Raw genomic sequence first — 71454 nt, forward strand, 5'->3', positions numbered from 1 at the left:
AGCACCTACATACATGCTAAACCTGTGCAGGTGGGCAAAGCTGACTGAGCTAAATAATTTCTTCCCAATTCTTACCTATGTACAGTTCATGGTTGCACAAATTCACAATTTTGAGACCTTGTCACATTTATTCCAATCTCTTTGCAAAGCACTTGGAGATGCTCCGCAGAGTATCAGGTGCTCCACCGAGCACTGTTTTGGAACCTCTGTCATAAAGTATGAGTCACAGGGGAGTGGTTCTTTTTTTTTTTAAAGCTGTTGCATTCTTTATTGTTTGGGGGAGAGCAAAAGCAGAATATTGGGCACTGATCCCCTCTTCCAAGTACATTTATAGGCCCCATGATGAGCATGTGCGGTTTGGTCTGAAATTGCACCTGCAAGTTCCTTTCCTACTCTTGGTACTAAATTCGTCTGGCCATGAAAACTTAATTTCATTTAAAGAAACAAGGTGTTTTTGTACCATCCCCATGGCTATCCTAGACTGCAGTTCTCTATCTGTTCTGTTTTTGCCTGATTGAGACCATTTTGCTTGCAGACTACCGGGTGAAAGTAGGCACCTGTTCATCACCTGTTAAAATTTCATTTTCCTCTGTTTGCAGTGGGCCTACCTCTTCCTTCTTCTTTTTCTTATTTTGAACATAACCATTCAATCCTGTGTGCGTGCAGGGGTGGGGTGGTGGTTCTTAATGCGTCTTTTTATCAAGCTCTTATTCTCTCAGCTGGTTTTCTTCTTCTCAGCTGCGAGCAGCTGAGGCTGAAATCAGAGACATTCAGTATGAATTTGAATTGGAGAAGATTGACTACCTGGCCACCATCCGCCAACAGGAGCGGGAACTCCTTCTCCATCAACAGCTTCTCGAGCAGGTGCAGCCTCTCATACGCCGTGACTGCAACTACAGCAACTTCGATAAGATCAAGCGGGAGTCCATCTGGGACGAGGACGCAGATTGCTGGAAAGTCCCAGAGCCTGTCACAGAAAGGACCAGCCTCCCTGGTAAGTGAACCACCTTGGATTTCCCTTGTTGCCATCTGGTTAGCATGTTGAACTACTAGGATCTGAGAGACCCAGGTTTGAATCTCCCCACCACCCCACGGAAGTGCACTAGGTAATCCTGGGCCAATCATACACTCTTAGCTAACCTACATAGAATCATAGAGTTGGAAGAGACCTCAAGGGCCATCAAGCTCAACCTCCTGCAGTGCAGGAACACATAATCAGAGCACTCCTGACAGATGGCCATCCAGCCTCTGTTTAAAAACCTCCAAAGAAGGAGACTCCACCACACTCTGAGGTAGTGCATTCCACTGTTGAACAGCCCTTACTGTCAGGAAGTTTTTTCTGATGTTTAGGTGGAATCTCTTTTCCTTCACCTTGAATCCATTACTCCTGGTCCTAGTCTCCAGAGCAGCAGAAAACAAGCTTGCTCCCTCACCAACATAACCTTCCTTCAAATATCCAAACATGGCTATCATGTCACCTCTTAGCCTTCTCTTCACCAAACTAAACATCCCCAGCTCCCTAAGTCTCTCCTCGTAGGGCATGGATTCCAGACCTTTTACCATTTTGGCCGCCCTCCTCTGAACCCGTTCCAGCTTGTCAATATCCTTCTCGAATTTTGGTACCCAGAATTGTACACAATATTCCAGGTGATGTCATGGGGTTGTTGTAAGAATCAAATGGAGGAAGGGGGAAAATGTTGTAAGTCCCTTTGCATTCCCATTGGGGAGAAACATGGGGTATAAATAAAGTAAATAAAATTAAGAGTAGCTCCAGCTGCTTAGGACATGCCAAAAATGATATTTGCTAGAATTGACAGATACTTTCCACTGGTTTGGGGAACCCTAAAGCTGAACCCTCCTAAGGGGCCCCTGACTCAAGTTCCAGGGGTCCCCTCCAAATTCATAGCAAGAGGATTCTGACATTTGATGCTCCATTTCAGCCAGGTATCCTATTTTCTTCAAGATCTGTCCTGCTCCGGAGGGGAGCAGGGGGCTGCTAAAACGACACCACCGTTCTCACCTTTATTGACTGGGAAACTCTGAGCATCCTTGGGCTTGTGGGCTTCCTACTGAGAATCAGGGCCAAACTAGATGTGCATAGCAATTTTGGAAATGGTTTTCAGTTTTCAGAGGTGTGGTTGAGATTAAGAATCCAGTGCAGAGGGGGAGAGCCAGTTCCAATATGAAATAACCCCAGGAAGCTGCTGTTTCACTCCTGAAAATTCAGTTTTAAAAAGCACTAGGTATTTCAAACACAAACTGCTCAGTGTATGTGCAGTTTGGCCCTTGTACTCTGGCACTCAGGGGAAGCCTAGCTCAGGGACGGAGCCTAGGGTAGATCCTAGAGACACCTGGAGATGTTTCCAGGCTATTATCTATCTTACCTTTAGTGCTAAATTATCACACTTTTTTTCTGTGCATCTTTAAGTATGTTTCCCTGGCCTATTTTCTTGCACGTAACATAAGAAGCCCCCAAGCCGCTTAAGAATTTCCACATGAAGAGATGCTTATTGCAAGCTGCCCCCATTAGTGCGGAGGAAAAACAAAATCTTTCTTTCTTTGTTTTAAAAGGGGAACTGTAGGATGGCAGGAAGAGGGGAAAGGGAGGTGTATCCCGGCAGAATTGTTGCCATGCATGATGCTTGTGCTGTTATGCACAGGGACACAGGCAAGCTGCTTGGGAATGGGTTGTTTGAGGATGCTGCATTTTATCTGGGGACATCCTCTCACAGAAAAAGAAAATAAGTTGGGGTGCTGTGTGGTTTCCCAGCCGTGTTCTAGCAGCATTCTCTCCTGACGTTTCGCCTGCATCTGTGACTGGCATCTTCAGAGGATCTGGTAGTAGGAAAGCAAGTGAAGTATATATACCTGTGAGTAACAATGAAGATAGCAAGGTCAATAGGTGAGGGCATCTGAATAGAAGTAGCCTGGCCTGTGAGTAACAATGAAGTATATAGCATGTGATGGCAAGGTCAATAGGTGAAGATGGCAAGGTCAATAGGTGAGGTCATCTTAGACAAGGAGCTCCAGGCTACTTCTATTCAGATGACCTCGCCTATTATCCTTGCTATCTTCATATACTCCACTTGCTTTCCTACTATCAGATGCCAGCCACAGATGCAGGCGAAATGTCAGGAGAGAATGCTGCTAGAACACGGCCATACAGCCCGAAAACCACACAGCACCCCAGTGATTCCAGTTGTGAAAGCTTTGACAGTACAGACAATAAGTTATTAAAACTGAAGTAACATGCTAGAAACAGAGGTGATGGAGAGCAGATGCTGAATATATATCCCCAAAATACCTTATCATTATTGTTCAGATATATTTACACTTTCACACAGTATCTGGGATTTTCTGGGGTATTGCTAAATCAGTCTAAAAATTCTGGAAATATTAGAGATTAAGAAGAAGAAGAGTTTGGATTTATACCCCACTTTTCTTTCCTGTAAGGAGAGGCGGCCTACAAACTCCTTTCCCTTCCTTTCCCCACAACAGAGACCTTGTGAGGTAGGTGGGGCTGAGGGAGTTCCAAAGAACTGTGACTAGCCCAAGGTCACCCAGCTGGCGTGTAGGAGTACAGAACCACATCTGGTTCACCAGATAAGCCTCCGCCACTTAGGTGGAAGAGTGGGGAATCAAACCCAGTTCTCCAGATTAGAATCCGCCTGCTCTTAACCACTACACCGTGCTGGCTCTAACTGGAAGTATTGGGAGTCCACCCTGTCTCTTTAATAAAGACTTAATGTGTTGCAATTTACATGTCATGCAAAGCTTTCAGCTGCCCATTTCCGCACATTAAGTATGTGTTAAAAGGTAAGACGTATTCTTCTCCAGGCCTGTTGGCAACACTGCTCACTAAAACAGTTCATGGGCTGGATACCTTGAAAACGATGCGAAGGAAAAGATTAAAAGCCTCAGTCACTCTGTTTTGCTTTTCTTATAGTGGTTTCGTCATCATCTCAGACAAAAGCAGGCAAGAAGAGCTCTGCTTTGGAGCACAGGGAAGCATCGACAGAGGTAAGCAAGACTCCCATCTGAGGAGACAATATCTAATCACTCAGAATAAATTATACCGATTATGCAACATGTACATAATAAATAATCCGCGCAGACTTTGTTGCGACAAGCTTTTTCCTAGCGCAACTTTTATTTATTTTAATATATTATTTTATTTATTTATTTTACACCAGGAGGTGGTGGTAGAGAGGATCTTATTTCCAACTTTTGCTGCCATCTGTTTTATCATCTGGTTTGACACTGAAATATCGCTGTTTTAAATTGCATTATTATTTATATCATTGATATTTCAACTGTTTTAAATATTGTATATGATTTTATTTTGTGACCCACCCTGAGCCCTGCAGGGATAGGTCACAAATTGAAAAAAATAAACAGAAATTGAAAAATAAATTTAAAAAATAAACTTTTCCGTTCTCATCAGGACCAAAGCATCTAACAGGTAAAATAAGTATTATAAAAAACCACATCTTTAAAACTATCAAAACCAGACAAAACATAGAATTAAAACCGTTAACCAAATAATACACGTACAAAATCTAAAATATACATACAAAAACATAAAAACAGTACTCAAATAAGGCAGGAAGGAGGGATCACTGAAGGAACAACAAACTAAATTTAAACAGTCTTCATCTCCTGGTGGGAGTTGGCAACCGTTTCAGAGTTTTGGTGCCAGGACCAAGAAGACCTTCTCTCCGCTTGCTACCTGCCTTGTCTCAAATGCACCAGAAGGCAGGTGCACCTGAAGCAGGTCCTCAGAAGAGGACTGCAGTGGTCAGGTAGGAAGGAAGGAGATGTTGCAATGCCCTTTTCTCTCCCAGGGTGCCTACCACCCTACACAACCACCTTGTCTCTCAGGTTCAGGCTTACAAGTAGATCAGGGCAACACATGGTTGCTACGCTTCTTGCCTCTTTGACAGTATACAGACAGCCGTGACCATTTCACCTCTCAGGTCCTGTGTCTCTCTCACAGAGATATCTGCAGATGGGGGAGTCCAGCTCCTGTTAATAATTTCCCCCCACTCAAACAGCCTAGATATCTCTGTGCAGTTGTTTGAGTGAGGGGAAGTTATTAGCAGGAGTTGGACTCCCCTATCTGCGGACACACACGCACCCCCCCCCCGCCCCCCCGATCTTAGTCTGTGTGTGTTTGTTTCTTTACCTGAGACAACCAATCTACAGGGCTAAACAAACAAGAAATTAACTTTTATGTATGTTTTGAACATAACAATGGAGGAAGCAGAGGTTACAATTTTGTTTCCCATTGAACTTTTGAACTGTTTCTCTATTCCAGCATTTGGGAACTTTGGTTACAAATTTACTTTTCTTTCCAATTAGCTTTAAGTTGCTCTTTGCCACAGCTTCACTCAGCCAGATACACTGTCATCTTGCTAACTCTATCACTGCCCGCTTCTCCCCTTATAGCTTTTTTCCAGCTGTATCTCATTCCATCAGCTCCCATTGGTCACTCTTAGGGAGAGGTGGAACCTAACCTGTCCTTCACAACAATCCTTCAAGAATGCAGGTCAATAGCAGCACCTTGATTTGTGCCCAGAAAGAGATTGGGAGACAGTGTGGATGGGCCAAGACTGCAGTGATATGGTCCCTTCGACTCACTCCACTCAGCATCCTGGCTGCAGCATTCTGAAGTTTCCAAACACATTCTTGAAGTTTCCAAAACATTTTTGTTCCAAAACATTCTTGAAGTTTCCAAACATTTTTAAGAGTAGCCCCACGTAGAGTGCAGTGCCATTTCATCTAGATCAGGGGTCGGCAACCTTTACCACCCAAAGAGCCATTTGGACCCATTTTCCATGGCCCCGAAGATCTACCGGTTCGGCCCCTCCACTCACCTTTAGACAGACAGACAGACAGACAGACAGACAGACAGACAGACAGACAGACAGACAGACAGACAGACAGACAGACAGATAGCCCCCATCTTCTATTATCTCCCATTGGAAACAATGGGGAGATCCCTTTGGGAGTCCATAGCTTTGGACCCCCTGGACCAAACTTCACAAAACCTGGGTGGTATCATCAGGGTAGTCTCCTACTGATACCACCCAGGTTTAGTGAAGTTTGGTTCATGGGAGCCAAAGTTATGGACTCTCAGATGTGTAGCCCCCATCTCCTATTAGCTCCCATTGGAGTGTTTTTTCAAAAAGGTGCATATACAAGCAGGTCCAGGAAAATCCCGTGATAAGGGGGCCGGGGAGCACCAGAACCGGGCTGTTCTGTGTTCTGTGGTTCGGCAGTGGGGAGATCACGAGGAAACCTGGATATTTCGGGTGACTATCCCAGGATTAGTCGCCAGTGGGAAATCGCCCGTTGTATCCCATTTCTAATGATACTGGAAGTCACTGAGACATCCAGGAGAAACAGCTGAGTCTTATTCACTCTGTCTGTCTCTGGGTCCAGATCATCCACCAGGGCAACCAAGGCAGTTTCAATCCCACAACCAGGCCTGAAACCAGACTGGAAAGGATCCGAACAAACTGCTTCATCTAGGAGTGCTTGTTGCACAGCATGTAGATTTGAAACATTATTATCTTAAAAATGAACTTGGGAGGATTTCACTACACAACTCAGAGGGCCAATGGTGCATGTTGCCTTCATAGTGAGAGAATATACGGAACTTGATACGGCCACTCAGCCTTTTATCTTGATTGCTAGAAGATGATAGGAAGTTGAAGAAACCAAGGGCCCTGGATACGATCACTTTCAAATTAATGTGACTTGAAAATGGTCATCTCTGCCTGCTGGAATCATGCCCTTAGATTATACTTTCCATCGAAGATGACTAACAGCCTGGGGGGCGGGGGCAGGGATCCCCTTCCCCTTAATAGAGGCTTAATTTGTGGAAATGGGCATGTGAACATTCTCATGGCATGGAGGTACATACTTAATACCTGATAAATAACCAGGTGGTTGTGGTGTAGTGGTTAAGAGCAGGTGGATTCTAATCTGAAGAACCGGGTTTGATTCCCCACTCCACCTGAATGGCAGGGGCTTATCTGGTGAACCATCTGGTTTCCACACTCCTACATTCCTGCTGGGTGACCTTGGGCTAGTCACAGTTCTCTCAGCCCCACCTACCTCACAAGGTGTCTGTTGTGGGAGAAGAAGGGAAAGGAGCTTGTAAACCACCTTGAGTCTCCTTACAGGAGAGAAAGGTGGGGTATAAATCCAAACTCCTACTCCTCCTCTTTTCCTTCTTGTTCACAACTTTTATTATTCCTGGGACAGTAGGATATAGTATAAACAAAGGACTTGTGTTTTCCTGCAGTTAAGATGTGGAAATTGGACCTGGGAAGGTGAACCCCAGATTTCTGTGGACCCAACTTCATTAAATTCAAAGGAGAATAATAGCGAGTACACCCTGTGGGTTAAATATTGATAAAATAATGATTTGGTGCTTGTGTTTCTATCAGGAAGAAGACCGCTACAAAACAATGCTGAGCAAGAGTGACAGCGAAAACATTGCAAGCAGTTATTTCCGCTCCAAACGAGCAAGCCAGATTCTCAGTTCTGCTGACTCTGCGAAGAGTCTGGGTAAATCTTCCTATCCGCTCTTTTGTTTTCTGCTTTGATACCTGCTTTGGCAGTCTTGTTATTATTATTGTCCTCCCTGACTCCACCGGGGCCAATCCCCACCCGTTGCGCAAAAGGGTCCTTGAAAGGATCGTGGGGCAAAGACCTTCCTCTGCTTGATATCCCGAAGACCCGCTGGCAATACTGGGACTGATGATCTGCCTTATTGTAGAGCAGCGTCTGTCAGTGGCTGGACTCGTTTTGTCGTGTGAAGGAGAACAGGATGTTATGGGACCTGACTCATCTGAGATAGACCTGCTGTCTCAGGATCCCTCAGATGGTTCTGGAACTCCATCAGAGCCTGAGCCCCTTGATCCAGAGGCCTTGCCAGAGGAGCCTACCTTGGAAGCTGCCCCAACAGAAGATTCCCTTGACCTTTCAGTGCAAAAGTCAGCCGGGCTGCAAACCAGCAGCCCCTCCCTCCAGTGTGCTAGGACCATCAGAGACGGCCGGCCTGTGAGGACAAAGCTCTGCACAGGCGAAGAGTCCAACTTTGCAGCCTGTGTGCCTGCTGTTGATCCAGATGGTTGCCTTTGTACATATATCTCTTTGTCAGCTAAAGTCCTTTCAAGATGAGGCCCTCAATAACAACACTTGGCAGTGGGTAGGGCTGCTTACCCCTAAGCCTCAGTCCTATCTGGGAGCGTTGCTGATTCAACTATTTCATGCTGGCCAACTGTGGGTATCCACTGCTTACCTCCTGAAACGGCAAACCTTACCCAGGCCCCAGTGCTGCCTTGGGGAAGACGTTCTGTTGCCATTTTCCAACCGGGTGGTAATCCCAGTGCCTCTGATCCTTGCCTTTAGGGAGACTTGCTCCTGCTCCAGCACCTTCCACTGAAGAACACTTCAGATGGTCACCCATTTGAGGACACAATATATATAATTTGGATGGGTTAATCTTTGGAATAGCTTCCTTTATATCCATTAAAAGCAGAGGCGTAGCTGGGCCAGAGTGCACCCGGCGCGCACTCTGTGTTTTCCGCCCCCCTCCACGGAAGCGCCCTCGCAGCACCCCCTTCCTGTCCCCCCCCCAATACACTCTTACCTTTGATAAACAGTTCAGGCTGGAGAAGCAGCCAGTTCCCTTCAGGCTGAAAACGGCCTGGTGGGAATTATACTTCCCATGAGACCTTGCGAGCCCCAAGGATTCATGGGAAATGTAGTTCCCACCAGGCCATTTTCAGCCTGAAGGGAACAAGCTGCTTCTCCAGCCTGCACTGTTTATCAAAGGTAAGTGTGGGGGGGGGGCGCTGGGGTGGTTAATTTTCTGCCCACCCCAGGTGCATGCCCGGTGCAACCCCCTTTCCCCTGGTAGCTACGCCTCTGATTAAAAGGCTACATTGGCCGCCTCCTCTTTTTCAGTTCTATAATTCTGGGATCGGATCTCTTTTGGCAAAGCCATTGAACCATTGCAGGATTTCAATCCAGGTTATTGCTGGTGGTAAGCACAGCACAGACAGGGAAGGTTTCCAGGGCGCAGTGACACACCTACACTTCACCCCTTTCTCTTTCTTTCTGCTACAGCTTCCCATAACCCGCTCTCCCACCCTGCATCATCCAGTATGGCACCCGTTCCCTCCACCCAGACAGCAGAGATGCCCCAGCTGCGCCCCTTCCGCCTCGAATCCTTGGACTTCTCTATGCCTTCAACCAAGACAAGACGCAAGAAAAACCGGAATATCAAGAGCGGAGACCCCTTTTAACTGCCGTGGCCAATCTCCGGCCACCCTGTGGTTAGACCTCCTGCCTTTTTTTTTCTTCTGGAAAGTGAAAGCCACTAAAGGCTAGTTTTCAAAGGCTTACAGCCTGATCTACCTCCTTGTCCAAGGTAGGGCTGGTACCTTTCACTGATCCTCTGCCATTTTCTAGTGATACTGCCTGTTGAGCCTGGCCTTTCTCTCCTGATGGTTGCTTTACCCAGCATCAGGAAAAGAAATTGAACCTGGAAGAGATGTTATTTAAGACCACTTAGTGGTGGACTTTAAGCTTTTCCCGCCCTAAAATCCCCCCCCCCCCCGCAACTCCCTGCAAGGCAGGAAGTTGATGGACACAGTTTGTCAGGAAACTGTGAACATTTCTCCTGCAGCCGTCCTGCCATTTCCTCTTTAATCTGGAAAAAAATGTGGTTTTTTGTTTTCCTCCAGCTCAGAGCAGAAAAAGTGGGCGCTGAACAAGTCATGTTCCTATTGTGCATGATCCCATCTGGATGCTTAAGTTTGCTGAACGAGCTTCCCAATATGCATGTAGAGAAGAATATTAAAAAAAACAGATCAAGATTATTCTGTTTCAAGCCACCAGGTGGCACTAGAAACTGCAAAACAAGTTCCGCTAACTGAAGTAAGCTTGTAAAAACAGTCCTGCTTCCGGTGGGTTTTGGGGAAAAGATAAAAAGTTTGTGGGAGATCTGACTGTGCTATTTTTAACATTTTAATCCAATTGTTCTAATGTACTTGATGTGTTAGCATCCTTGAATCTGAGATACAGTGGGATATACACATATAGATATTTTAAATAAATATTCCAGTTTTTTTTACCATACTTCTGTCTTACGACTGTGCATGACCACCCCAACTTTCTATATGTTTTCTCTAGGATAGACGTTATCTCTTTTGCACATTCATTAGCATGGGGAGCAAAACCTGCAGGTGCTATGTTGTAAGAACACTGGATATGGCCCTAAATGACTGCCAATAATATGGAGTATACCAAAGCATAATCATATAAATACTTACTTGAAAGCAAGTCCTATTCAACCGATCAGGACATCAGAAGAAAAATGTATAGTGTTGGGCTGTTAATGGTTAAACGAAAACACAAGTGCACCCACAAAGCAATACAACTTGTAGAGGAAGGGGAAAGGTAAGATTTAGCCATGAATAAAAATTCATACATGTTTCATTATATAGGAGCTATAGGGGAGATTTACATGTGCAAAAAAACAAAAAAAGACAAACTGTATACAAAACTCAGACATTCATTACTTTGACTTTTTCCATATGATGTTTACAGTGAATCTTGCCAACAAATTCTACATTTTTCCTTTGAATTCCTCACATTTTTTTTCTTCTGCGTGGTTCTGGAAACATTTTCCCTTCATTTTTCTTCCATTGTTTTCCTGAGCACTTTTCCTGCAATGTTTTTTCCTACCTGTTTCTGAGCCCGCTTTCCTCGACCACGTGATCATGTTGAAACAGTCTGTATTTCTCCCCACCATTAGGAACAATACGTTTTCAGCAGTAGCGTGTGGAATAAATGCAACTCGAGAGACAAGGGAAAAACGACAGGGGGAGTGGGGGTGTTCGGAGTGATTTCATGAAAAACGTTTTCAAGGCACGAGGTTTGACCACTGGGAAAACCTGCGGTAATCGGTGCATGCAAAAAAGGCCTTTGTGGAGAGGAGGAAAGGAGAAATGCAAACAGTTCTGGTTCTACATTTTGGTTTCTCTGCCAGCCATGAGCCTCCCCCTCACCCCAATGTCTTCCTTCACATCTGCTGACCCACATGCCTGCACCTCCTTCCCCCACCCACTCACAAGCTCTCTCTCCACCTGCTCTCAAAGACGCATGCACCCCCCATGTGCTTATTCCCGGATGATGCTGGGTAGAGGGTGGGGTCAGGGCAGGTCGGCAGCAGGGGAGGGGTGTAGTCAATGGCAATGAGCCAGCATGGTGTAGTGGTTAAGAGCAGGTGGATTCTAATCTGGAGAACTGGGTTTGATTCCCCACTCTTCCACCTAAGTGGCAAAGGCATATCTGGTGAACCAGATGTGTTTCCGCACTCCTGCATTCCTGCTGGGTGACCCTGGGCTAGTCACAGTTCTTCAAAACGCTCTCAGCCCCACCTACCTCACAAGGTGTCTGTTGTGGGGAAAGGAAGGGAAAGAAGCTTGTAAGCCACCTTGAGTCTCCTTACTGGAGAGAAAGGTGAGGTATAAATCCAAACTCTTCTTCTTCAATGGGCCCTGCCATAAACACTGGCCCATCTCAGGGTATGCTAGCTCCAGCCCTGAATGCTAGTGATATCTGGAGGGAGAGTGAAGGTATCTTTTGCCTCCTGTAGAGTTCTCTGTAGCCAGTTCTACCCTTCAAGAGCCGTAACCTCCAGTCAGCCAGATGGGAGGGAGGGTGAACCACAAGATACATTTAATGGAAGACTTAACACAACAACAGACAGACCGTGAGCTACCCAAACAGCTTGCTCAGCGCAGAGGCAAAAACCTAGGTGATTTCATAAATATTACGTACTTGGACTCAAAAAGCTTTTGGCCAGGGACTTCATCGACGACCTCTGAGTAAGCTTAGTCATCATGGGACTGATGCAAAAAAATTGGTCAAACAAAAAGCAACACAGAAATAAGTGGAACGTTCTTGCAATGAAGGGGAGCGAGCAGTGAGGTTCCACAAGGATTGGTATTGGGAGCGATGCTATCAAATACGTTCTTAAATGATTTGGAATCGGGGGAGAGGAGTGTAGTAGCGAAGTTTGCAAATGGCATGAAATTATCCAGGATGGTGGAAACCAAGGCACACTGTGAAGAACTCCAAGAGGATATCCACAAATTGGGTGAGTAGACAACACTGTGGCCAATGAAGTTCAATGTTGGTAAACGCACACTGGAACAGAAAATCACAGCTTTAAGTGCATGCTGATGGGGCCTGAACTGACTAAAACCGGGACTGAAAGAAACCTTGGAACTGTACTGAGTAGTTCTGTGAACATGTCAACCCAGTGTGCAGCAGCAGTGAGAAAGGCAAACAGTATACAGGTGATCATTAGGCCGGGGCGGGGCGAGGGGGAACTGCGTCCGTGGCATGTGTGCACCCTTTGCCCCTGCCATGCCCCTGTCCGCTCCAGCCCTGGAACGCCCCCGCCATGCCCCTGGAAAACCCACACCCCCGCAGGGGGGCGCATTTGGTGCGTCACGCCCCCCCCCCCGTCCCCTTGGCACTACACTACTGTTATATTAAGAAAGGAGTTGAAAATAAAATGACTGGTACGGTACAAGGTGTGCTCATCATTAGAGACAGGCCTAACAATCGAGTATTCTCTTTTCTCCCAGAGGTAGAGCTAAGTCACTCTGCCACACTACTAGGCAGGTCTACCTTTTGTTCTGTCTGGTCTTTTCTGAACCAGACCTGAGCTGTTACTGGTATCTCACTGAGGCACAACTCAACTCCCTCTTCTCCACAGGGCCATCTTAGCAGCAGTACAGGCCCCTGGCAAAGGAGTGCACTGGAGCCCCTAATTACTCAACCACTCATATGAATAAACTGTAAATAGGTGATAAAATTAAACATATATTTATTGGTTGAGTGCCCTTGGACTGTCACAGTTCAGGTGGGATTCTCTCAGCCCCACCTGTCTCACAAGGTGTTGTTGCAGAGAAGGGAAGGTGATTGTAAGTCACTTTTGAGACTCCTTAAAGATAGAGAAAAGTGGGGTATAAAAACCAAGTCTTCTCCTCATTCACTATTCATCTGACACAAAGTGTAAGGAATAGCCCTAGGCCTAGAGCAGTGGTTCTCAATCTTCCTAATGCCCTGACCCTTTGGCTCATTCCGCACATGTAGAATAATGCACTTTCAAACTGCTTTCAGTGCTCTTTGAAGCTGTGCGGAATGGCAAAATCCACTTGCAAACAGTTGTGAAAGTGGTTTGAAAACGCATTATTTTGCATGTGTGGAAGGGGTCCTTTAATACAGTTCCTCATGTTGTGGTGGCCCCCAACACTAACGTTTATCCATTTTACAGATGGAGAACACTGATGCAGAGAGACTTAGGCGACCCCTGTGAAAGGGTTGTTCAACCCCCAAAGAGGTCCCGACCCCCAGGTTGAGAACCACTGCTCTTAAGGGTTCCCCAGAAGCAGCATTTTATGGTGCACTTTAGGCAGGGGAGTTGTGTGTCCATGGATGGAGGCCCTTCTGTTGGCAGAAATTTTACACATGATCCAATCCTACGTTGTCACAGCTGTGGGTTAAAAGTTCTGTTCCCCGGCTGCAACGTTGGAACTGGTGCTTCATCTTTCCCAGGGTTTCCGAGCTTCAACAATACATTAAATCATTAAAGTGCATTGGAAGTGGATCCATTATTCAGTGCGTGAAAGTGAAGTCAAACGGGCAGTACAAATACCGCCTTTGCACAGCCATTGGCTATTATTCTGCCCCTGTGTTTTATTATCCAAAGGCACCAAATCAAAGGGGGGGGGGGGGAAGGCGCCCATTTGTGCCGTCTTCATATCACACGCACATGACGCACTCGCATGACTTTTGGCAAAGAACTTGTCTCCTGCTGCTTGCGCGACTATAGGAACAAGAGGCGTCATTCCCCCTCGCTCCGTTTCTGTTGTTTACATGGCCGCAGCTGAACTCCTCCTCGGGCTGGGGCTTCCGGGGCAAACGGCGTTTGGTGGAAGGGAAGGCGGACGAGGAACGGGACTCCTCCCCGCGGCTGCCTGCTTTTCTCCGGGAGGAGAGGCCTGGAAGACTGAAGCTAGCGCGGCCGAGGTTTGCATTCGGGTGGGCGCCTGCAATTGCAATCCGGTGTTTTCAAGCGACTACGGCTGGAGTTGATTTGGACTGTGCTGTTATACACCTGAGTGTAGTCCTGGCTAAAAGGTGCTTCTCTTGTGGCGTCTTAAAAGGCTCACCATTTTTTTTTTTATTCTAATGCAAACTCGTGGTCACTTCTGGAGAGGCAGTCCGCTGGAGACAGTGTTATGGAAGGGACTTTCAGTGTTGGTATTTGCAAGGGTCTGTCACAACTCAGTCATAAAAAGCGTTAACTTTGTAAACAGGATGCTGAGGTGATATTGAAATGAGCGGACCTATCGGTCAGCTAGCTAGCCATTGCTTACATGTTAGTGATCACGTGCCCACGTCAGCAGTTGACTTGTTTTCTTTGGCCCCTTCTGCACATGCAGAATAATGCACTTTCAATCTACTTTCAATCCACTTTGAAGCTGGATTTTACTGTGCGGAATAGCAAAATCCACTTGCAAACAATTGTGAAAGTGGATTGAATGTGCATCATTCTTCATGTGCAGAAGGGGCCTTTGTTGCAGAAAAGTACATGCTCAGAAGTAGGAAGAAAGAACATGATGCAGTCTTAAGTGTGTAGTTACCGTAGTACTGTAAATATGTAACAGAGCAGTACAGCATTTATTTGTTTTATTCCATGTAACCCTCCCTTTTTAAAGTTAGTAAACTTTTATATAAAGCAGCTTCAAGTTTGTGTGTGTATCTGCTTTCAGATATCATAAAGAAACCAACTCTAGTTTGTTTGGATCAGGCACTCTCCTTCTGATGCAAATTTGCCTTGACGTCTGAAGGTGGGAATCTAATCCATTTAAACTTTGTTTCTTTCTCAATAACTGGATTTCTAAACCACAGTTTAATCTCTCAAATTCATTCTTGGTGAAATATTCAGTCACAGGCCGATTACCCTCAGCCAGCTCTTGTCCTGCTGTAGCACAAAAAGTTGCGGGGAAACCTTGAAGCATCGGTGGGGCAAGAAATCTTGCCCTAATAAACTTCCTCTCTTGGCATGCGGCAGGGTAGGAAGCATGTTGGGACAAGAAATCTTGCTGACACTCTCCAGCTCCCAATGTGCGCCTGGCGCTCCCTGGGGCCCCATCTGTAATCGGCCACAAACATATGGAAGCTTATCAATGAAATATGCATCTGTCCTATATAAATCACAGAGTGTTTACGTTGTACGATTTCATCATTTTTATGCATAGTATAAAGTTCTAAATCAACCCTGGCAAGAATTTGGATGGGAGAACTGCAAGGAGTACTAGAGTCTCGAAGTGAAGGCAGGCAATAGCAAACCAGCTCTGAGCATCTCTTGCCTTGAAAATCCCACCAGATGCGATTTGATGGCTAAATAAACAGAGTTCTGAGGCATTCTCATTGTCTTGCATGCCTTGCGATGAAATCCTACTGAATCTTTTATATAAGCTCTGTATCTAGGCCTGGATAGCAATCTTTCCCTTTAAACTAAAAATCTGACATTCATCAGAGGGTTACTATCTGCACTATTTGGCCAAAGATGGCTTTCACAGTTGCACAGGTGAAATTGGTGGACAACAAGCCACAAAAATTGGGCCTTTCCCTTGAAAGTCTTAACCAAATAGAATTTGATTCTTCATGCAAGCAAATTAAATCTAGTGTCTTGCTGTTGGATAAAGGGAACACGTGCTGCAGAGCCCAAAGAGTATGCTCCCTATATTATTTTTAGAAGACTCTACTTGCATATTCTTACTATTAAGGGAACTAACAGGTAGACTTCAAGGGATCCACTTCTCTAAGTGGTTTTGCAACTACAAATCAGGGGACCTAGATACCATCTGGCATTTCTTTACTGACTGTGAGGAATACAGTGTGGCCCAAGAAAAATGGATTATGTCCAAAAATGGAGCCCTGCAATAAAACTGGATCTTGTACCCAAGTTATTAGCAGATGTTGATCCAAATGTGACTTTGGTAGTCACAATTTTTTTCATAAATGGCATTTATGGCACTGTTTCTTAAATTTTAATTGTACAATCCAATATAGTTATCTTTTATGTAAATTGTATAAAACTGTAAATGTAAAATTTTATTGAATTTTGTATACATGGATTTTAGATACGTTGGTTATAAATGTACTTTTTTTTGTCAAAGGCTTTCACGGTCAGATTCAACTGGTTCTGGTGGGTTTTCTGGGCTGTGTGGCCATGGTTTGGTGGATCTTGTTCCTAACTTCCCTCTGTGATACACCTCTGAAGATGCCAGCCACAGATGCAGGTGAAACATTAGGAACAAGATCCACCAGACCACAGCCACACAGCCCAGAAAACCCATCAGAACCAGTGCCTTTTTAAAATTTTGCTCATGACTTGTTGATCTATCACAGTGATGGCGAACCTATGGCACGGGTGCCAGAGGCGGCACTCAGAGCCCTCTCTGTGGGCACGTGTACACAGAGTTCGTCATGTGGGGGGCGGAAAATCACATACACACCCCACACACACATCTTGGCTGGCCTGGGCCAGTGAGCAGGGAGGACTTGGCTGGCGGGCCTGGTGCCTGTGCTCCGGGTGGCTGCTGCTCGAGGGGGGGGGGCGCAGAGGAGGCAGAGATGCTAGAGAGGTGCGCGTGGGACTTGCTGGAGGCTAGAGCAGGCTGGCCCCTGCTCGGACGGGTGTGACGGAGGAAGAGGGAGCCAACCTGTTTTTTCTAAACGAAAACCTCAGCATTCAGGTTAAATTGTGGGGTTGGCACTTTGCGATAAATAAGTGGGGTTTGGGTTGCAATTTGGGCTCTCGGTCTCAAAAAGGTTTGCCATCACTGGTCTATCAGCATTGCATTTAAAAAATGGAAATAAAATAGCTCTGTATTCTGACATGGTGTGGTGTACATTATATGTATTTTCCCCTTCAATGGCAGTAGAGATAATTTATCATTCGTACAGTGAAAGGAAAAAAGTGTAGCTGTTTACCTGATATCTGTGTTGTTTTCCAAGATGATGGAACCTTCCTCCTGTGATACTTTTGTGGCTCTGCCCCCAGCCACACTTGGCAACAGGATCATATTTGGAAAAAATTCCGATCGACCCTCTGAGGAAGTCCAGGAGATTGTGTATTTTCCTGCTTCCCATCATAAACCAGGAGAAAAGGTTGAGGTAAGAAGAAAGTGGCTGGAAAGAAAATTGGAACACCTTAGAACTTTTTGTTTTCTTAAAGAGTGAAGAATTAAAACAAATAGTCATTTCCAACATGAACTTAGCTGAAGCCAGTAGCCACTGTGAGCATTTCCCCACTTACCTGCTGCTGCGCGCTACTCTCCCCAAGTAGCGCGGGGTCCCCTGGCACTCCCCATTACAGGGGCGGCGACAATGCAGCCGCCCCGACGCTGCCGCTGTCGTGCCCCCTCAGCGCACGACATTCCTGGCGCCTTTTGAAACGGCGCCTTTTGATGACCCCACACAGAAATTACGCGCACTGGGAGTAGCGCGCAGCAACCACTCACCCAGGTAAGTGGGGAAACGACCTGTGTTAAAGACAACTTAATTAGTCAGAGCGTGACTAATTTAAAAATATCAGGTAGACTACAACTTCTTTTTAAAATATCCGGTAGACTACAAAAGAAAATTCAGAAAATGTTTTGTAGATTTTCATTATCCTTTTTTATTACAATTAGAGGTGTTTTTGTATTTCAGTGTACCTATATAGAGATAGAACAAGTTGCAGAAACGTATGCAGTTATCCTGAGTCGCCCATCGTGGCTGTGGGGTGCTGAAATGGGAGCCAATGAGCACGGGGTTTGCATTGGAAACGAAGCTGTGTGGGGGAGAGAAGAAATCGGTAACGATGAAGCACTTCTGGGCATGGATCTCGTCAGGTTTGTAAGCAACGTGTGTGAAGCTTCCTGGAGAAAAAACGTTATTTTACACAAAAGTGGAGAGTGGGAATATTCGTGCTAGTTCACACATGGGGGTGGATCCAGATTTGCTTGTCAGTCTTCACCAGTTCTCCCTTCTATTACCGACCCCTTGCCCCGTATAATTTTCCAGGGTTCTCTGTGCCACAGGAACAGCACTTCATAGAGATCACTGGGTTGGAGGGGGAGGCAGGAAAGTTCCATTCTGCTGAAGGGAAATTTAGTCTGGAGCCAATGTCTCATCCAGCGTCTAAGCATAAGCATTTTATTGTCATTGTGCACGCACAACGAAAATTTACAGCAGCATTCCTCGATGCACACGATTTCAGACTCATACCCCCATCCTCACTTTCCCCTTCCTCCACCCATCACTACACAGCCCCAAACACATCAACACGAAGCCCCGGAGTTCAGCATTGCCACAGCTCTAGAGTAGAAGCTGTCTCTAAGCCTCTTTGTCCTAGTTTTGATAGACCTGTATCGTCTACCGGATGGTAACAGTTCAAAAAGAGAGTGTGCTGGATGAGACGGGTCCCTCAGAATATTTTGGGCTTTTTTTAGGCTTCGGGAATTATAGAGTTCTTCCAAGGAGGAGAGAGGGCAGCCGATAATCCTCTGTGCAGTAGTGAGCACCCTTTGGAGCGCCTTCCTATCTGCCACTGTGCAACTGGAGAACCATACACAGATGCAGTAGGTTAAGACACTCTCCATAGCACAGTGGTAAAAGGACACCAGGAGTTTTCCATTCAGTTGTTGTTTCCTTAACAGTCTAAGATAGTACAGTCTTTGCTGGGCCTTCTTAACCACTGCAGCAGTCTGTACGCCCCAGGTCAAGTCCTCTTTAATCATAACGCCCAGAAATTTAAAACTAGCCACCCGCTCTACTTGATCTCCATTTATAGTCAAGGGCTGAATTTCTGAGCTATTCTTTCTATAGTTTGGTGTCTCTTCACTCTGTTATTCAGCACATAGCAGCTTGCAGATGAGTGTGTCAAATGCCACCTTAGAAAGATACTGTTTGTGATGAAAATACTTGCTGTGTTGTTTGATGGCCCTTTTACACATGCCAGATGTCACTCGAAGTTGCAGTCATCAAGTGACAAACATACATAAGTTCCCCTAAATGTTAATAATTCTGGGAAACAGGAAGATTGCAAGCTGTTGGCTTCTCATAAAGATTTTATTGCAATATCAATATATAATAGAAACTGCCCTTCTAGGAAAATGCTGTTTTATCTTAAAGAAGGAGGAAAAACCCACGTTTTTGGTTTCCTACAATGTTCTGGCATCTTTCTGTTCATCCATCCTTCAAGAAGCTCAGCCAGATTTGAATCTATTGGTTTTTTTCTTGCCAATAGCACGCAATCCTCTGTCAGTGACCGTGAGGTAGAAGCCTCTATTTTGTTCTAGTAGCAAATTCAGCACCCTATGCAAAGTCGTTCAGAGCTGAGCTGTTTTGCTCTTCCTACCTTTCTAAATCCTTCCAGCCTTTCTTACTATACCTCCTAACCCTGCAAGAAGACTCATATGCCAGTGCTGTGTGAATAGAAACTGCTTTAAAGATGCTGGGGCATAACATTTTAAACGTAGTTCTTCCCCTTCAAAGCTCCTAAGGCAGTGACCACCACCTTTTTAATGCTATGGGCACCTTTAGAATTCTCACACAGGGAGGTGAATGTAACCACAAAATGGCTGCCAAAAACAGGCAAAGCCAACTGCAAAATGTCAGGGAGTTAGGTTATGAATAACTTTTATAGTAACTCTTTAACATTTCAGGCAAAAGCTCTGTTTAACAGGATACTCTTTAACACGAACATTTTACTTTAAAATGTTTTCTTGAATGCACACATTTCTTGCATACTTTCAATCAAGCAGTAAAGATCTTTGTGCTGTTGTGGCAGGTGCCACCAAAGCAACATTTTAAAAAATCTGCACACCCAATCAGATCTCCACTGGCCAGATCTTATATGGGCCTGTCTACTCCAAAACACTTCATGGGCGTCAGGAAAAGTATCGGTCCCCATGGGCTCCTCATTGGAGACCCTATCCTTGGAGAAAGATATCTGACACAACCATGAACCAGAATCAGGATTTTTTAAAAAAAAACTTACTGGCACCTCTAGCTAGAATAATGTGCACCCAGCTGCAAAAATAATCTTTTTTAACTTTTAGTTTATTTTGGTCTTATATCTCACCCTACCCCAATCAAAGGCTAGGCTCAGGGCGGCTTACATACAGACAGTATACAGTACAGTAAAATTCAGCCTTTGGTGCAACTAAACTCTCCAATGGGGGGGAAATAACAATGTAATAAGAAACTTATTGAATTAGTAATCCAGAATTCCCATCCCCCTAAGTCCCCGATCTATTCAGTAAAGGAAGAGGAAAGGGGAGGCCAGTCAAGGTGGTAGAACCATAGCTGCTTCTACAATAGGCCTGGGGAAACATCTCCATCTTGCAGGTGTTGTGAAACTGTACAGCATCCCACAGGACCCTGGTCTCAGATGACAGAGAGTTCTACTAGGCTGGGGCCAGGGCTGAAAATTGGGTTGTCTGTGCAACTTGGACCTCCATGGATAAGGAGGCATCCAAGATCACACCCAGGCTCCTGACAGTCGGTGAAAGTGCCAATGCCACCTTGTCCACTTCTGGCGGTCAGCAACCCCCCCTCTGGCCATCCCCAGCCTAGCCACATGACCTTCACCTTTAATGGATTTACTTTCAGTCTGTTCTGATGCCACCATTTCATGACAGCCTCCAAACACTCAGCCAGATTTTCTGGAATGGTGTCCAGGTGGTTCCCCAACAGCTGATAAAGCTGGGTGTCATCAGCACATTGATGGCACCCCAGCCCGAAACTCCAGACCAGCCTGCCAGAGGTTGCATGTAGAAGTTAAATGACATCGAGGAAGGATCAACTTCTTGCAAAAACTGAACGCTGCTTGTTGTTTTTAAGACTTGGACTCGAAAGAGCTGACTCTGCTGAGAAAGCTGTCAGCGTCATTGCTGACTTGTTGGAAAAACATGGCCAAGGTGGAAACTGTATGGAGAGCCATATGGCCTTTACCTATCATAATAGTTTCCTGATCGCTGACAGAAAGGAAGCCTGGGTCCTGGAAACCTCTGAAAAGCACTGGGCGGCAGAGAATGTGAAAGGTATGAATGACGTCCATAACTCTTTCTGCGTCATCTGAGTAGGTTATGAATGTCTTGTAATATTGTTTGCTTTTGACATGTTATGACTGATGTTGTTTGCTGTTTGATCTGTCTGTTGTTAAGCCACCCTGAGCCCTTCGGGGGAGAGCAGGGTATAAATCGAATAAATGAAATGAAATGAATATGTGATTTGCAAGTGCTTTTTTCCAAATGCCACTTGAGCATAGATGTATATGTTGACATAAATGGTGTGAATGATGGCTAGTTGACTTTGTCAAGAGCCAGTATGGTATTTATTTATTTATTTTATTTATAATCAGACTTATATACCGCCCTTCCCCCGAAGGGCTCTGGGCAGTGCACAGCACAGAACAGATGGAGTATCAAACTTAATACAGATCATAAAACAATATAAACTCCAAAAACATAAGTGCTGAAAACCCCATTAAAAGCAGCGTTCAGTGCAATACAGTGGCTAAGTGCAATACAGTGCAATACAGTATAGTGGCTAAGGAGGCCGATTAGGATCCAAGAGACCCCGGTTCAAATTCTTTCTCTGTCACAGAAATGTACAGAGTGATCTTCAGCCAATCACATACTCTCAGCATAACTCACTTCAAAGTGTTGTGAGAATAAAATGGAGGAGTGGAGAAGAATTTAAGCTGCTTTGGGTCCCCTAGGGGGTGAAAAGTAGGATGTAAATACAAATGAATATATACATACATAAGTGAGAGCAGCCCCAGGTCTGTTGGCAGATGAAATTCATTTTCACTGCACAATGTATTTGTTAATTGATTGTATTAATCTACAAAAATGTCTTGATTGACGGCATACCCCCAGTCCAATTAACTGAATAGCAAGTTTAAAACTAACAAATTTGTATATGAAATATGAAAACTGCTGGTGACATTGAGAATTTGGATGTAAGGCTATACAAATACATAGCAAAAATTATAACATGTGGAAGTGTTAAATAACAAGCAGGATACCACACATATGTTTGTAACAACGAGTGGGGAGACCACACGTAGACTTTCAAGTGCACTTTTTATGCATGGAATATTTATTTATTCATTCATTCATTCATTTGACTTAATAAACCGCTCTCCCCCAAAGGGCTCAGAGCGGTGTACAAAACAGTAAATAGCAAAAAAACCCAAAACATCGGAGAACATCATTAAAAAACATAAAACCAATAAAATCAGTAGCAGCAATACAGCCCACCCACAATTTGGTGGATGGCATCCGGTCCGAACCCTGGGAGGTGACCGGCATGTTGTCAAAGAAACAGATGGTGCAGAGGGCATCAAGAAGGGGCGGTCATTCAGAATAGTATCTACTATTAACAGTGAAGGAAGGAGCAAAATACATTTTTAATGGTTCCATTATGACAACAACTGTATGGAATCCTTCAGTTGGTTTAAAACAGTCTTAACCTGGATGTATTATAATTCTATAATACATTTTTAATGGTTCCATTATGACAACAACTGTATGGAATCCTTCAGTTCGTTTAAAACAGTCTTAACCTGGATGTATTATAATTCTTTTGTGTAGATTTGATCTTGTTAGTCATCTTTGAGCAAGCCAGAGAGAGCACAGGGGAATAATGCAGCAGGGAACAGCTGGTAAATGTTGTGTTCTGGGATTTAGCTTGCTTAATAAACTATACAGGTATCCTTCAGGAGTCTGAATACAAACAAAACAAGAAACTCATTGGGTCAAGTTTGTGGAGAACATTTTAAAACCTTCAGTGAAGAGACCTGTTTTTATAGTTCATGTCTGTTTTAAAACAATTCCAGAGGGAGTGCGAAACATCTCTAATCAGCTGTCGATAACCAAGGTTGATCGAGGCCATCCAGAATTAAAGGATTATGCTAAGAACAGAGGCTGGTGGGATGGCGAGAAAGAATTTGATTTTGCTGCTACGTATTCCTATGTCAATACTGCCAGAATGACTGCAGCAAGAGGCAGATATGGTGAAGGGTATAAGCTGCTGAAGAAACACGAAGGTATCCTTGAATTGTGACAGGATTCATGTATATATGTATATATATATGTATATACATTTGTATATACATATATATGTATATACATTTGTATATATATGAAAACATCTGTTGAGGTACTAAAGGGAAACTATTGAATGCTCATGCCTTTACTATGGCAAGTTGTTAGACAAATGGGCCTTTGAAGGATGAGATATATTAATTTTCTACTTGAGACTGAAGGTGGAAACACTCATTTCAATGCTGCTTCTCTACTTTTCAACAAGGAACAGTGTTAACTGCCATCCCTAGAAGTACTTAAGCTGTGGACGTTGAGGTGTTGAGGTATTTTAAACACTGTGGTGTTGCTGTTCACTTTCAGCTAGCTTGATAATTCCCATATGAGGGTCTTTTAAATATTTATTCATATTATATATGAGGAATACAGTACATCTCTGCCACTTCCATTTAACAAAAATCATTTGTCTCACATAATCTCTGTGTGAAAATTATACACTTGAGGCAAACATCATTTTCCTGTTCTCCATTTCTGCATTGTAAGCAATGCAAGTTTCAAGGTCGGGGTGGAGGCAGTTTCCGACGCGGGACTCTTCTCCAGACTAGATGAGTGAAGTTCCTGTATGAGGATTATATGACTTCAAAATGTAAATATATATTAATCTGACCTCGAGTCCAGTATTCATGACTTGTAACTATTTGCTGTTCCTTTTTCCTAGTAGTCTTCAAATTTTCCGGACTTGAGAATGCATCATTAATCTGCAACACTGAGCCTATAATCCACTATGAACACAATGTGTTATAATTCTGCTAACATCACAGATTGTATTTCCAACCCCCCACCCCCGGGGTGGATGGCAAAAATAGCACTGGGTGTAATATGGAGATTTTCAATGGAAGAGGGAATTAGGAAAAAAGAACCATCAATTACCCTTACAAGATGTGGTCTTCCATATAAAATAAGCATTGGACGTCATACTCTGTATCCTTACAGTATCTGTCTAGACGTCTGTCTTCTCTTTTTATCTCTTTCTCCTCCTGTCTGTGTCACACCCAGCAGAGGTTTGTGGCTAGCTTCTCATCTTAGTTATCTTCCTAATTATGTATGATAGCATGTAGTGATGCTACTGGAATACAAACATTTGCTGAATCACTCCCAAAGACAGGTATGACACGTTCAGATTGTTTACAGCTTTGGCTCTTTACTTTGCCTCTTGGATTAGTGAAAGCCACCACAAAAAAACTGGATGTTATCAGGAATGAGCGCATACTTCCCCTAGCTTACTGTTCCTGTCTCTTTAAGGAAGCTCACCTAACCGTTGAGGACCCTGTCTTTAGAGGAAGTCTGTAGCAGTATAGACTGCGGAGGAGCATGGCATTTTGAGCACTGCCAACCTCTGTGATTCTTACAATGGCTGTTCACTCAGTATTGATGGCCGACCAGATTTATGTCAGAATTGCAGTTATAGTTATGTATGCCTTCAAAACAAATTAAGCCCAAATAAAATTGCACCCCTCGGTTTCAATATTTGTTCTGCTGGAGCCCTGCTACCCCCAATTGCAGCAGTTATTTCGTGCTCCCCAGTGGATTACTTACAGCTATAATACCCCCGTGATCATGCAAATCCTTTCTTCATTTGGTGGGTAGGGGTGGGATGGTAGGTTCGGAATACTGAGCATTTTTAATACCTGTCTAGTGTGATGGCGTTGTGGAGGTTCTATCAGTGTTTTTATCTAAATCCCCATTTCCAAGTACTTACCTCAGCATTTTTAAGGCACGCCAGGTGTTCAGATTATGAGCCTGACTCTGTTTAAGCTTTTAGGGTTTTTTAAAAAAAAGATCTTGAGGGAATCATTATTGTAACACACACTAATCTCTGAAGATTTCACTATAATTTTTTAAATCTTCCCAAATTTTGGCCATGGGGGATTTGTTTTTAATATTGAGATGGCTCATTTTAGATGGTTACTCGGTGTTTTTAGACGAACAACCCAGGAAAACATATTGAAAACCTTTTTTTAAAAAAAAATTGAGCATTAATTTTGAAACACACTGTTTGAAAAGGACAGAGAAAGGGATTTATTCTTATGTATCTAAAGATTTGGCTGGTTATTACAAGCAATTGGGTGAACTCCACCTTCTTCAACAGTACCTGTCCATAACCATCTCTTTCCTCTCTGCCAGTTTTCTCCCCAAACTTTCATTTCCATCTTCACTACTCTCTATTTACAATGTACAATGGATTTATTGTGATCTTCTGACCCAATTACATATAAAGCCAACATTAAACAAACAGTACTGAAAAGATAAAAGCTTACAGAACAATGTCGAATTTTATACTTTCTGCTCAGCATTGTTTGTTCCAGCTAGACATAAGATGTCTGATTCTTAAGATGTCTGATTCTTAATGCCTCTGAAAGAAACTAAGGCTCATTCCGCACATGCAGAATAATGCACTTTCAAACTGCTTTCAGTGCTCTTTGAAGCTGTGCGGAATAGCAAAATCCACTTGCAAACAGTTGTGAAAGTGGTTTGAAAACGCATTATTTTGCGTGTGCGGAAGGGGCCTAAGCTACAGTTAAGTTAGTACTGTTGCTCTCCTCTTATCCTCTAAGAGGTTCTTAATTAGTTGTGAGGGTGGTTGGCTTTCCCACCTAACTAGCAATGGCGCTATACTCCCTATTTAGTTCTGCTCTTTCCCTTTTTCTTCTGGAGCATTCCCTTTCCCACCTTTATCTGCTTGTTCAATCCCATTCTTTTTCCCTCCAAGAGAAGGGGCTGTGGCTACTCAGTAGTAGAGAATCTGTTTGGCATGTGCACGGTCCCAGGTTCCTGGCATCTCCAGTTCAAAGGATCTCAAGTGATGTGAAAGACTTCTACCTGAGCCATTGCTAATTTGAGTAGACCAGACTGTCTTTGATCTGACGTAACTGATAGAAAGCAGCAATGTCTATGCCCATACGTCACGGCATTGAGTCTTTAATCAATAGAAGAGAAATGATAATGAACCAAAGATTATAATATACAAAATAGGCAGGGCACAGAAGCTGAGGCCTTCCCTTGACACTGCCTCCCAGCGCTGATGTTTAGAGGTTTGCTGCCTCTGTAGATGGAGGCTCTCATCAATAACCATGGTTTGTGCCCATTGGTGGAGCTTTCCAAGAATCTGTCTACCTCCCCCTTCAAAGATAATAGTTCTTGCGGTCATCGCTACACGTACCTGATCTCAGATTGCAAATGCCTTAGCAGACCAGGTGCTTGGGAGCAGCAGCAGCAAAAGGCCATTGCTTTCACATCCTGCACGTGAGCTCCCAAAGGCACCTGGTGGGCCACTGCGAGTAGCAGAGTGCTGGACTAGATGGACTCTGGTCTGATCCAGCAGGCTAGTTCTTATGTACTAGCAATGAACACCACAGTGCATTTATTTACTTGTTGAGTAAAGTATTTCAGAGAGCCAGGGTTGTGCAGTGGTTAAGAGCAGCAGTCTTTAATTTGGAAAACTGGGTTTGATTCCTCAACATGAAGCCTGCTGGGTGACCTTGGGCCTGTCACAGTTCTCTCAGAACTCTCTCGGCCCACACAGAGCCAGGCAGCAGCAAACCACCTCTGAATCTCCCTTGCCTTGAAAACCCTGTGGTGTTGTCATAAGTCAGCTGTGACTTGACGGCACTTTCAACCGCCACCAAAGAAGTATTTCTTTTCTTTTTTTCTGTTTTGAATCTGTATGCCAACAACTTGGTTGCCCTTGAATTCTAGTACTATGGGAGAGGGAGAAAACGCTCCCCCTGTCCCCTTGCTCCCCCCATGACTAATTTTGTAAGCCTCAGTCATCTTTTCCCTTAGCTGTCTTTTTTCTAGATTGAACATTCCCAGACGCTCTACCCTTTTCTCATAAGAAAGGTTCTGAAACCCCTTAATCCTCTTGGTGGCCCCCCTTTGGACTTTTCCCCCCAGCTCTGCAATATCCTTTTTCAGTAAATGTACTAGAATCTCAAAACCTGATTTCAGTGGCATCCAAAACATGTTCCCTCCTTAGCTTTTTAATACCATAAGAACATAAGAAGTAGCCTGCTGGATCAGACCAGACTCCATCTAGTCCAGCTCTCTGCTACTCGCAGTGGCCCACCAGGTGCCTTTGGGAGCTCACGTGCAGGATGTGAAAGCAATGGCCTTCTGCTGCTGCTCCCCCCGATCACCTGGTCTGCTAAGGCATTCGCAATCTGAGATCAAGGAGGATCAAGATTGGTAGCCATAGATTGACTTCTCCTCCATAAATCTGTCCAAGCCCTTTTTAAAGCTATCCAGGTTAGTGGCCATCACCACCTCCTGTGGCAGCATATTCCAAACACCAATCACACGTTGTGTGAAGAAGTGTTTCCTTTTATTAGTCCTAATTCTTCCCCCCAGCATTTTCAATGAATGCCCCCTGGTTCTAGTATTGGGAGAAAGAGAGAAAAATTTCTCTCTGTCTACATTTTCTACCCCATGCATAATTTTATAGACTTCAATCATATCCCCCCTCAGACGTCTCTTCTCCAAACTAAAGAGTCCCAAACGCTTCAGCCTCTCCTCATAAGGAAGGTGCTCCAGTCCCTCAATCATCCTTGTTGCCCTTCTCTGGACTTTTTCTATCTCTTCAATATCCTTTTTGAGATGTGGCGACCAGAACTGAACACAGTACTCCAAGTGCGGTCACACCACTGCTTTATATAAGGGCATACCATCCAAACAAGGATGCATAGCAGATAGATGTTTAATGCTGAACCCTAGTTTAGGGAGAGCCATATCAATGGTTTAATGTTCTGCCTTCAGCTCTGCTATATGGTAGTTTGTTTTTTTTAAAAAAGAGGGTGAGAAGAGATTCTGCTCCTGTAACTCAAATCAACTGGAAACTTTAACCCATTTCCTCTTCTGTTGTACTACATACGAGGGAATTAGGGGAAAATATGCAAATGTTCTTCTTTTGAACCGTGATAGGATATCAGATATCCAAAAGATCTTATACTTGTTAAATAATTCTGATCTTGTAGTTTGTGAATTGGTGGCCAAGTTTTTACTAGAAATCATACACTTTTTTCAAGAAAAGAGGAAAAAAACAACAAGAATTAGAGAAAAGGATAAAAGACTTAGAATTGAAACTACAGAAAAAGAAAAATAATAAGAAAATTAATAAACAAATTAAAATTCTAAAAGACCAATTAGAAGCATTGCATATGGACCAAATTGTAAGGAATATGACATATATTAAACAGCAACATCACACTTTAAGTAATAAATCAGGAAAGTGGCTAGCTAATAAACTGAGAAAGCAACAAAATCAAAATATAATTAATAAAATCAAGACAAACACAAAAGTAATAACGGACAGGAAACAAATTAAATGGGCATTTCAGGAATTCTATGGACAATTATATCAAAAAGGGGGGATAATTGGGGAGGGAAAGGCGGGAGGGAAAGAGAAACAAAGGAGTAATATTGAGTTATATTAACGTAATTTGTAGTTCTTTTTTATTGTATGTTGCACAACTCTGATGTAAGAGTGAATGTAAAAGTGATATGCTATTGTATGTATATGGGAAACTTTCAATAAAGATTTATATATAAAAAAGAAGAAAAAGTCATACACTTTAAACATACACTGTTCTTTCTAATTTTGTAGTATCTGTTATTACTGGTAAGAGAGTCTTTGTTATTGTTTTCCTTGGGGAGGATGTATTATAACTAGGCCAATAAAGGCTCTTGTATTGTATAATATACCCTCTTGCACTGTTGCTGGGCAAGTATTGGCTTGTTGCTGGGCAAGTATGTGGCTTGATAAGTTATGTGCTGTGTTTTCTTCTCACAGGCAGGATAAGTGCTGAAACAATGATGAGTATCCTCAGAGACAAGGAGAGCGGCATCAACATGGAAGGAGGCTTTATGACCACTGGGAGCATGGTTTCCATACTTCCTCAGGATCCCAGCCTTCCTTGCGTTCATTTCTTCACTGGAACTCCCAACCCTGACAGGTGATACACAAAATAGTTTGTCACAAAAATTAAATCCTACCGGTGTAGTTTTCCCCAATGGTGACCATGTTAAAGAGACTCTGAGACAGAACAGAAGTTTCAGAACTGAGCTGTAACAGCAGAACTTAACTCTTCGTATTAATCGATAAAACAACTCTTTTAGGTGTATTTCTGGTTTTAGTTGAAAGGTTTGTACCTAAGCAAATAAGACACATTTTTAACAATCAGTTAAGTAACAATAAGACTGTTTTGACTTGGTGCAGGGCTGTCTTAACACAGGGGCACGCAGGGCAGTTGCCCGGGGGTCCCATGACCATAGGGTCCCCAGGCTAATCTATGTATGTTGAGACTTGCAGTCAGTTAATAAACAAATATACTGTGCTAAATATAAGTATTAGTTATTGGAAAATGCATATTTAGCGTCTGTTTTCCTAAAGATAATGAACAATTTTAATGTTAATTTTTATGGTAACTAGTGGACATTGACATTTGACCCTGATTTGGCATCACAGTCACCTCTGCAACCACATATGCACATATGTGTATGTATCTCATGCACTACGTAACATAAAAGCATATATGCAGAGGTGGGATCCAGCACGTTCTCACAGGTTCCCAAGAGTAGGTTACTAATTATTTGTGTGTGCCAAGAGGGGGTTACTAATTGGTGATTTTGCCACATGATTTTTGCCTTAGTTACGCCCCTCCTCTCAGCAGTAGCGCGCAGAACTTGAAGCAGTCTAGCAGGAGGTGCACCGGCGTGCGTGGCAGCCTGCGCCTGCGTGCATTTGTTTCCCGCCCAAGGTTTTTGCCACACCCCTGCCCCGGAATGCCCGGCCACGCCCCGTCGTGCCCCGCTCAGCCCCATTGGCGCTACGACACAGTTTGAATCCCACCACCATGGGAACCTGTTACAAAAAATTTTGGATCCCACCACTGCATATATGTTAACATCACTTCAACTCACTTGACAGCTAATAGCAAAGATATTGGTTATATTTGTATGCCATTGGTTATTAGAGATTGAATCTGAGATTCATTAGAAACACTTGTAGAGTAAGCATGTAGTAGTTACTCAAGATTACGAATTTATCAATCATTTACATTTTTATTCTTGTGAGTGGTTGTGTAGGTGGGGGTCCTAGTGCAGTGCTTTGCCTGGAGGTGTATATGTATAATGCTGTTAAGACACCCCTGACTTGGTGCCTGAAAATAGTACGTTTACTTGATGCCTAACATATAATAAAGCTGGCGTCAAATGGATATTTCCGGGGAGGAATTGAATTCTGCAAATGGGTACAACCAGAGAACAAACCCTACCCCGCCCCCCCATCTAACATCTAGATCAATCCTTGATCATACCAACCCCCCAGCCTCAGAAATAGGGTGGGTAAGCAAAGCAGGGCCTTATGGAATTTTGCAGGGTTGCATGGGAACAGGAAGTCCTTCATACCTGGGTCCCAACCTGTTTAGGTCTGTGTAGTCCTCATTGCATATTATGCAACCCTTATCTGTGCCTTATCCTTTGTAACTGTGTGACTGTACCCGTGTGACTGCATGTTTTGAACTAGACATCCTTGGCTTCTCCTCACATTACCTTTACTGTTTTTTACTGGATTTACTTTTCTATTCTCTCCCTTTGTTGCATACGCCTAATAAAGGTCTCTGAATTAAAAAAAAAAAACTACCTGTGGTTTATAGCCATTGAGGGAACTTGTTGCTATAAAGTTTAATCCCCCTGATCTCTTGGTCTTATTTTTAGACTCAAAACATTATCTTGTTTAAAAAGAACAGCATTTGATTTTTAAAAATCAGTATGTGATCTTTACATTTAGTCCCAAAATACCTTGTGCCTTTTGATATATCACTTTTTAATTGGCTCTGGCTTGGCCACTAATTTTCTTATCAATGGAAGGAGGCAATTGGAAGGATAACCCTTCCTGCTTTTTTTTTTGTATACACAAGTATAATGTAACTCCTCACTTCTCTCCATCCCTCATACAAAGCAAAAAAACAGAAAAAAGGTTACAGAAAACATGTGGCTTCTGTAATGTATGGCAATTGTTAAAACCAACACTTTGAATTGCACCTAGAAACAACTTGTATGCCAAGGGAGATTTTGTGAGACTGACAAAATACACTCAGATTTGTTGAAGGCTTTCACGTCCGGATTCAACTGGTTGTAATGGGTTTTCCAGGCTGTGTGATCCACAAGACCACGGCCACCCAGCCCGGAAAACCCACCACAACCAGTACACTCAGATTAATTGGACCTTGTTAAGACCTGGCAGCCTTAATTTGAATCAAGTGCTGTTCAAAGGTAACCTATATACCAAGTGCTGTTCAAAGGTAGACCCATATACAGTAATCTAATCATTGTGTATGGTTAAAGACCACTTCCTTGAGGAGTTGGTGTGTTTGTGGCATTTACCTTGACTGTCTAAATAAGATCATGTAGGTGGTTAGGAAATACTTGAAATCTCTTGTCAAGGAAATTAGGGGAAGAGGCATGTACCATGCATTGATCAACTGTTAACTAATTTTTGCTCTTCGTGTTTACATTTGATTTTACAGATCTGTCTTTAAACCTTTCATTTTTGTGCCAAATATTACTCAGCTGCTAAAAACGGGTTCCCCAGTGTTTGGTCCTGAGGATCCAGTTAAAAAGAACCCACGTTTTCAGACTAAGCCGGATCGAAGGCACGAACTCTACAAAAAGCACGAAAGTGCAGCTGCCCTGATGGACGTTTCCAAGGTGGGTGGAACGAAGAGAGATCTGAATAGGATGAAGAGCTTTGATATAAAATAGAGTTCAGGAAAAGAAGTTGTACAAGTTGTTCTACTCGAGTAATCCTAGTAATTTAATACTTCAGCTTGCCGTTGAGCATAGTGGTACAGGCCCAAATGTGCTTACTAAAGGTCAAGATGATATATGTGTGCACTGAAGTATCACTTTCATAGCCTTGCTCCAAGCCAAATAATTCTTAAGTTCATAGGATGGAGAATGAAGCAGCGTCATGAGTCTGACTGGCATCTCTCCCTGCATTTTTCTTGTCCCCATGCCTCTCTCTTGCCTCTTCATTCACTTCAACAGGGAGCAGCAGTGGTGTAGTGGTTAAGAGCAGGTGCACTCTAATCTGGAGAACTGGGTTTGATTCCCCACTCTGCCACTTGAACAGTGGAAGCTTATCTGGTGAACTAGATTAGTCTGTGCACTCCAACACATGCTAGCTGGGTGGCCTTGGGCTAGTCACAGTTCTTCTGAGCTCTCTCAGCCCCACCCACTTCACAGGGTGTTTGTTGTGGGGGGGAAGGGATGGAGATTGTAAGCGCTTGAGTCTCCTTACAGGAGAGAAAGGGGGGGATATAAATCCAAACTACTACTCCTCCTTCAGAACAAGCTGCCTGTCTATATGGATATGGAGTTCAGGCAGCCCTTTCTTCCTTTCATTCATATGCAGTAGTTAGGCCGAGAGAGGGAGCGACTGGCTCAAGATTACTCGGAGCACTTCCATGCCGTGGGGATTCAAACCTGGGTCTCTTGAACCCATGTCTGACACTCTCACTTTCTTTTCCTTTTGTGCCGTATACTTGCATTTACTTTAATGTTCAACTGGACAGTGTATTCAGGATCTACCCATGTAAAATTTATTACAGGCAATTCTGGCTCCCGGTCAAACCTCCAAAGGGTTTTCTCAGTTTTGTTTACCACACTTGTGATTAGGAACGTACCAGAAAGAATAAGTACGTCAAATAATTCAACTTTCATAAAGTCATAACACCACAATCAGGAACTGCGGCGGGCTCTTGGAGGGAAACTTTTCAAAAGTGCTAGTTGTGGGTTGGATCCTATCAAAGATTTAGTTGTGTGCAATGAATACTGAACAAGTGCTAAAATGGTTTCTAGCTGTGCCTGGGTTAAGTTTAAAAGATTGCGCCTGTGCCACCTCTGTTTATGTATGCAAGACATATTTTGGCAGATACAATTTCAAAACTGAATAATCATGGGATCCATCTATATATTTACATTCACACGGGTCCATGCAAAATGCTACTAAAGAACTGGGGCGCCTTCCGCACATGCAGAATAATGCACTTTCAATGCACTATGCAGCTGGATTTTACTGTGCTGAATAGCAAAATCTGCTTTCAAACATTTGTGGAAGTGGATTGAATGTGCATTATTCTGCATGTGCGCAAGGGGTCTTTGTCGTTGGAGTCGTTGTAATATTTGCACACATTGTGCCCTTTGCATACTGTACTAAGTAAATTTCACTCATTGCTGCATCTAGCCCTGTAATTTTGAAGGTATTTGTTCATAAAACGCTGAATGCATTTTTATTTTGAAACATCTTTATTTAGGAAAATGGCAACGAAGTGCTGAAGCAGATTCAAAATTTAGAAAAAGAGAAGATTAACGAAATGGAGCATATTTTACAGAGTGGACACTTTGATGTTGACCAAGCCGTTCACCTTTTCTCAACGTGCGTAGAGGAAGAAATCCGTGAATATCTGCCTAAGGATTAAAAATATGCCGCTGTAGAATTTGGTGCTGTCTGCATTAACTCAGTTGTCCATAGCAACTGTTGCTTCCCAAGGCAGTTTTGTTGTTTGCCCGTTGCCAGTTCCAGCTAAACAGCCCATGCTGAGCACCGATTGGATTGTAAAATGTAGCAAATATTAATAATGTTAGACATGGGACATAGATTTGTTAATTATGAATTTTGCTCCAAACCAGCATTTTGCCTGTCTAATGATAGCAATTTGCACTATGCAGTTATCTGCTGGGAGCACTTCTAATCTGTACATAGAGCTCAAATGGAAGTGTTGAACAAAGGAAAGTTTAAGACACAAAAAGGTTCCTAGCGAGTGGTATAGACACAGAATTCCTAATAGCATTGTTTCCCAGTATCCATAACCACAATTAAAATAAAGCCAGGGTTTGCCATTAACCAGAATTTGGTCCTACGTACATGAATCATGGTTTCAGGACAATGTCAGTGTAATCCATAACTGTGTGGCTGGCAGGAAGAAATTGCATGGGAGTGCAAGGTATATATGAGCTTGTGGCTCATTCCTAATGTTCGCATCAGAGAGGTAGATTTTGCAGTGCAGAGTTCCTAATTCTTAATTGAAATAATATATTTAAGAGGCTCTAATAGAATATAGAATGTTATTACATGGAATAAAAATAAAAGTATGAATGCTGCAATGCCAGACTCAAAAGTCTGACTTTATAGAAAGAATGTTTTTTTCAATTGGAAGTAATAATGGAAATCAGGTAGCCACTATACACTGCTAAAAACAGATCAGTGTAGTCCTACTGACATACTTTACATTGATAACTGATTAAAGCTAGTTTTTTTCAGTAATGTGCATTGTGTAAAAAAAGTATTCAAATACCAATGAGTCAATTTCTCAGTGAACAGATTGCAGATATATAAAAATATGTGTGCTGTGAAACGGCAGTAAGATAGTATGTTTGCAAGTCTGCTGTTATAAAAATGTCTTCCAGGCACAACAAAGCTTGTGTACTGTTCCTCCATCAGTTACAGACCAGTGTTGGGTTCTATTCTGTTCTGAGCAAAGTGACATGAAGAGCAGAATTCCTTATCTGCTGTGAAAGACACTATTCAATATTGTGCTTGTTTAATCACTCAGAGACTCATTCCGCACATGCAAAATAATGCACTTTCAAACTGCTTTCAGTGCTCTTTGAAGCTGTGCGGAACAGCAAAATCCACTTGCAAACAGTTGTGAAAGTGGTTTGAAAACGCATTATTTTGTGTGTACAGAAGGGGCCTGATAGTCAAGGTGACAGTAACATTTTTAATTACCGTTAAGTTTTTTGAGAATTTTTGAGAATGTGCCTCTTCAAAGACATACAGATCTAAAATAGATGCATTGAATATAAATTATGTTTTGATGACTTTTAAAGGCTTAATGATAAGTTCTTTCAGAAAAACAAGACTTTTTAATGCAAGTATGTTGCAGTCATGCAATACAAAAACAGTTGGTTGCATCTAAGACTTGTTGAAAGACATGGGGAGGGGAGACACAGCGAAGATCAATTGCCCCTTTCTTGTTTAGTCATTTTCATGCACAGAGAGACTATGTATGACAGAAGAAGAGGAGTTTGGATTCATATCCTGCCTTTCTCTCCTGTAAGGAGTCTCAAAGCAGTTTACAGGCTCCTTCCTTTCCTCTCCCCACAACAGTCACCTTGCGAGGCAGGTGGGGCTGAGAGAGTTCTGAAGGAACTGTGACTAACCCACGGTCACCTAGCAGGAAAACAAATCTGGTTCACCAGATAAGAGTTTGCTGCTCATGTGGAGGAGTGGAGAATCAAACCTGGTTCTCCAGATTAGAGTCTGCCACTCTTAACCACTATATGACACTGGCTGACTGGGGTATGACACAGCTTTCTAAGCAGTAACTCCAACTTTTTGAACTCCCTAACCCAGTCTTAGCCTCTTGCTCTTGCCCTTTGGAGATCTGTTAAAATGGTTGTATTTGAAAATCAGACATGGAGCATCTACTTCATAATTATTGTTTTATCATCTCAGGAATATAATCTATGAAACTACAGTGGAACCTCGGTTTTCATTGCCTTCGGTTTTCATCGGTTTCAGTTTTCATCTATTTTTTCAGTGAAAAATTTGTCTCGGTTTTCATCGATTTGCAGTAAGGTGCAGGGGTTTGTGGAGAAAAATAACCCAGACAAAGCTGTTGCAGGCCGTGTCTGCAGCTTCTTTAATGACAATGTTTTGCCCTATTTCAGACAAATCTTAAAGAGGCGTCAGAAACAGACCTCTTTGGACAGCTTTCTGGTGTGACATTGGTCCACTGGCTCTGAAGCTGGTCCTAGTGTTATTGTTTGTTTCTGTTTTCAGCATTAAACACTATGTTTATTCACCAAAAAATGTGATTTTGGTATGTTTTTTGGAGTGCCGAGAACAGATCAATCGGATTTACATTGATTCCTATGGAAAAGTTTGCCTCGGTTTTCATCGGTTTCGGTTTTCATCAATTCTTTTTGGACGGATTACCAACGAAAACCGAGGTTCCACTGTAAAAGCCAAGAATGTTTTAAAATCAACAGCAGGTCAAGTAACATAGTAGCTTACTATATTATTGAGCAATTTGTTCCTGATGACGGGAAAAAAAACCAAGGGCTTACTGGGAGGTGTAGTCCTTGGCCACAAGATTCCACCTTTTCCTGGAGGGGCAAGGACTGTACTTCCCAGGAGCCCCTGTTATAGGAAGCCATACTCCCCTGCCCCCCCCCCCCCCCCCAAGTATGCTTCTCCCTACTAGGACTAGGTCCTTGTGAAGAACTTTGAAGAACTTTTTGCCTGGGAACAGGCTGCAGCTGAGCCAGAATAGCCCATTTGCAAAGTTACAGGAGCCTGTGTCTGTGTGCATGTATGTGTGGGAATCTGTAAGTAAGCTTTTTTTCCTCATTGAATAATTAGGCTAGGTTTTCATTATCTGTGGTAAACTACAGGGCCAAGTTGGGAGGAAAGGCAGGATTGGGTTGGTCCCCTCAGTGGGCGTTGTTAACCCATGGACAGTTTTCTAGAGTCCGCATTGGTTCATACAAATGGCTTTACTGATAGTGTTACTTAAGGGCATTAACAATCTGTGCATGAAATATCAATTCACAAACCAGTCAGATCACTCTGGTAATGACTACTCAGTGAAGCACGATGTCAAGTACAAATAACGATGCTAATTGCTGCCTGACACCAAGAAAGTAAGTCTCTCTCCCCACTTCACGCACCCCCAACTATGAAAATAAATATTTGGAATTAGAAGGTAGAACCATCTTTATTTATTGAGAAACTGAAAAGCAGGAAATATAGAATGACCTACTACTTCCAAAATTGACTTTTCCACAACTTTTCCCAAAATAGAAACATGGTTGGCTTCAGAAATATAACAGCAATGCTCCCGTTTTCCGCCGAAGATCAGGTAAAACCACACTTTACTATAAACAAAATTTCTTCGTTATGAATGTTTGCATACAAGATAGAAGAAACTTTTTCAGCACATTCTTCATGTACAACATCAATGTAACAGTTACATGTTTAACAGCGAAAGTAAGTGGTTCCCCAGTTCAGATCTTCCATGCATATTGATACGCACCAGTTGTAGTTATTAACTGTACTTCAGGCTGTTGGGACTAAATCCTACTACTACAGGATCACAGCCAAAAGTTTAAGAAGCCTGTCTTTGAAATATAGCCGTACTTTTACCAAAACTCAACACACCAACCCGATGGTCCAAAATGAAAAGCTGTTAGAAGAAGATAACCAATGCAGATCTAGGGCCTGTTTCAAATTCATTACGGTTTATTCCAGTTACCCTGGCAATTAGTAACTATGTGGAAAGTTAACATCCCACTTTCTAAAAAGATCAATAAACTCCATTCCATTCTCTAGTATCCTTCACTGTGTAACACCCGTTTACAGTGAGAAAAGGGACAAGATATATAGATAACAAAAACAAGTGGGCATTAAAAAAAGTCGAGTTGCAATAAGTTGGGTGCGGTAACTAACACTTGATTGCATCTTACCGATTAAGAAGCCAATGAAAATAGAGGGTTCTTCCCACCTACAAGTCCTTATTCCAAGGATAAAATCTACATCAATAAATTATTTAAGTTGCATACTGGAGGGTAAAAAAAACACTAATTCAAGTATTTGCTTATACTTATTTTTAAGAAAGGCTTTTGGTCTAATTTAGGAGGTGCAAATTGACAAAAAACCTCACAGACGGAAACTGATGCTGGTCTGGATGAGTACTGCGAGGTTTGTGAAAATGGCTTTGTTTTCAAGAGTTGCAATTGCTCTTCTGAGAGCAATTATGAGCAGAGGAAAACTCTAAAAAAATAATGTTTGGGTGATAATCCTGCATACCCTGAGGCTGGATTAAGTCCCCTGGACTTGAACAGTAAAGCAACTGACAGCATGCAAGATTGCTGCTTGCTTCCGAGGACTTTGGAGGACCGGCTTGCTTGGACAAGACCCAAAAGGAAAAAGCCGGCACAAGGCAAGAAGAACTTTTCAAGATCCAATCTTAGCTGGGGTTTTTTTTTTGTCAATGTGTCACATGATACAAAAGCACAAACTTAAAAAACCCAATTATTTCGTTTCCTGTCCACGTTTTTAAAAGATCCTATTTTTTGTAATTTTTATGAGTTAAAATAATTCCCTGAAGTTACTTACTGCACGTCAGCATTTAAATACACATTTTTGGGTGGGTGACAAACAGAACAGCTATTACAACTTAGAACGGAACAGCTGTGCCATTCGTAAGAGTGTGTGTGACAGCTGAGTGTTTCAGAAAACCCCGTCAGGCTAAGCTTCGAAGGATCTCTCCGTTTCCATGGCTCTCTCTTGCCACAGATCTCCTAGGAACAAAGCGATAGTGTAACTGCTCATCCCGAAACTCAAATTCATTGGTAATATGCCGGATAACCCCTCCTTTCACTAGTCTGTCTCCATACACCACGGCTTCTCCTCGGTCCAAGGCAAGGCCGACTTCGATGAGCCAGGTCACCAGATCACAGCCAAAGAAGACACCAGTGGCCATCTTCACTCCACACCTGTAGGTCAAAGGAATGATTCACCCACATGCTCTGTAAATCTTGTACCAGCACTGTTTGATGAGCAGGGGAAAAAAGGGGGAGAAAATGGGGGAAACAAGGAAAGACAGCATGATAGTTAAAAGGATATTAAAAAGAGGACTTGCTAGCCATTAAAGCTTTTTTTTCCCAATCATGATTATCTTTTTTAATCAATCACAATCAAAATGCATGCAGATCTATTAAAGTCAGCTGACACTTTGTTAACTGGATTAGTACCTAGGAACCAACCAACGATTTCACATTCATCAGCATATGGATTCAGATCTCCACTCTACAAACAAAATGTCCTGAGAGGAGGAACGAAGACTCTGGGTTCTAAGAGGGAACAGATATGCATGCGCAGGAGACTGCCAAGACATGCACCACTAGGAAGCAATGATGCAGGGCTTCTCCCAAACCCCCTCCTCAAAGCCCCTGCAGTTATAGTCCTACTATTCACTGCCATCAATCATCATCATAAGAACATAAGAACTTAAGAAAGAGCATACGGGATCAGACCAGAGTCCATCTAGTCCAGCACTCTGCTACTCGCAGTGGCCCACCAGGTGCCTTTGGGAGCTCACATGCAGGATGTGAAAGCAATGGCCTGCTGCTGCTGCTGCTCCTGAGCACCTGGTCTGCTAAGGCATTTACAATCTGAGATCAAGGAGGATCAAGATTGGTAGCCATAGTTCGACTTCTCCTCCATAAAACTGTCCAAGCCCTTTTTAAAGCTATCCAGGTTAGTGGCCATCACCACCTCCTGTGGCAGCATATTCCAAATACCAATCACACGTTGTGTGAAGAAGTGTTTCCTTTTATTAGTCCTAATTCTTCCCCCCAGCATTTTCAATGTATGCCCCCTGGTTCACAGGGATCGCCTAACATCATGTGGACTGAGGCTGTCCCTTTCAAACGAAGGATCACTGAAATAGTGGCTCCTGGACTTTTTACTTTCCCCCTGTGGTTGTGCTTCATGCAGTGGGAACAAATCTAAAAACTCCTTTCAATTACATTTACATGCACTGCTTATAGGTGAGGAGTGTCTCTGGCCCTTTCCGCACATGCAGAATAATGCACTTTCAATCCACTTTCACAACTGTTTGCAAGGGGATTTTGCTATTCCGTACAGTGAAATCCAGGTGCAAAATGGGTTGAAAGTGCATCATTCCACATGTGTGGAAGGGGCCTCTCTCCTGCACGACATGCTGACACTGAGTGCTGTTGAGGTGCTACTGAAGTAAAGAAGAAGAAGAGTTTGGATTGATATCCCCCTTTTCTCTCCTGCAGGAGACTCAAAGGGGCTGACAATCTCCTTGCCCTTCCCCCTCACAACAAACACCCTGTGATGTAGGTGGGGCTGAGAGAGCTCCGAAAAACTGTGACTAGCCCAAGGTCACCCAGCTGGCGTGTGTGGGAGTGTACAGGCTAATCTGAATTCCCCAGATAAACCTCCACAGCTCAGGCGGCAGAGCTGGGAATCAAACCCGGTTCCTCCAGATTAGATACACGAGCTCTTCACCTCCTACGCCGCTGCTGCTTTCACTGCTGCATCCCTTCATGTGAAGTATTGCCATGGGCATTCAGGGGCCTTGAAAAGACGTATTTTAAAAATAACTTGCTAAACTGGCAACCTTTAAATGCAGCAATGAAACTCCCCTTTTCATCAATATACAGGGCATTGAGAATGACCCTGGGAAAGATGAAGCACCAGTTCCAACGTTGCAGCAGGGGAACAGAACTTTTGACCCACAGCTGTGACAACATAGGGTTGGATCATGTGTAAAATTTCTGCCAACAGAAGGACCTCCATCCATGGACACACAACTCCCCTGCCTAAAGTGCACCATAAAATGCTGCTTCAGGGGAACCCCTAAGAGCCACGGTTCTCAACCTGGGGGTCGGGACCCCTTTGGGGGTCGAGTGACCCTTTCACAGAGGTCGCCTAAGACTCTCTGCATCGGTGTTCTCCATCTGTAAAATGGATAAATGTTAGGGTTGGGGGTCACCAGAACATGAGGAACTGTATTAAAGGGTTGAGGCATTCGGAAGGTTGAGAACCACTGCCTAAGAGGGAGGAGATGGTGAAACAGAATTGGCCATGGAAGTGGTGTAAAGTTGCTGCTTAGCCTTGGAAGGTTTTCGTCTGACAAGGCTGGCGGGACGCCCAGATTGGGGAGTGTTTCTAGTATCTGTATCTCTTGTTTCTTTTGCCTGTCTGTGTGAAACTGTTTCAATGTGGTTTTCGGATGGGAACTACAGGTGTTTATCTAACTTTGGCGGGAACTGGTGGGGAGCCCGTAAAAGAGGCTGTTCGAACGTTGGGAGGTCAGTTCCCGCATTGCTTGTGATCGACTTAGAATGCCAGCTCAATAAAGAACTTGAAAAGTTACTTTTGGCCTGGACTTTACTGGTTCCTTACAAGTGGGGAATTGGCGCACACAGAAATTGTAGCTAAATCCCACCCATTGGCTCAAAGTTGACTCATGGTAGTGAGTGACAGTAATTCCACTTCTCTATACTCCCAGGGAACCTAGCATGTTATAGCTCAGTCTTGTCAAATCTCAGCAGTTAGGCAGGACCGGCACTGGGATGGGGCCCAGCAAGGAAGACTCCGCAGAGGAAGGCAACGACAAACCACCTCTGCTTCTTTCTTGCCTTGAGCAGCCATTTGTGAGTTGTGACTTGACAGCACTTACATACATACATACGCAACACACACTCCAAGAGTGAAGAGTTCTGGAGCAAGCCAAGACCACACAGTGACCCACGTAACAGCAAAAGACAACCGTGGAGTCTCTCAGCATTCACAGCATAATGTGAGAAAATGTTAGTTTGGATTACTGAAGGGGAAAGTCAACAAAATATTAGACCGACACCACAGAAGGAATCCGATGCAGGACATTAACCAAGAAGAAAACAGAAATGTGAGAATGACATACAGAGGAGAAGGGAGGTCAGGAGAATGCATACATTTTGTCATCATATGGAAACAAAGGAATAGTTACAACGTAGACATCAAATAGTATTCCATTTTAAACAATTTTACAGGAAAGGCACCAGTATTGGGTAATATTTCCTCTTAGCTTATGCTTTTAAATCCGATTGGTTATTAAATTCTACCTACTTAGTTTACTACTTGTAAAGTTGTTCTTGTGGTCAAGCACAGTGAAATGTCATGGAACTTTCCAGGAATTAAAACACAAACCCAAATCAACTTGCCATGTAAAAGAGGAAAGAAATCCACTGTGGCTGTATAACTTGATCAGTTGGATCTGCTAGACCACAAGGAGGACACAGATCTATCATCTTCCTCTTCTCCTAGCAGCCCTAGAAGATCTTGGAAAAGCTGGGCCTTGGTGGGGGTGGAGGGGAGGGTCAGGCTCGCTCATTGGAGAAAGTGTAATGGGACTTAAGCGGTCCAAACAGTAGCAATCCAAACATTCTTCTAAAACTAAAAATCTGACTGTTGATTCTAAATAGGGCAAACGTTAAAGGGAGGGGGGACATTAAAGGATGCCATGAAGCCGTGGTGGCGAACCTTTGGCACGCCAGATGTTATGGACTACAATTCCCATCAGCCCGCCAGCATGGCCATAACATCTGGAGTGCCAAAGGTTCGCCACCACTGCCATAAAGCCTTTTTACTCAAAACAAGAACACTTTGGGGATGCAGGAATAAAAATTTGGTACCACACTGTTTCTGCAAACAAACCAAATGATAAATTTGAACTTCTAGCTGTGGAAAGATCTCAAGATGCAAGAAAATTATGCAAGCAAGTAGTAAGGGTGAAAGCAACTAACCACCTTAAGCCCAAGAGTTGACTCTTTATGACTGACCCAGGCAAGAGCCTAACCATCTTTCTTCACTGCTGGTATTATTGATTAATACTATGTAATCTTCGTCAGTCAGATATTTGCAGGAAGTGAACTGCCATAAGAACAAGTGCTTGAAGCATTTATAATGGCTGCAATATCACCTCGTAGCTTACTCAAATACATGCAAAAGCAAAATTTTAAAAATGATTTCCTATCATTTTGGTTTAACACGAAATGCAACGAAGGCTGGGATTCTGCAGTCAGTTTCCGCTAACAGAAGAAGGTGGTGGAGATTTTCACAGACTCCTCCTCCTGTTGCAGATCTCTGCCTGCCCCTCGTGCTCTTCCGGGGGGGGGGGGGGGGGGGGGAGATGGTCCCCTGTCCCCAAGAGCATCATTTTAGGCTCCAGCAGGAATGGGGAGGGGAGAAAGTTCCATGCTACTGATAGAAATGTGAGATCCAATTTAAGAAGTCTGGTCCCTTTTAGAATTCTATTTAGTACAATTTGGAAGCATTTACCACAATAAAAACCATCCACAGGTCACATATTATGTAACCTGCATTAACACAAACCATATCCCCAGCCCAAGCAGAAGAACAGTCCGCTCCTACAGCCCCACCTTCTGCGCTGGACAATGCTCTTGACACACAAATCTTTATGGTAATGAACAAACTGCTGGCATGTCATCCGGATTTCCTCAGGTACGGAGGAGTCCCTTCTTCCCCCTGCTTCTCTGTTACCCCACAGGAACTCAAACCTGAAAAATAATTAGAAACAAATAGCAATAACAGTGACTGAAAGATCAGGAAGAATAGGAAAACTTAAATACTTCTGTGAATGATTGTCAATGAACCATCCTGTTAGGACTTTTGAGACATAGTTCTTAGACTTCAAAATAAACGGAGCTTGATTTTGTTGTAGCTTAGAAAGAAGAGACATGGGATAAACAGTGATTTGAAGGAAGAGAACCACTATTCCTGCATTCAGGGACAACTTTGGGCTGATTTACACATGCCCATGCTTAAGAGTCATGGAACATCATAGCCGTGACAGTAGAAGTATGACCCTCATGGGAGTGAAGGACAGGCTCAACATAGTCAGGAGAAAACCAAGGGTCAGAGGCACAGAAGAACCTTATGAATCTACTGCTCATCTTAGGAGGCATGCCAAGAGAAGCAGGAATCCGTTTCCCCTTGCTCTTTATGTATGCACACTAGCAGCAAGGTTTTTTCCCCCCATAGGTTCATGATCCAGCAGGTGGGATTTCTAGCTGCAAGTCAGAGACCGCTATCCTATGTCATTACCTTCTGGTTCCAGAGCAGAAGGCTCTTGTTGCGTTTGAATGCAGTCTGCCAGACATAGCTCACCACAATGCACTGGACCAGTTATTGTCTCAGCGCCACCAATTCCAGAGGATTATTCAGAGCATAAACTACATGTCTTTGGATATGAACATTGTTACAGAAATGATCATGAATCATAGCTGCTGCCACTGGTTCATCAACGGTTGTCTACAACTTATTTAAGGCAACCACTGTGGAATCCAATTACACTGATGCTGTGTGCCCCAATCTGAAGCTTATTAGCACTGCCAATTCTTAGTAGGTAGAGGCAAAGGTGCAACCACTGATTCATTCCTGGCCCATGAGGTGACTATGTTTAAAGAGTGGTTTGCTATAGCCTTCAAATAATGCTTAATAGGTGGCATTCAAAATGGCCAATACAGCAGGATGGCAGAGCAGTGCTAAGTGGGTTTCGGTTAAATAGGGAAGGCTCTGAGAAGAAGATAGGGCAGTGGTGGCGAACCTTTGGCACTCCAGATGTTATGGACTGCAATTCCCATTAGCCCCTGCCAGCATGGCCAACTGACCATGCTGGCAGGGGCTGATGGGAATTGTAGTCAATAACATCTGGAGTGCCAAAGGTTCGCCTCCACGGAGATAGGGCTTAAATTTAGCAAGCAATTTGCATTTAGCTTATTTATGCACATAATTTAAAATCTGAAAATTACCTTCGTTTGAACGGAAGAATAATTAAATGTTTGTCTAAGCCAAATATTCCGAAAGAAATGAATCCCTGGAAAAGAGGAGAGAGAGAGGGGGAAAAAAGACAGCAGTTCATAAAAATCCAAGTAAGCTAACTTGGAGGACAGATGACAGATTGCCATGATCTAATACCTGTAAGGACAAGTAGCTAACCTTAATAGCTTTTGTTTGACATGGTACAGACTGTGAATGGCAAAAATGACCAAACTTCAATTCTCAAAAGTCTGTGTGGTCTCAAAACCAAAAGAAGAGAAATACATAATCTCTCCTCCTTTTCTAATATACCACATTTCACTAGAGAGAAAAAGACATAATGAAAATGCAGCACACTGTAATGTGGGCAAGTTCAGAAAATACCACAAAGACTCTGAATCAACTACAATTAAGCCTAACAAAGGCAATAATTTTACAATGATGTTCATTGCGAAGACAGCCAAAGAACCCTCCGTTTGGAGAAATACTACAGACAACTCAGAATGGAAAACCTGTTAAAAACTATTTTGCTTCAAGTTTTCACCAGCATCACACATCTCAAGAAGAAAATTAGAAATGAGAAGTGAGAGAAGTCATAATTATTTTGGATTTAAACTGGTTTATATTAATTAAGTATCATTCAGTTACTCCTTGAGATAATTTATTTTATTTCTTTTATTCTTTACATTTATATCCCACCAACTCTCCCATAGGACTCAGGGGGACTCACAAGAACAAATACTGAGATAACGTAAATCAATTCAAATTTGCAGATCCTGATATTTTTTGATGATCCATCCGTCTCCTACCTGGATGTCAGATTTTAACACACAGCTTGGCTAGTTTTTATCAGCTAGGCTTGCATTACTGACTTGTTGGTATTGCTGTGAGTGGTTCAAAATCCTATTATATAAAAGGCTAGCTGTGGTGGCAACGATTTGCTTCCAGTCAATCTCCACAAACACACGGCTTGGGGGCGGGGCTTACCCAGAACAGGTAAAAACAACACAAACAGAACAGCAGAACGTGGTGGTTATTCACTCTCTTAATGCTTGCCCTTCTCCCACACTGCTGAATAATTACAGTCACTGTGCGATCTGCAGCTGCCTGAAAAAGAGCAAGTGCAGGCATCAGCCACGCCCATGGGAGGGTCGCAGCTGCTGGTGGCTGCAACTGTGCTGTGATATTACTAGGAAAGCTTCCGGGGGTGTGTGGGGTGTGTGTGTAGGTGTTTAGGTATAAGACTGACAGCAGCTGTGTAATCTCTCAGTGCAGGTAAGCAAGACTGGGAGATTTCAGAACCTGCCATACAGCTTTTATCAAAATCAAGACAAGTGAAAAAGCAAAGCAAAATATAGTCATACTGACCTTATGCATGTTTACCTGAAAGCAAGTCCCAGAATTCAATGGGCCTCACTCCCAAGTAGGTGTGCACAGGATCAAGGTGTTCGTTGGAGAGTAGGAATGCATAAATACCTGACCAAAATTAAATACAGCACAGAAGAACTGCAATTCCACGTAGAGTCTTCCCGGTTCTTGGTTGAACAACCACCACAAACAACTGGAGAGATTCTGCGAAGAGAAAAAACCACACAACACTCACGATGTGAACTCTACACTCGAGCCTTGCAGAGGATGGGGAAGATACTTTTGTTTAACGAAGGAATTATGTTCAAACAGAAAACTGCACATTTGTTTTTAATGTGCCAATTATTTACTGACTTATTTCTGTCTCACAGCTAGAACCACAACAAACTGAGGAAGCTAGATTTAAACAAAGATATGCCCACTGAACGTAAGAACAGCCATGTTGGGTCAGACCAACCATCCCTCGACACCAGCAACTTGTTTCACCCCGAAGACCTCCAAGCTGATCCACTCTTGTCTCCCTGTCCTGCTGCTCTGGCATTCAAAGTGTTGCTTACTCAAAACAGGGAGGATCTTTCCATACATTGTGGCTAACAGCCATTCAACGGGTCTCTCTTATAGCCCTCTTTTAAATCCAGCTCCGTGAGTGCATCAGTGCCTCATGGGGCAGCAAACCACACCAAAAAAAGCTATAAATCCCTGGCACATCTCTTGAAACAGCCACTTCTTGGTTCCTCCCACCCTGGCGTCCAATACAAAGAAGCTAGAAAAAAAAATCAGGCCGAGTGCTCTGGAGCCATGATAAGTTTGGGGTGAGGTGCAAATTTCTTCTACAAGCAAGCAGCGTATATCAATTCTGTGAACCTTTTTAAACAAAATTCATCCGCTCATGCAGGACTTCAAACTTTTTACTGGGGATTTCAATCAAGTATCTCTTTTATGCTTTTACAGCGGAAAAGTCTACAATAGCAACTTGGTTTCCTCAAATTGCTGTACAAACCGAGGAGTCGATTGATAAGAGTGCTTGGGAGCAGCAGCAGCAGCAGCAGGCCATTGCTTTCACATCCTGCACGTGAGCTCCCAAAGGCACCTGGCGAGTAGCAGAGAGCTGGACTAGAGGGACTCTGGTCTGATCCAGCAGGCTCTTTCTTATGTTCTTCAGAGGGGGAAAAAAGAGAAATATTTACGGCAAAGAGGCCCACGATGAGCAGCAGGCACAGCAGGACGTGTCTGGCCAGCTGTTTGTCCCCGACCTGCAGAAACTGCTCTTCCTGTGCCAACATGCAGGTCTGAGAACTGCACGGACTCAAGCACTGATTTGCTGAAAAACATAAAGTGCAACAGAAGAAGTCAGGCTGCAACGAACTCATGAAGCTACCTTACAACAGAGTCAAGCCACTGGTCTATCAAGCACAATGTTCCTTCTCTGACCGGCAGCAGCTCTCCTCCAGGTTCTGAAACAGAGGCTCATTCCGCACACGCAGAATAATGCACTTTCAAGCTGCTTTCAGGGCTCTTTGAAGCTGTGCGGAATGGCAAAAACAGTTGTGAAAGCAGCTTGAAAGTGCATTATTTTGCGTGTGCGGAATGAGCCAGAGTTCTTTCTCATCTATAACTTGATCCCTTTTTCACTGAAAATGCCAGGGATTGAACGGCAGTTGCTCTCCCACTCAACCAGGCCCCTCCTTCCTCCAAGTTAGAGCCTTTGGTTCTCCAATCCCTCTTTTATTCTCCTAGCAATTCAGGGAGGAAGGTTAAGCTGAGAAAGAGTGTGTGCCTATGACTGTTGCAAGGGACACACAGAGAATTTCATTGCAAAGCGGGACTTGAACACAGGTCTCCCAGAGAACACACACAGTAAAGGAAGCAAAAGCGTATCACAGACACTCGGACAAAAGACATGCCATTTCACTCATTCTTAACCAAGTGGCTTTAATAGCCTTTCGGCCCCTTCCGCACATGCAGAATAATGCACATTCAATCCACTTTCACGATTGTTTGAAAGTGGATTTAGCTATTCCGCACAGTAAAATCCAGCTTCGAAGTGCATTGAAAGTGGATTGAAAGTGCATTATTCTGCATGTGCGGAAAGGCCCCAAGTTCTGTATCCTCAGCAGACAATTCTCCTTTAGACTGCAGGGGGGGGCATGTTCTATTTTTAAATCCTTCCGTTCATTTAAAAACAAAATGCCACAACTTGCCCAGCTCTGAAAAAATACAGGGTAGAGAGCCTAACAACATATTACTTTCATATGAGAAGGATGTTTTCTGCATGAGAGAGTATTCAAACATGCCAGACTCCATATGCAACTTGAAATGGTAAAAGCATCCCTTGAGTTCTCCTAACCAAACAGGCTGGTTCATTTTGTGAAAGCTTAATTTAAGAACCTGCCACATCTCTTTCCTTCTAGTTATTTACCGATTCTATCAATTTTAAACGCTGCTCTTTGTAATGTTTTCGTCCTCTCATGCAAATACAGCCAAAGGACGCAGATTTTAAAATCATAGCCTTTACCATCAAAATGCATACCACCAGTGACCTCAAAAATATACATCTTATTTTAAAAGGGAAACAGCACAAGAGCCAGCGCAATGCAGCAGTCTGATTAAGAGAATACAGAAATCTGGGTAGTAGAAAAGCTTTATTGTAGAGCCATAGGCCATTACATGAGGTTGACATAGGATACAATAAAACATGAGGTTGACATAGGATACAATAAAAGTTTTACCATATAAAAATAGATCTTATAAACCCTCAAACTTTCACCATTCTCCCTTCTGATACGATAGAGCTTAAAATCAGACATGACTAATACAAATTTCAATTATACTGTTTCCTTCTGTATTTTCTTAGCTCGAATCTTTGAGGCTGCCAAAGCAAAAAGGCCAACCCTACAAGAAATAAAAGGATCCGAGTCTGAGAGAAGGAGATTTATTTTATCTGCAACAGAGTGCATCTGGTACATGGATGCAAGACTAAAAAGGAACTTGGCCCTTGGCTCATCAGAAATCTGGGTTTAGATATCCACTCAGACATGATGCTCAGTGCGCAACCATGGGCCACCCATTCTCTCTCAGTCTAACCTAAGTCACAGGGTTGTTGGGAAGGTAGAATGGGGGAGGAAGAGAACAATGGATTGGGAAACATTTAATGGAAATATAAATGTATACATCTAAGCATCTTCCTAACTTGTTTCCATTTTGCACAGTGCTGTAAGTCTTTGCTGTACTTTATGACCCATCAAGACAAATGATGCAGCTTTTACGCTGCTTTTCTTGATTTGAAGGGTGCCTTCGATTCAGTAGATAGGGAACTTCTATGGCACAAATTAAAATCCCTAAATATGGAAAAAAGGCTCCTAGCTTTAATCAAAGCGTTCCATACAAACACAACTTGTCAAGTAAGAACCCCAAGGGACGGCACATTAACAGAAGCAATTAAGGTCAATAGAGGGGTCAAGCAGGGCTGCCCATTGGCACCCAGTCTATTCTGCCTATTTCTCTACAATCTCCCTGCAGCCTTAACTAAAACAGATGGCCATCCCCCACAGCTGGGCTCCCTACACATCTCTACCCTGCTTTACGCAGATGACGCTGTTCTTCTGTCATCTTCTCAACTAGGCTTGAAATGCCTACTAAATTGCAGTGCAGACTATTGTCAGGAAAATAGGTTGACTCTCAATTATGACAAATCGAAAAGTCAAGATTTTTGCAAAATCTAGGTGTAAACGTAGCTGGAAAGTGAACAAATGATGCCTAACACCACGAACGGAGACCAAACAGGCTCAGAAGTCACCAGTTTCAATTTCCTGCTTTGGACTGCAAGAACAGATGGACACTCAAGCATGTGGCCGGACACAACTCATGCACAGTTAGCTAATGAGGTGTAGTTTCTATATCTAACCTAAGATCTGAAGTATTCTTCTCAGTCAAAGTGATATGTCTGAAGTATTCTTCTCAGTCAAAGCATCATATGAATGCAGAAGGCCACAATAAACATTGTTTGAACAGCTCTCATCAGGATGGAATTTTAAGACAAGCTATCATTCTGTCTTTATTTAGGAAACAGAAACTGTCACTAAATTTGTACGTTCAGAGTTCAGTAGAAAAGCCTCAAGAGTTGTATTAAAGTAATTATTTGGAACTGGCATATAATTCAGCTTCCATTCCTACACGTACAAACAACCCACCTACTATGTTTACTCCATTGTGTAGTTTTGTTGGTATGAAAATGTGAACATTCCCAAAGATTCAAGATACAACTTGCTAGGAAGGGTTTATACTTGTTCTGCTACACATTAGAGACAGCATTCTCAGCTCCTGCCACTAGATGGCAGAAGGACATTTTTATGTAACAAGACAAGGCATTTGCCCTAAGAATTCATTTATTCTTTTGGTTATGCACAATCCCTGCTAATATAGGAGGCTGTTTACATGGGGTTGCACTTCTGATCCCGCAGTGATAAACATATTTATGGAGGAGAAGTCGATCTATGGCTACCAATCTTGATCCTCCTTGATCTCAGATTGCAAATGCCTTAGCAGACCTGGTGCTCGGGAGCAGCAGCAGCAGAAGGCCATTGCTTTCACATCCTGCAAGTGAGCTCCTGAAGGCACCTGGTGGGCCACTGCGAGTAGCAGAGTGCTGGACTAGATGGACTCTGGTCTGATCCAGCAGGCTAGTTCTTATGTTCTTATATCTGGCCACCCACTAGATATGTCATATAGAATGTACTGCCCTGCTTGCCTACCTAGTGTCATGGGCTCAGAGTCAGCCAGCCAGACGTCCCCTGATGAGGAGCACTGGCAGGGTAACCCCACTGAGCTGGAGCCCCAGTCAACTGAACCTCAAGCACAGCCAGAAGCCTCACAGGATACAGACAGTCAAACTCTGGAAGCCAGAGTGTTCGCAGAAGCACCTCCAACCACTGAGGGCCAGCCTAGAAGTCCACCCAGCTCACCAGAGTCTGCAAGGCAGCTGAGGATTTGCACCCAGCAGGAACTTCACTCTAAAAGGTGCAGTGCATGCTTGGAAGCCCTAAGGCAGCGCAGAGAACGCTGTGAGTCAGCTCAGGATCAAGACTGAACCACAGCACAGGCTTATAAGAGACTGCTTTGGGAAGTAGAAGTTGCAGGAGCAACCTTGTTGAAAGCCTGGCAGCTTTCTGCTGCACCCGCTTGCAGACTGATTCCTTGGAACTCAGACCAGATTACCTGACCTGACCTCTCTTGGACCCCCTGACTGCCTCTTACTAGACCTGCTTGGCCTCTTTCTCTGGACTCAGAGTAAGACTGCTCTCTTGCATCTGTGCCTGATATCAGCTGGAACCTGACTCTCTATGAGCCTGGCAGGCCAGGACACCAAGACAGAAATTCAACAACTAATTCAAGTTTCCTACACTGCTGAAATGTTCCCATAAGATAGAAGACAGGGCAGTGTACACACATTCACACACTTCTCTGGGTTATATTGGGAGTCCAAAGGTTTAGCCTTCCAACTGTCAAAAAATATACTGAAATTGATAGCTTGTGATGACAGGTTATGAATACAGAAACAATCTCTTTATCATCATAGTTTGTGATGATAGGTTATGAATACTTTCCGCCGTTAAAATTACTCTTTTGGTTAGTTGTTTATCACTAACTGGAAATTAAGATTTGATAACACTGATTTTGCAACACTGTTTTCCGATAATGATAATAATAGTAATACACAAGCCACATGGGAGTAGATGAAAAGAACATATACTGATAAAAACTCCACTCATGATAATGCTACACTAAACCACAAGATGTAGTAGGAAGGATAAGGGAGGCAATCTATTTCCTACAGTTCTAAATGCTCAAGTCCCATATTTTTAGCAAAGACCCATTCGGCAAAAATTGCAATTTTAAATAGAATTCATACGTTTTGCAAATCTGAATATACCACACTAGACTGCAACTGTGATTTACCTGTTTCAATTGACAGAGTACAGTTATGATTGGCACTAGGGGCAGACACTGGCTCTTCTTCAGGAGAACATAGCTCTCCATCCTGCTTTTGGCAAGCATAGCACCCTGTAGAGAAAAAACAAAATTAAACGACACTCTTGTGACAGTGAGAAGGCAGGATCCCTAGAGAGGTCGGTACTTCCACTGTGGCAGGACTTTTAGGCAGCAAATTATAAGTGCATATGTTTAAACACAGATAATAGTAAATTCAATTAATGCCCCTTAAGGTCAGATTCATTTTCCTGGTTGACACTGGAAATCCCTCACTCCCAGTCTGAGGTCCGTTAAATACAGAGTCATGGAAGTGAGGGATTTCCAACGCCTGCCAGAAAAATAAGAGTCAAAGTCTGTGTGGCTTATGTTATTTGTAGACCTGCAATCTCTACCTCCCAAATATCTCTATGCCTACCTACAAATTTGTTTTGAAATAATGCTTAAACATTGCCATGATGTTATAAAATACCTTGTGACTTTTCAGTCTTCAGCCTGGTGGGTACAAATTTTCTCTTATCATTACCACAGATGTGAGGCAAGATGGGCAGCAACCAGAGACAGGACTTTCCAGTGGCATAACTTCATGTGAAGAATGCCCTTTTCCCTTCAGGTCTGCATGGTACCCACCTTGCTCTCTTTTTGGAGCTAGGCCCAAACATGGATTGTTTTTTAAAACCCACTACAGGGTTTTGATCTTTTAAAATCGTGTTCACGGTTTGTTTCTAACCTGCTGATTGTTTTATCAAGATCCGTCCAGGCTGCTACATTTTTGTGCTTATTTATATCATGGCTGAGTTTTATTTGTTATTTATAGCTTGCCTTTCTTACTAAGACACAAGGTACCGTGTTTCCCTGAAAATAAAACAGGGTCTTATATTAATTTTTGCTCCAAAAGATGCGTTAGGGCTTATTTTCAGGGGATGTCTTATTTTTTCCCATGATTTTGCTCCCCCCACGTGACCAGATCAACTACGTTGGGGAATCTATATCTAGGGTTTACTTTTGGAGTAGGGCTTATATTTCAAGCATCCTACAAAAAACCCAAAAAATCATGCTAGGGCTTATTTTTGGGATAGGTCTTAATTTCGGGGAAACAGGGTAGATTACACAGTGGCTGGGTTTTTTGAAAACAATTTGAAAATGTTAATGATTTTTATGTTTCTTGTGTTTTTCTTATGTTCTTATACCATTTCAGGATCGGATTGTGTTTTATGTCCTCCAAAGATGAATATATTCTAAACACATTTTCTAAACAACAGATGCCCTCTGCAATCTGATAGATACTCTGCTTCACAGGTGCTGGAAAGGAATGAGGCCACAATAAGCAACAACAACCCCAATTGTGGCATGAAACAAACAGCAAAGAACACTAAAATGGGAAAATGATCTCCTAACTGAGCCCTTGACATCAAGGATTAGACACTCCTGCAGCAAGAGGGAACAATCATTCACTGCTTTCCTACTGCTGATTATTAGGTCCTGGTATTTACCATACCTCGTTCCATGGAAGAGTTTGTCAGAGAATGAGAAACGCTGGTTGAAGATGTGCTTTGATCACTTAGATCCCTTTCAGGTTCCTCTGTTGCACTCGATTGGGATTGCTGGGTCAGTACTTCACAGTTGGCCTCTGGGCTGGCTCTGTTCATGCACATGAGCGACACACCTGAGATCAATATGCTGATGAATACGATTACCGCTGTAATAATCATCTGCAAAAAAGAGGGGGGAAACAGAGGTATTTTTTTCTGAAGAACGTACAAGCAACAGGGGGAAATTAACAAACTTGAACAGCATTTTTTTTCCCTCTAGGACAGTGGTGGCGAACCTTTGGCACTCCAGATGTTATGGACTACAATTCCCATCAGCCCCTGCCAATTGGCCATGCTGGCAGGGGCTGATGGGAATTGTAGTCCATAACATCTGGAGTTCCAAAGGTTCGCCACCACGGCTCTAGGACACTGGTTCCAAGCTTCCTAGTATAGTTGTGATGGGTTTTCTGGGCTGTGTGGCCATGATCTGGTAGACCATGTGGTAAACCCACCACCACAACCAGTTGACTCCGGCCGTGAAAGTCTTTGATTTCCTGGCATGCTCCCAATTTACTGGGTATGGTAACCCACTTTAAAAACAGAGTTCGCACTAATCAATAACAACAACGCCTAGTACTCACTTTCACAAGCATCACAGCCCACTTTTGGGTTGGCACTCAAAAGCTGGAAAATGCTTGTTTTGGGACACTGAGTAAAAAACAAAAAAATGACTCCTTCTGCTATCCGTTTTACCTTGGATACCACAGAAAGCCTTCGAGATACTTGCCCAATTTGATACATGCAAACACAACCCTTTTGTTTTGCTGAAGACACCTCTATCTTCTTTTTTAAAAAGAAAATTACAGACAATTTGTGGTTCCATGCGGAGTTTCCAGGGGCTGATTCAGCTGTGTCTATCCATTATGGGAGGCCTGAAGAATCACACAGTAACTTGCACAAATGAGTAACCCATCACATCTCACACACCATATACTTAATGTATCAAATCTTCAATGCTTTTCAGTCGGTTCACACAGTAAGAATGTACGAAAGAGGCCTGCTGCATCAGACCAGTGGTCCATCTAGTCTAGCATTTACTTTCAGACAGAGCCCATCAAACGAGGCCATCATAGGAGCCAAGGCCTTCCCCAATGATGCCTCCAAGCGTGTTATTTGGTGGTTTACCATGAACGTTCTCTTGCATCATTGTGGCTAGCGACCATGAGTGGACTTCTCCACAGTTCTGCCTAATCCCCCTTTAAAGCCATCCTCGTTCATGGCTATGACTAGAACTGTAGGAAATATTAGACTGTAAGGCGAAAATTGCCAAGGTGTCAGTGTCTAAAAGGAACAGAGACAAGACTCAAGTGACAGCTGTCACGTTCTTATTGTTGATATGATAATGTTTTGAATGTGCTATCTGAGAAAACACGGAGTGCGTGACAGGACTCTGATGTTCTGCCCTGTACAAGCTCTGCTGAATCATACCTGGGTCCACTGATAACTAGCTGCAGACAGACCCTTTGCTCTATAGGTGATAGGGGCAGAGGTGGGATCCAGCAGGTTCTCACAGGTTCCTGAGAGTAGGTTACTAATTATTTGTGTGTGTCAAGAGGGGGTTACGAATTGGTGATTTTGCCATGTGATTTTTGCCTTAGCTACGCCCCTCCTCTCAGCAGTAGCGCACAGAACTTGAAGCAGTCTAGCAGGAGGTGCACCGGCGTGCATGGCAGCCTGCGCCTGTGTGCACTCGTTTCCTGCCCAAGGACCGGCGCAGTGGCTGCGTCCTTGCCACAGTCCCGCCCAGGAATGCCCCGCCCCAGGAATGCCCGACCATGCCCCCGTTGTGCCCCGCCCAGCCCCATTGGCTCTATGCCACAGTTTGAATCCCACCACCTTGGGAACATGTTACTAAAATTTTTGGATCCCACCACTGGATAGGGGGTTCCACCTTAGTTGGCCCAGGCGGTGGTCAATATTGACCCCAGATCAATCTCCAGCAGATAATTGGGTGTGGCAAAATGTAACCAATTAGGTATTTGCAAAGTTAACTGACATCCTTCATTAAACACTACTTGGTGGACATAGACTCTTGCAGGGAGGCTGCAGTGGGCAAAGCAGTTCTACAGGCATTGTTCCAATAGAGACCCTCATGCCCATAGTCTAGGTCAGGGGTAGGGAACCTGCGGCTCTCCAGATGTTCAGGAACTACAATTCCCATCAGCCTTGTGATAGAGCCCCTGCTGAGACAAATAGAATTTTGATTAGAAAATTCAAGGATACAGTATAGGGATATCAAATATAAAACAAAGCATTATGCAGATGACACTAGCCTGCTTCTGAAACCCATTTAGAAAATATACAACTTTTAATGGAAGTAATCTCACAATATGGTAAAATTTCAGGGGTTCAAATTAAACAACACAAGACTCAAATTAAACAACACAAATGCTAACTCAAAACTTAAAGTAATCAAGATATTAAAAGTTGAAATCACCCACTTTAAAGTGGAAAAAGGATAAAATACTTAGAAAACAATAATGAATTTATGGGCTACAATAACTCATCCAATGAAGCATTATTAAAACAACTATGATCATGTTTGGGTGGAAAATAAACGAAATTAACTAGATGTGTATATGGAATTCTCTCCTAATGGGAAAATATCTCTAATAAAAATGGTTATCTTGCCCAAAATGATGTTTCTGTTCAGAATCTCCCCTTGATTACTACACAAAATCTTTAGGCGGTGGGAAACAGACATCAGAAAATTCTTATGGGGTGGGAAAACAGGTTAAAAATACAAGATATTAATAGATGCCAAGAGGCGGGGGTTATGCATGAATCTTCAAGTGTACCCATGACACTGCAGCTTTGGCCTGGATAAAGGCGTGGATTAATTTATGCGACCAGAACATACTTAATATTAGAAAGCCTTAACATGCATAAAGGATGGCATTTGGCCTCATCAAAATAAAAAGAATTTGGAGACAAATCATTCAACCAACATTCCAATTAGAAGCTTTATTGAATATATGGATTAAAGCGAAATATATTTTACAACAAAATTCCATCATGGCTTTCAAGGATGGAAGGACTTCAAATTCTAGACAGAGTAACAGAAAAATGGGCTCCTTACAAAGGGCATTACTGAATCAACTAATAGTAGTAGAGACTAAGAAGCAGAATCAGGTCTCAATAGAATGCTTCCATGCCACTGGTACACTTATACACACAGCTAAAAGCTGTTGGAAATCTGATAAAGAGCCTGGGGTATTAATAGTGATCAAACAACTTTCAATAAAATATTTCTAGGAAGAGAAATCAGAAGACAATAAGTAATGTTATGGGCTACTTCTGGAACTGAAAACTGAGACCGAGAATTATCAAGCCGTGCATGATTAAATAGGCCCAAAACATTTGTGAAACAATAATGCTTAGTAACTGGGAGAAATTTTGCAGAGGTGTGCCAAAATTCCTTGAACCTGGATATTAGAGACATTATTTAAAAATGTTTTAAGAAATTATCTAACTCCATTAACCCTATCAAAGGAAATGAATATGGAATTATTCACCCAAATGTTGAAAGGGCCACAAAGAGATCGGCACATTCATCCACCAATGGTGGACATGCACTAAAATAAAACAGTATTGGGCTATGATTCACCAACAAATTGAAATAATTATAGGGAAAAAATTTTTAAAAAGAGTTACTGACTTACCTTTTGGGTCCAGCATTATCCAATGAACCCATTGTGAAAAAACATACATATTTAATGGCTCATTTATTTGTAATGGCATTACTAGTCTAATGAGATCTGGAGAATGACCTTATACCAACTCTTGACGACTGGAAGACAAAAGTAAAATATTTCTATGTCATGGACAAAAATCTGCATCAAATGCGACTACTTCCGGCTGAAACTTTTATCACTAAGTGGCAACTCTGGATAAATTATATAGCTAAGGAATTAAAGGTCAATATCTACCCAGTTGATTATTAAAAGGTTAACTATGATGTAATGATATATGAATTAAGAGATGCATAATAAGTGAAATAGATCACAGTTTAAAAGGGCAGCATTAAAGCTCTTGGAGGAAGTTTCAAAACAGTTTAGACAGGAGGACAAATGGTGTTTCTCAGAGAACCCCACAAAATGTTGACTCTTATGTTTTTCATGCTCTTCTTCTCCCTTCTCCTCTCCTTATTCTCTCTGATTCTCCTTTTCTTTCTCTCTCTCTATAGTTCTGTCTAAATACTTTTACTGCTTGCATAAACTTACCTTTCCTGATGTGAATTCTCTCCTCCTTTATCTATGGAAGATGATTTCAGATGAAGATGTAATTGATCTGGAAGAAAAGATACAAAGTTGTATTTTTATGATGTTATTTGTTTCAAAATCATTATATCTGCTATCTCTCCCCTTTTTTAAACCTTTGTATTTTAAACCTGAGCCCTTAGGGGGAGGGCGGTCTATAAACCGAATATATGAATAAATAAATAAATAAATAAAAATTCTATATGACTAATTCAAATTTTCATTTTAAAAAGTTATATATGTGGAACTGGGTATTGGGACAAAGATGGGCACAGTATGGGAAAGATGTTTTTCTCTGGATAGAGAGGATCGTTTACAACCTAAAGGGGAAATACACTAGTCTGTTGATGTGAACACCTCTTGCTTGGAGAGACAGTGCTCTGGTGGTCTTGAGTCCCAGGATCTGACACTCAGATTGACTAAGCCCCTAGGAGTGCACGTGCAGAAGGTTCTGAAAAGGAGAGCTGTTCCTTTGATGTAGAGCATTGGGCCATGCCACACACCAGAAAGACTGTCTGCAAACTATCCACACCATTTTGGATAAATGACAAGTCATTTTTACTGTGCACATACCTCTCACCATTCACCTTTCAGTGTCCTGAAATAAGCTTATGAAACTAGTTTCCATGTGGGTGTCACTCTTGAGAACCGTCAGTGTAATGCTAAACAGCAAACCTCGTTCAGTTTCTTAATGTACAGCAGTGTACAATGATTGCACAAGGGAGGTTCCCCCAAGCCTGGAATCACAGTCAGTGCCACTTACATCCAGTTACATTGGGGGGGGGGGGGTCCTGCAGTGAGAATGTAACCCCCCAGCCACTTGGGAATGGGTTCAGCCCAGAATGGGTTGACCCAGTGAAGTGGAGACTCAGAGCAGCAGAAAGGCTGCAAGAGCTCTTTACAGAGGAACAAGAGGGTATAGACTGGGACCTTGGTTCTATAAGCCCTTAACACCTTGTTAAGGTAATTGCAATATTGTTGGGAACTACTGGGAAGGTAGTTGTTGTTTTTGCTATGTTGTAAATGTTGGCGTTTATTGTTTCAGGGTTTCTTTTGTGGTTGTAATGGGTGAGAGTTCTCCTGGAGACCTTCATCATGTTGCAACCTGTTCATCAAGCCCTTGGAGTCTTCAGGAGCCAGCCAACTTGCAAAGAAGAATTTGGACTGGCAATATCAGTAGACTGTAAATAGAAGGACTTGAAATGCAACCTGAACAGGACCTTGAATTGTAACGTTAAATGTTGATGTTTTAAAAGTGTTAATTGCAAAGAAAAGTAAACCATTTTGTTGTTTAAAAATTGTTGTTGCAACTCATTCCAAGTACTGCCCCACAGAACCCACAAGCTGAGGTTACAAGAACTCTTTAATTTATGGACCCTCCAAGTTGCACCCTGCATCTCCTATCAGCTCCCATTGGAAACAATAGGAGCAATCTCTTTGGGGGTGCATAGCTTTGGGACGTCTGACCGACACCATGCAAAACCTGGGTGGCATCACAAGTTGGGTCTGCTGCAGATATACTGTCATTTGGTGCTTCAAGCATAAACATGACACTGCACCTCACTCCCTCCCTGTGGTTGAAGTGAAGTTTGAAGTTACAAAAAAACACAATCTGGTTTTGCAATGTGCTCACCCGCATCTACTGGTCTCTCATTTGCTTGGAAGGAATGTTTGGTTTAATTCATGGAGAGGAGAGACTCAATTTCCCTATTTAGCAAAACTTAAACTGTTGGTTGTAAGCACTGTACTGTTGGACTTTCCAAATCCAGGTAGCCTGCATTTCCAGAGGTACAGGAAACAGTAAAATTCACTATCAGCCAGATGGCAAAACCAGTTTGGACACATCCACCATTAGTCCCTGGAAGGGGCAGTGTCATTCTGCTCAGAGGAATCGAAGGTGGGGTTCGGTTGGGCCGTTGCGATGGGATGCGTTGATATATCGTCGATCAACGCCCGCGCATCACCCCCTGCCGAAACGATTTGCGGCAATTCGCGAGAGCCTTCTGCAGGATCGAGGCTTCAATCGCATGCCAATGCAAACCAGGACCAAGTGGAAGTCCTTAAAATCAAAGTTCTTCAATGCGATGCAGGCATCCGGCGGGCATCCTGCGCCACATGGGCGCCCAAAGCATTTTATGCCCTTTCCCCGCACTGACCGCCTTTGCTGCGTGCTGCTATCAGCTATCAGCGGCATCTCTGGCATGTGCCCAAAGCGTCCCCCACAACCTCGCTCTGGCGGGGTCATCAAAGCGCAGTTTGAGGGCGGGGGGATGCAGCAGCTGAGAAGAGCGGCAGCGTCGGGGTAGCTCTTCGCTGCCCTGTAGTGGGGAAGTGCGGGACAGCTACTTGAGGAAGTGGCGGGGCTTAAGCCAAAGTGGGGAAAGGGCCATGAAGATGGCACACCTCTGGTGCGTGGCTGGAAAGCCAGGTTTCAGAAAGGAGACCTGGTAGGTGCTTTCCTTTGCATGAAAATCCACACAAACTACTGCTGCTGAAGGTTTTCATAGGAAGTAGCAAGGAATCAAAGGAAACATTGTTGAAACCGGTGGCAGGAACAGGATGGGACAAATGAGTGAGGGATGTAGAAAGGTAGCTGGTGGAGGGAGTGAGAAGCAGGACTGATGTGTAACACAGGGCAGGGACCGAGATACTGGAAGGCATTTATTTCTGCACAGTAGGACTTAGGTGGGGTGGGGGATTGGTTATGGTCGCAGGAACAATCTTTCATTCAAATATTTGATTGAAGCTTCACCCCCCACCACCACCACTTTCTATGGCTTCAGCATTTATGGACTCCTGATTGTGTATTGTACTACAGGGCATCTAATTTGTACTGTAGCAGCACCAAAATTTCACAGGACCCTTAACAGACCCTCCTACTGAATCCACCCTGGTAAGTCGAGTTGTGGTCTGGGGGGGCAAGTTATGGACACTCAAAGGTGCAGCCCCCATCCCACATTGTTTATAATGGGAGATAATAGGAGATTGGGGCTGCACCTTTGAGTGTCCATAACTTGCCCCCCCAAAAAAACCACAACTCAACTTGCAGGGTGGAGAATCAATGGGAGGTCTGATCCTGTGGCCCAATTATACCCAATGGGAATACCTATTCTAACTCTACAATAATCCATACAAATTAGGTGTCTCTGACAGCAGGCACCCACCCTAAAGTAACCCATAGTGTTTCTGTACATCCTTTTTGTTTGGCATATGAGAATATGAGGTCCCCCTTCTAAACACCATTCCTATTGATGCCATTTGTGGGTGAATTCCAGCATCACAGTGGCACCAACTTGGATTACACCTGGTTCCTGGGATCTACGCAAGGAGCGGCGTAGCCCAGTTAAGTTCCACCGTTCCCCACTCCGTGGAGGGTGCCTACATTTCGTCCATGATGCTTATTGAGGGAGGCCCGGTCCCTTCAGCAGTTGGTGAAGTTCTATTGGAATGGAACACTCCTGGCCCAGCCATTTTGTGAAGATCTGGGTGCCGTAGAGTGTGAAAAGGGGGACAGCACAATGGAAGCTGGACACACTCAGACAAAATTAGAGCTTTGGTACAAAGGCGAACTTTATTGATGTGTGTTGCCCTATGCTACAGGGAATTGCTGGAACTGGGGATCTTACCCTCAGTTCAGTATATATACAGGTAGGAGTGGGCGGTCCTTCTAATTGAGAGCGGGGATAACTGGAAACAAGAAACTTAACATGAAACAGAAACTTAAGTGAAGATTCGCAGTCCTGACAGTTATATATTAATTACTTTAATGTGACTGGTGCCTTCAAATATTTAAAGTACGTTGACATGTTGGACACAGAGCCAGCGTGGTATAGTGGTTAAGAGCAGGTGGATTCTAATCTGGAGAACCAGGTTTGATTCCCCACTCCTCCACCTGAGTGGCAGAGGCTTATTTGGTGAACCAGATGTGTTTCTGCACTCATACATTCCTGCTGGTGACCTTGAGCTAGACACAGTTCTTTGGAACTCTCTCAGCCCCACTTACCTCACAAATTGTGGCGAGAGGAAGGGAAAGGAGCTTGTAAGCCACCTTGAGTCTCCATACAGGAGAGAAAGGTGGGGTATAAATCCAAACTTTTCTTTTTCTACTCAACGGGTAAAAAAGGATGGGTGGCCAATTGTCAAACCTCGGATCTGGAAATCATGGAAACTGTAGATTTGTTCTAAAGGCTTTAATTCAGAGCGTAGGTAAGATTGTTCAGTTCAGAGTGTCCAGTTCTGGTCGCCACATCTCAAAAAGGATATTGAAGAGATAGAAAAAGTGCAGAAAGAACCTTGAGGATGATTGAGGGACTGGAGCACCTTCCTTATGAGGAGAGGCTGCAGAAAGCGTTTGGGACTCTTTAAGTTTGGAGAGGGCGTCTGAGGGGGGATATGATTGAAGTCTATAAAAGGATGCATGTGGTAGAAAATGTTGACAGAGAAATTTTTCTCTTTCTCCACAATACTAGAACCGAGGGGCATTAATTAAAAATGCTGGGGGGGAAGAGTGGGACTAATCAAAGGAAACACTTCTTCATAGCGATGTGATTGAGGTGTTTGGAATATGCTGCGGGAGGTGGTGATAGCCACTCACCTGGATGCTTTAAAAGGGGCTTGGACAGATTGATGGAGGAGAGAAGTCGATCCTATGGCTACCAATCTTGATCCTCTTTGATCTGAGATTGCAAATGCCTTAACAGTCCAGGTGCTCGGGAGCAGCAGCCATGGTGAGCCTTGCTCACCTCCTGCATGTGAGCTCCCAAAGGCACCTGGTGGGCCACTGCGAGTAGCAGAGAGCTGGACTAGATGGACTCTGGTCTGATCCAGCTGGCTTGTTCTTGTGTTCTTATGTTCTTATTGTAAAAGAGGAATCTGGTGATTTCTGTTCAAAGAAGAAGAAGAAGAGTTTGGATTTATATCCCCCCTTTCTCTCCTGCAGGAGACTCAAAGGGGCTGACAATCTCCTTGCCCTTCCCTCCTCACAAACCCTTTACCTCTACCCCGTTGCCCCCTCCCACCGAGCCAAACTGCTCCTACTCCCCTCTTACAAACTACAAAACATTCACTACAAAGCATTGTGAGCCTGGGAACAGTTCATACCTTCCTTTCTTAGGATCTGTGTCCGGGATACCCTGGGGGGCCGAGGGGAAGACACTGGGCTTTCGCCCCACATCAAAGGATGGTACGCCGCCTTCCCCTGCCCTACCTGCCTTTTGGCACTGACAGGCTCAGTCCTGACACCAACATCCTGTTCTGCTGAGTCTATTCTATGATACCACATACAACATAAGGGGAGCTCCTTCAGCCCCCCTCCCTCCCCAGCTTAACTGAAGGAAATGGAAGGTCATACGTGAAAGGTTGCTTCATGGGAGATGTTCATTTATCAGTTACAAAGAACAGGCAGCCTCGGCAGCTGTTTTAAACAAGTACATTGATTGGAAGGGAAGATGAAGGGCAGGCAGACTTGATTGCTGGATGATAAGGAACATGTTAAAGCTTTGGGCATTCATTGCTGCTTCATGTGCAGACACCTTTGCCAAATGGTACAGAAAACTGTGTGCGTTCATCTCTGTAAGGATGGGGTTAGTTTCTACTCCTTCTCCTTGTCCTTGGCACATTCCATTCTGGGCTTCGTGCCTGGGATGGTTACTGCCTTAACCTTGCTGCGCTTATGTGTTTGAAAGCTTGTTTTCACCCGATCGTAGAATTCTGCTTAGTATTGGTTGGGGAGGGGGCGGATTGTCCGTGAAAGCGACACCTTGAGCCGGGAAGATCAGAATCCGCATTGCGTGTAGTGTGATCGTTGAAGTTTATGAAATAAAGAGCAGTCTCAGTTGCTATATTCGAGTCCTTTGGGTTCTTACAATCTCTGGCCCTTCCTGCAAATTAACTAAAGCTTTTGATCCCTCGCTACCATGATGTTTGCCCACAGTCACCCCCTCAAAATGATTCCCGGGTGTCATGGACATTAAATTAAATTGCAGACTGTCAAACATTAGAAACTGGGATGAAATGTTTTGAGATGTTATATTTGCACCTAAAACATAGCTAAAGTTAATTATTGCTATCTTGGAAAATTTTGGAAACCATAGAATACAGATGCTACTTTCTGTCTCTCTATGTGGTGGGCATGCTTCAAAGCAAGGAAATATTGGATTATGATTCATAGTGAAATGTGACAGGTATTAGATCCTAAATGTATTAGATCTAAAATGTATGTTATTCAATATTTGGCAAAATGAATTTCTAAAATATACAGTAGTACTAGTGTTACCACTGCTGCTGGACGTCGGACTTTAAGCTCAACAGCGTAATAAAGGAAATAGCGTTCTTCAAACCAAGGATTTTATTGCAGGGTGATAATCACAGCTCGAGGGCAGGAAGATAAGCACCAAACAAGCACAAGAACTTTTGTTCCCAAACATCAAAGGGGCAAGGGGGCAGGTAGAAAGGGGAGGAAAGGGGGCAAGTCCCTTACCAAACACTGATAAGAAAACAACAATACAAAAGGAAGATACAATTACAACTTTGAATGGGATTACGAAACCTGCTGTCAAAGCGTGGAGTCCTCAAGATCTTGCAATGGTACTGAAGGGATAGCAGATAAAGGTCCATTCAGAAGCTAGGTGGGCTGGATTACCACACCCAGCTATCTCCCTTATCAGATGGCTGTTTCCTTCAGTTGTCAGCTCCAGCCGTCTCTGTAACAAAGGGGGGTTCTAATTGTCCAATGGTGGTCCCTGCACATCTTCCAATGGCTGGGTCTTCTGGGTGCTGCCATCAGATTTTAATTTGTAAATCCAAAGGGTTTACATTTGTCTTTGCTAAAGAGTCGGCTGGGTGTTGGTCTAAGCTGCATTCCAGAGCTAATTTCCTTATCCCTTAATATCAGCCTCTACAGGCTACTGCTTTTACTGACAATCACAAATATCAAAATAATATTTCTAACTTAAACATTAGGGGAAGCAATACAATACAAGCACATAAGAATTTCCTAAATTAACAATAACAAAACCCTAAACTAACTGGAGTATCTGATTAAACTAAAGTCCTAAACAGCGGGCAAATCATAAATCCAACGACCCCTTCCAGTCCGGCTTCTGTGCTGGGCATGGGACGGAGACAGTTCTCGTCGCCATCACAGATACGCTCCGTATGCAGCTTGACCAAGGCGGATCGGCGCTGCTGGTTTTGTTAGATCTTACCACAGCGTTTGATATGGTCGATCACGACCTTTTGACCCACCGCCTGGCCGTTTCCGGGATACGGGGCACTGTCCTTCAATGGATTGCCTCGTTTCTCTGGGACCGCTGCCAGCAAGTATGGTGCAGGGATCAAGCCTCCCGGAGGTGCCCACTTCAATGTGGTGTACCTCAGGGTATACCCATTATTTTTTAACATCTATATCGACCACTTGCTCAGCTGGTGCAGACTTTGGGCTGATCTGTCACCAGTATGCTGATGGCACTCGGCTCAGTCTGTTGATGGGGGGGGCACAATCGCAACCTGCAACTCCTACAGCATTGTTTTGGGGCGCTTGCTTGTCGGTGGCAGCCGAGCAGGCTGAGACTGAACCCATCGAAGACAGAAGTCCTTTGGCAGCGCGGGGGGGGGAGGCGGGGACTTCCAGCCGCCCGGAGGTGGGAGGGGGCCATTTGGCACCCGGCCCCCTCTGTCCGCAGTCATCCCACCTGGATGCGTCTCTTTCCAATGGAGACCCAGGTGGCCCTTGTAACCCGGACTGCATTTTTCCATCTCCGGCAGGCCCAGCTGGCCCCTTCCTCTCTCAGGCAGACCACAGCCCACTGTGATACATGCTTGGTCACCTCCAGGCTTGACTGGTAGCTTCGCTCTCACGGGCCTTCCCTTGCGTCTGATTGAGGAGCTGAAACTGGTCCAACATGCAGCGGTAGCGTCTCTCTGCTCACAGGGGAAACCTTCTGTGATCACATTCAACCTGTGTTCGCCAGCTACATTTAGCTCCCAGTGGAATTCGAATCATCTTCAAGTAATGAGTTTTGACCTTCCCAAAGACCTTGACCTGGGACCCTAAGTATCTGAGGGCAGCATTACCCCATATGCCTACCAATTTGCTGGTGGTTCCTGGCCCCTCAATGATGCTGACTGGCCTCCCATGGGCCAGGACCTTCTGACCCTGGCCCGGCCTGAGAACACTCTTCCTCCAACTGTCGGGCCTCGCGGAGTCTTGAGTGGGATTCTGCAGGGCCTTTAAGACAGTTGTTCCGCCCGAGGGCCTTTGAAGTGTCCAGTGGCTGAGTGAAGCCCCCTTCCCCCCCTCCCCTTGTTTTACACCTACCATCTTATGCACTTTACCCTGCCCACCATCCTCCTAGAGGAGCCTGGCCCCTCCCTCTTCTTTTTGTTGGGGCGATCTTAAGGAATTGGATTATAGGGCGCCTGTCACTGTGATTTTAACCACTGTTTTAAGTAGATTTTAATGGATTTTAGTATTATATTGTCTGTTATTGATTTTAGTGGTGTATGTGAATGTTGTATGCAGCTCAGAGCTAGGGACAGGCTGGGTTTATAAATCGAAAGAATAAATAAATAAATAAATAATAAATAAATAAATAAATAAATAAATAAATAAATAAAATAGAAATGAAATAAAATTGTATTACATCCTAGAAGGCATAAACAGGGGGGAGACCATATAGCATGGCCACAATCACATGTGTCCGTTCTTTGCCAAGCCTTATGGAGCTTCCTAACCACACAGGACTCTGCGCCCTGTCATGGAGCCAGTGTAGTCAGATAACCTGACTCAGGAAAATATTTTGTTTATTTTCCTGGGCGGTAACAGTAGAAGAAGAAGAGTTGGATTTATATCCCCCCCTTTCTCTCCTGTGGGGGCTTTCAATGGTGCTGATGATCTCCTTTCCCTCCACCACCCCAACAAACATCCTGTGAGATAGGTGGGGCTGGGGAAACTCTCAGAAGTACTGTGACTAGCCCAAGGCCACCCAGCTGGCATGTGTTAGAGTGCACAAGCTAATCTGGTTCACCAGATAAGCCTCCCACAGCTCAGCGGCCAGGCGGGAATCAAACCAGTTCCTCCAGATTAGTACACCTGCTCTTAATGACACTTGCCTGCTTCTAGCCACAGCAGCCAATTGCAATTGACATATGATGGAAGAAGACCACCACCTAGATCTTATGAACTGGATGAACAGTGTCGAATACTCAACAGTGACAATACATCTTTGATACATAACAGACCCGTCTGCAGAGTATGGAAAGAAAATGGAATGGCTTCTTGGACCATTATATAGACTCAGTTACCATATATATGAGCACAAAATTTGTGTTTTAGATGATATTTAGACTTGGAAGCTCTAATCAGGGCTGTAGCTCAAATGTTATGGTTGTGAAAGCAAGCTTCCCATACTACCTTAATTGTAATATTTGTAATATTGACTTCCGGCTTGTGAGGAAAGTGGGTGAAGTCGAGAATGCTCCAGGTGCCATTACCAAACCTCAAATATATGGTTTCCTCCTCGGTGCCAATTTAGCAGCGGCTACGGTGAGAACACCTAGAGTGAGGAGGCTAAGGGAGGGAATACCTCTCTGTAGGTCCACTGAGAGAAAAAGGAGCCATGAGAAACCCACGGTAGCAGGCTCCGTGCCTCAGCAAGTTAATGAGGACAACCCGGCCAGCGGGCAACCTGCAAACCAGCAACACCTCAAACAACAGAGGAGCTTGGATGATAAGACAATTTAAGATTTATAATGCGGAGTGGGTAAGAATTATACGGGAAAAGCCAAAAAAAAATATTGCGGAATAAGAAAGGGGAAAAAGGGTTCTGCCACAAGGAGGTGAATGACCATGAATTACCGTGAGATCACCGGTCCTTGAGTTTGAGGAGCAGGAAGAACTTGAATGTTTACTTGGCGGCTTGGATGCTTGGCGGCCAGGAAATATCAGCTCTATCCTGCCCAGTATAAAACTGAACATCAACTTAGAGGCATTATGAACTTTTTTAGGTTAGTTAAGCGGTGGTTTGGGAGCTACATGATTAAATGACTGATTTAAATGAATTTATGAATGAATTTAAATGAATGAATTTAATAGGGGAAAATACAGACTTTGTAATCCCATAGACTGAAGGTAGATATGGAAATACAAAAGAGATTTGTGGATACAATTATTTGGAATATTGTAAAGAAATAGAACCTCAATATAAACAAAATAAGGAATGCATAAAACCAGGAAAAACAGTATCCCAGATAAAATAGAAAAAACAGAAGGTGAACTCAGGTGGGCAAAGAATGGAACAATTGCTGGAAGCAATGACAAAATGAAGAAAGACACTTTGGCTAAGCAATGGATTGGACAATAAATTAACAGCATTTAAGAACAACTTTCAAAAGATTGATGAGGATTTAAAAATGATGAAAAAAGATTTAAATCAATTGAAGGATTTGGAAGGGAAAATAGACAATTTGGAACAAAGACTTGATTCCCAAGACTCTACTATTAGCAAATTGGATGGAAAGGTGAATTGTTTGGAAGAAGAGAGTGAAAGACTGGTAAAAATGGAAGCATTGATGGAACTAAGACAAAAAGAAAATATGCTTAGATTCAAAGGAGTTCCAGAAGAGAAAGGAGAAAAAGTAGAAACATTAATGATCAAAAATATTGCAAAGTTTCTGGATTTGGAAGAAGACATTGTAGAAGAAGATATAGCCAGAGTAATTAGAATTAGGAAAAAGGTGGATACTTTTTAAAAAGAAGGAGACATCTTCTCATATTCTCAAGTGATATTCTCAAGGAAACAAACAAGAGATGAAATCTTAAGAAAAAACTCAAAGAGAAAAATGCAAATTGAAGAAAAAGAAGTATGTAATTTTTGAAGAGTCCCTTCTGGTTTGTAATAGAAGGAAAAGTTACACCTTTCTGACAGATGTACTTAAAACTAAAGGAATAATCACACACACAAAGCCTTTATTGGCATCATACAGTAAAACAATTTGTAACCAGAAACGTTTTAGCCAAGAATAACATAGTTACAACTCAAATATGTCATTAATATAAAAATCTCCCTTAGCAGATGTGCCAATTATATCAGCAAACTTGGCAACTAATTCCAGAAAAATCCTGGTTGATCCATCAGGAAATACTTTATCCTTTGATCATCTGTCATATCTACATTAAAAGATGTAAACAATGGTCGATACTTATACTTGTGTTCCCTATTTGGTTGAAACATGAGTATGCTCTAGTGTTTCTACTTGTATGCTATTTACCCAAGGCATAATCTTTAGGTCTTTGGTATTTTTTTGGAATAAACCCTCGAGAGTAGAGCAGATGTAAAATATTGAATCTTGCTAAAGAGAATGCGATCTCAATCTAAAATGAATCATATAAAGTAAATACTGAGACATACAACCCTTTGCTTCAACTAGTGATTGATTTAGAGGTGAGCAAGTTGAATTGCTGCTATTAAAGATCTTTGATAATCCCATTCAAGAGAATTTTTCTTTTAACAATTTTTTGCCTCTAAATAAGATAACGGTAGATATTTCATCCATAGATATGCCAATTTCTGTAATCTTATGCTATTTTATCATGCCAGTTTGAAGTGTGTTGGTTCAGAAGGCAGTAGCATGTGAAACTGCCTGGCTTGGAGATGATGAGTGGATTTTTTTTTAACCCAGTATATGAAAAGTTTATATAATCCAAAGCCAAGGTGGTTAAGGAACACTTAGGCCCTGGATTCAATGTGTGGGCTGCATAAGACCATGGTGGGAAACCCATGTCTATACTTGAAATTTAGGTGTGAGAGTGTTTTAGTGGTGTTTTGGGCTAGAAAAGGGACTGAGAGAGAAATACATAGAGTAGCTGGAACTACTTTTGCATTGAATGCCTTGATTGCCTGCTGGAATGTATTGGTGTCCTTTGGTGTAAAGAAATTCACTAAAGAAGCAGTTTACAGTTGGGAGTGGCTTTACTGATGCCCGTTTTGACATGGGCTGTCCAAGAAAAGATTATAAGTGAACAAAATACCTAAGGTATTTGTATTTCTTGACTTGTTCAATTTCTTTTGTCGCTACTTTCAGGGTTGTTTTTCCATGATCTATCAAACACCATAACTTTTGATTTATAAAGTTAAGTTCCAACTTGTTTTAATTTACAGTAACTGTAGCATCTGTTCATTGAGCGTAACAGGCCTACCTAGTGTATGACATTATAATAGTATCATCTGCATAAAAGAAGCATACGATAAATGTTATTTCCCAGTTTGGGCTGTGTCCATCAATATCCCCAAGTTCCAGTGGGTAAGTCCCTTAAGTATATGTTAAACAAGGTGAGACAATTATACACCTAACACTTACTTTGTTGCTTAAAGATATTGGTCAATGCCCCCTCCTATGAGTGCATTTTACCCGGCAAGAGGTGTTAGTGTGTAATTGCCTGATTAAAAAAAAAAAGCAGTCTGGGAATTAAAGTGTTCCGATCCCCTGCATTTTCTTCCATAACAAGTCTCCTAGATAATAGTGAATCAAAGGCTTTTTTTAAAGTCTAAAAAAAAAGCAACGCAGGCTTTGATCGTTGTTTTAACTGTTTTTTGGGCAAGGTGGGCCAGGACTATTGTGTGGTCATAAGTAGATTTTCCTTTGGAAAAAACCTATTTGTTAAGTGTCCCTATGACCTCTTGCTCTTTGATCCACCTGTTTAGTTTAAGGTGGAGAAACCTGGCATATAATTTGCCACTACAGACAACAGGCTGATGGGGCGATAGTTAACTTTGGGAGTCCTGATAGTCACCTTGTTTATAGATTGGAACTATTATAGAAGCTGGTATGTTTTGGTATTTTTCCTGTTAGATTTACCTGGGTAAAACAGAAGACAGGAGTTGTGACCACCAACATATTTGGATTTAATCAGTTCAGAAGTAATTAAATCAGGGCCTGGAGATTTGCCATATTTCAGATCTTTTATTAGAAAATTTATCTCTTGAGGGAGATACAGGCTGACCAGTCTGGGATGTTTTCTAGATTGATGTCTACACTAGTTGGTATGCTGCTATCATTAAATACTTGGTTAAAGTAGGCAAACCATGTTTCCAGAGAGATACAATATTGAGGGGCCTGTTTCAACAGAGGGATTTATTAACACATCTCCAAAATTGTTTGGGGTCTTTGGAATTCAAGGCCGAAATAGGCGTTCCATTCATACTCTCTAGATTTTTGTTGTGTTTTATCTTTATCAAGTTATTTAGATTGTTTTTCAAGGATGTTAAATGATTGTATAACCTATTCTGTGAATAGGTTATAAATATACTGTTGTTTGTTATTTCTACAGATTCTTTATCAAACCAGGTTCAGGTACCAATTTTGAGAGTGTTACTACTACTGATAAATGTGCAAAATGATTAGTAATTTCCCTGTGTATTTGGTTATATAAGTTTACCCCCTCAGGGGTGATTTAGGTTCATAATGTCCTGTTTATTTGCTTGTATTGTGGGGGAGTGCAGAAAAATTGTCATTTCATGATTAATAATACTTGACCAAGTTATTTTCTATGCAATCCTTGACGCCAT

At 43.0% G+C, this 71454-nt stretch overlaps 3 protein-coding genes across 6 annotated transcripts in view; 2 read left to right on the plus strand and 1 right to left on the minus strand.

Moving 5' to 3' along the window:
• Positions 1 to 10158, plus strand: part of LOC125426214 (kinesin-like protein KIF17) — a 23897-nt gene extending 13739 nt beyond the window's left edge. Inside the window, exons 6-9 of the mRNA XM_048484471.1 lie at positions 739 to 994; positions 3947 to 4020; positions 7458 to 7578; positions 9145 to 10158. Coding sequence (XP_048340428.1) covers positions 739 to 994; positions 3947 to 4020; positions 7458 to 7578; positions 9145 to 9323 — 630 coding nt within the window. The 3' untranslated portion in view covers positions 9324 to 10158. The remainder of the gene's footprint in view (positions 1 to 738; positions 995 to 3946; positions 4021 to 7457; positions 7579 to 9144) is intronic.
• Positions 10159 to 13926: 3768 nt separating this feature from the next.
• SCRN3 (secernin 3) lies at positions 13927 to 35152 on the plus strand. 3 transcript variants are annotated; one of them, XM_048485980.1, is made up of 9 exons: positions 14015 to 14238; positions 14874 to 14951; positions 17128 to 17286; positions 17824 to 18005; positions 21001 to 21200; positions 23003 to 23212; positions 29053 to 29215; positions 31790 to 31970; positions 33578 to 35152. In XM_048485980.1, the coding sequence occupies exons 3-9, from the start codon at positions 17128 to 17130 to the stop codon at positions 33740 to 33742; spliced, it is 1260 nt and encodes a 419-aa protein (XP_048341937.1). In that variant the 5' UTR covers positions 14015 to 14238; positions 14874 to 14951; the 3' UTR covers positions 33743 to 35152. The 3 variants fall into 3 exon arrangements, with proteins under 3 accessions (XP_048341934.1, XP_048341937.1, XP_048341935.1); XM_048485977.1 differs by lacking the exon at positions 14874 to 14951 and having other exon boundaries at positions 13927 to 14127; XM_048485978.1 differs by lacking the exon at positions 14874 to 14951 and having other exon boundaries at positions 14016 to 14238.
• Positions 35153 to 37026: 1874 nt separating this feature from the next.
• On the minus strand, positions 37027 to 53784 carry GPR155 (G protein-coupled receptor 155). 2 transcript variants are annotated; one of them, XM_048485552.1, is made up of 7 exons: positions 53537 to 53783; positions 52009 to 52113; positions 47241 to 47374; positions 46162 to 46257; positions 44679 to 44743; positions 43287 to 43424; positions 37027 to 38825 (listed from the first exon to the last, which is right to left on the minus strand). In XM_048485552.1, exons 1-7 carry the CDS (start codon positions 53748 to 53750, stop codon positions 38573 to 38575), a joined length of 1005 nt encoding a protein of 334 aa, XP_048341509.1. In that variant the 5' UTR covers positions 53751 to 53783; the 3' UTR covers positions 37027 to 38572. The 2 variants fall into 2 exon arrangements, with proteins under 2 accessions (XP_048341509.1, XP_048341511.1); XM_048485554.1 differs by having other exon boundaries at positions 38683 to 38878; positions 53537 to 53784.
• Between the last annotated feature and the right edge of the window lie 17670 nt (positions 53785 to 71454).

Source organism: Sphaerodactylus townsendi, linkage group LG02 (genome assembly GCF_021028975.2).
Source record: "Sphaerodactylus townsendi isolate TG3544 linkage group LG02, MPM_Stown_v2.3, whole genome shotgun sequence".
Classification (NCBI taxonomy): domain Eukaryota; kingdom Metazoa; phylum Chordata; class Lepidosauria; order Squamata; family Sphaerodactylidae; genus Sphaerodactylus; species Sphaerodactylus townsendi.

Coding starts and splice junctions, on each gene's coding strand:
- SCRN3 (XM_048485977.1), top strand. CDS start 13,975: ATGGCCGCAGCTGAACTCCTCCTCGGGCTGGGGCTTCCGGGGCAAACG. Junction 18,006..21,000: donor CTGGGCATGGATCTCGTCAG/GTTTGTAAGCAA, acceptor GTTGTTTTTAAG/ACTTGGACTCGAAAGAGCTG. Junction 29,216..31,789: donor GGAACTCCCAACCCTGACAG/GTGATACACAAA, acceptor TTGATTTTACAG/ATCTGTCTTTAAACCTTTCA.
- GPR155 (XM_048485552.1), bottom strand. CDS start 53,750: ATGATTATTACAGCGGTAATCGTATTCATCAGCATATTGATCTCAGGT. Junction 44,744..46,161: donor CTGTATTTAATTTTGGTCAG/GTATTTATGCAT, acceptor CCTCTTTTCCAG/GGATTCATTTCTTTCGGAAT. Junction 43,425..44,678: donor ATTCTTCCGTTCAAACGAAG/GTAATTTTCAGA, acceptor ATTATTTTTCAG/GTTTGAGTTCCTGTGGGGTA.